Source organism: Aegilops tauschii, chromosome 7, assembly GCF_002575655.3.
Source record: "Aegilops tauschii subsp. strangulata cultivar AL8/78 chromosome 7, Aet v6.0, whole genome shotgun sequence".
In the NCBI taxonomy this organism is placed as follows: Eukaryota; Viridiplantae; Streptophyta; class Magnoliopsida; order Poales; family Poaceae; genus Aegilops; species Aegilops tauschii.
This window is the reverse complement of record NC_053041.3, coordinates 283,108,534-283,180,622: the sequence shown is the minus strand read 5'-3', so window position 1 is coordinate 283,180,622 and position 72,089 is coordinate 283,108,534. Positions and strand designations below refer to the sequence as shown.

The window sequence follows — 72,089 nt, the reverse complement described above, 5'->3', positions numbered from 1 at the left end:
ACTCTCCATAAGATCAATATGATCTTTTTATTTCTTTTTATTCTTTCTTTTATTCCCTCAAGATCATAGCAAGATAACCAAGCCCTCGACTCAAGACTAATCTTTATTATATATAGCTCACGGACTCGATTACATAGATAAGGATCAACACAAAAACTCAAAGCTAGATCATACTAAAACTTTATTCTACTAGATCAAGATATAACCAAAAGGATCGAACTAAGAAAAACGGTAAAGATAGAAGTGTGATGGTGATACGATACCGGGGCACCTCCCCCAAGCTTGGCAGTTGCCAAGGGGAGTGCCCATACCCATGTGATTATGTCTCTTTCTTCGGAGGTGGTGATGATGGAGTTGTTGATGATGTAGTGTCGCACATCGAGCGTAGGAGATCCTCCAATTTGTGGATAATGCCCTTGAGTGCGGTGATATGCTCCTTCAACAAAATATTTTCACGTGTGAGATACTTGTTTTGTATGCGAGCTAACTCAATCATCTTGAAAGCTTCAATCTCAGTTGGGGTGAGATGATTGTAGTGAGGTTGAGAGAAGCCTTCTTCTCTACTGTTGGTACTTGCTCCTTTGCGGCCTCCTTGATCTTGTCACCTTCCTTGATTTCCCCGATTTCTTCTCGCTTCGTCTCTATCTTCATTAGCCAAGCATCGTCGCCCACATCGTTGGAGGAGGGGGACGACATATTGCTCTAATCTGCGACAGAAACAACTCAAAACAAAAACAGAGGAATTTTTCATGGTACGGTGGTCAAAACCTTCAGGAGATTATATAATGATTTTTACCGACCAAAAGAAGTATCATGCAAGAAAATGGAGTCCGGAGGGCACACGAGGTGCCCACGAGGCAGGGGGCGCGCCCTCCACCCTCGTGGATGCCTCGTGTCCTTCCCGGACTACTTCTTATTTTCCTATTTTCTTAAATAATCCAAAACGGAGAAAAATTGCTATTAGAACTGTTTCGGAGTCGGTTTACTTACCGTACCACATACCTATTCCTTTCCGCAGTCTAAAACGTTCTGGAAAGTGTCCCTTATGTACTCCTCCGGGGTTACGGTTTCAATAACATTAGTTTCAACATTTATGGGATTACCTGAGATATAATGTTTGATTCTTTGACCGTTCACCACCTTCGGATTTGTGCCTTCGAAGTTATTGATTTTTATGGCACCGGAACGATAGACCTCCTCGATAACGTAAGGACCTTCCCATTTAGAGAGAAGTTTTCCTGCAAAAAATCTTAAACGAGAGTTGTATAACAAAACATAATCACCTACATTGAACTCACGCTTTTGTATCCTTTTGTCATGCCATCTTTTAACTATTTCTTTAAACAGTTTGGCGTTCTCATAGGCCTGGGTTCTCCACTCATCAAGTGAGCTAATGTCAAATAGTCTCTTCTCACCGGCAAGTTTGAAATCAGAATTGAGCTCTTTAATGGCCCAATATGCCTTATGTTCTAGTTCGAGAGGTAAGTGACATGCTTTTCCATAAACCATTTTATACGGAGACATACCCATAGGTTTTTTATATGCAGTTCTATAGGCCCATAATGCGTCATCAAGTTTCTTGGACCAATTCTTTCTAGATCTATTAACAGTCTTTTGCAAAATTAATTTAATCTCTCTATTACTCAATTCTACTTGACCACTAGACTGTGGGTGGTAAGGAGATGCAATTCTATGATTAACATCATACTTAGCAAGCATTTTACGAAAAGCACCATGAATAAAATGTGAACCACCATCAGTCATTAAGTATCTAGGGACTCTAAACCTCGGAAAAATAACTTCTTTAAGCATCTTAATAGAGGTGTTATGATCAGCACTACTAGTTGGAATAGCTTCTACCCACTTAGTAACGTAATCAACAGCAACTAAAATATGTGTATACCCATTAGAGGAAGGAAAAGCTCCCATGTAATCAAAGCCCCAAACATCAAATGGTTCAATAACAAGTGAATAGTTCATAGGCATTTCTTGACATCTACTAATATTACCAATTCTTTGACATTCATCACAAGACAAGACAAACTTACGGGCATCTTTGAAGAGAGTAGGCCAATAAAAACCGGATTGCAATACCTTATGTGCAGTTCTATCTCCAGCGTGGTGTCCTCCATAAGCCTCAGAGTGACACTTGCGTAGGATCTGTTCCTGTTCATGCTCAGGTACACAATGTCTAATAACACCATCTACTCCTTCTTTATAAAGGTGTGGGTCATCCCAGAAGTAATGTCTTAAATCATAGAAAAACTTCTTCTTTTGCTGGTATGTGAAACTAGGTGGTATAAATTTAGCAACAATGTAATTAGCATAATGAGCATACCATGGACCAGTACGAGAAGCATTTATGACAGCCAATTGTTCATCAGGAAAGCTATCATCAATAGGTAGTGGGTCATCAAGAACATTCTCTAACCTAGATAAGTTGTCTGCAACAGGGTTCTCAGCTCCCTTTCTATCAATAATATGCAAATAAAATTCTTGTAGCAGGAGAACCCATCTAATAAGTCTAGGTTTAGCATCTTTCTTTTCCATAAGATATTTAATAGCAGCATGATCAGTGTGAACAGTTACTTTGGAATCAACAATATAAGGTCTGAACTTATCACAAGAAAATACAACTGCTAAAAATTCTTTTTCAGTAGTAGCATAATTTCTCTGGGCACTGTCTAGAGTTTTACTAGCATATTGGATAACATTTAATTTCTTATCAACTCTTTGTCCTATAACATAATTGCAAAGGGTAAATTCCAATAAGGTGGCTGAACTATAGGTGCAGAAATCAAGGCTTTCTTAAGTATTTCAAATGCTTCTACACAATCATCATCAAAGACAAAAGGAACATCTTTTTTGTAAGAGATTAGTCAGAGGCCTAGAAATTTTAGAGAAGTCTTTAATGAACCTCCTATAAAAACCGGCATGACCAAGGAAACTTCTTATACCTTTGATGTCCTTAGGACACGACATCTTTTCAATAGCATCAACTTTAGCTTTATCAACTTCAATACCTCTTTCAGAAATTTTATGCCCCAAGACAATACCTTCATTAACCATCAAGTGGCACTTCTCCCAATTCAAGACAAGATTAGTTTCTTCACATCTCTGCAAGACTCGATCAAGGTTGCTTAAGCAATCATCAAAAGAAGTTCCATACACGGAGAAATCATCCATGAAAACCTCAACAATCTTTTCACAAAAGTCAGAGAATATAGCAGTCATACATCTTTGAAAGGTAGCAGGTGCATTACATAAACCAAAAGGCATACGTCTATAAGCAAAGGTACCGAAAGGGCAGGTAAAAGTGGTTTTATCCTGATCCTCTTTAGACACAAGTATTTGAGAGAAACCAGAATAACCATTTAGAAAACAAAAATGTGTATGTTTGGATAATCTTTCTAGCATTTGATCAATAAAAGGTAAATGGTAATGATCTTTTCTATTAGCTTTATTTAATTTGCAGAAATCAATTACCATTCTATAATCTATAACAATTCTTTGTGGGATCAATTTCATCTTTATCATTAGGAACAACAGTAATACCTCCCTTCTTAGGGACACTATGGACATGACTTACCCACTGACTATCAGCAACAGGATAAATTATACCTGCCTCCAAAAGCTTTAGTATTTCATTTCTTACCACTTCCTTCATCTTAGGATTTAACCGTCGTTGGTGATCAACAACCGATTTAGCGTCTTTCTCCTATTTTATTTTGTGCTGGCATAGAGTGGGACTAATGCCCTTAAGATCATCGAGAGTATATCCAATAGCAGCACGATGCTTCCTCGGAGTTTTCAATAATTTCTCTTCTTCCTGCTCTGAAAGGTTAGCACTAATAATAACAGGATATATCTTCTTCTCATCAAGATAAGCATATTTAAGAGTATTAGGTAATGGTTTAAGCTCAAACACGGGATCACCCTTAGGTGGAGGAGGATCCCCTAGAATTTCAACAGGCAAGTTGTGTTTCAAAATAGGTCCCTGTTTAAAGAATACTTCATATATTTCCCTTCTTTCATTCATAAACATATCATTTTCATGGTCTAGCAAATATTGTTCTAAAGGATCATTAGGAGGCACGTCAATAGAAGCAAGACCAATAATTTCATCTTTACTAGGCAATTCTTTATCATGGGGTTGTCAATGAAATTTAGCAAAATTAAATCATGAGACATATCCCCCAAACCAACAGTAACAATATCATTTTCGCAATCTATCCTAGCATTAACAGTATTCAAGAAGGGTCTACCAAATATAATGGGACAAAAGTCATCTTGTGGGGAACCAAGAACAAGAAAATCAGTAGGATATTTAACTTTCCCACACAAGACATCAACATCTCTAACAATCCCAATTGGTGAAATAGTATCTCTATTGACAAGCTTAATTGTAACATCAATATCTTCTATCTCAGCAGGTGCAATATCATGCATAATTTCTTTGTATAAGGAATGAGGTATTGCACTTGCACTAGCACCCATATCACATAAGCCATGATAACAATGATCTCCTATTTTAACAAAAACAACAGACATGCCAACAACAGGTTTATGTTTACCCTTAGTATCGGGTCTAGCAATTCTAGCAGCTTCATTACAGAAATAAATAACATGCCCATCAATATTATCAACCAAGAGATCCTTAACCATAGCAATACTAGGTTCAACTTTAATTTGCTCAGAGGGTGTAGATATTCTAGCATTACTCTTACGAACCATAGTTGAAGCCTTAGCATGATCCTTTATTCTAACAGGGAAAGGTGGTTTCTCAATATAAGCGGTAGGAACAATAGGATCAACATTATAAGTGATAGTCTTTTCTTCAACCTTAATAGGTTCAAATACTTTTACTCCAATGGGAGGATGATATTTAAACCACTTCTCCTTAGGGAGATCGACATGAGTAGCAAATGATTCACAGAAAGAAGCTACTATCTCATAGTCAAGTCCATATTTAGTGCTAACTTCACGAAAAACATCGGTATCCATAAAAGATTTAACACAATCAAACTTAGGTGTTATACCTGACTCCTTACCTTCGTCGAGTTCCCAATATTCAGAGTTGCGTTTAATTCTTTCCAATAAATCCCATTTGAATTCAATAGTCTTCATCATAAAAGAGCCAGTACAAGAAGTATCGAGCATGGAGCGATTGTTGAGACAAAGCCGAGCATAAATTTTTTGAATAATAATTTCTCTTGAGAGCTCATGATTGGGGCATGAATATAACATTGACTTAAGCCTCCCCCAAGCTTGAGCGATACTTTCTCCTTCGCGAGGCCAAAAACTATATATATAATTACGATAACGATGTACCAGATGCATAGGATAAAACTTCTGATGAAATTCCAATTTCAATCGGTTGTAGTTCCATGATCCAATATCATCACATAGCCTAAACCATGTCAATGTCTTTCCCTTCAAAGATAAAGGTAAGACCTTCTTCTTGATAACATCCTCGGGCATACCTGCAAGCTTAAATAATCCACAAACTTCATCCACATGGATTAGGTGCATATCGGGATGTAATGTTCCATCTCCTGTAAAAGGATTAGCTAGCAGTTTCTCTATCATACCCGAAGGAATTTCAAAGTAAACATTTTCAGTAGGTTCTGTAGGTTGAGGAGCAACTCTTTTCTCTACTGGTCGGGGTGAAGATACCCCGAACAAGCCCCTCAAAGGATTATTTTCCATAGTAACAAGTGATAGTAAATTTCAGCATACTATATAAATTTTCCTTACCAAATTCCACCTACCAAAGGCGCTTCACTCCCTGGCAACGGCGCCAGAAAAGAGACTTGATGACCCACAAGTATAGGGGCTCTATCGTAGTCCTTCCGATAAGTAAGAGTGTCGAACCCAACGAGGAGCAGAAGGAAATGACAAGCGGTTTTCAGTAAGGTATTCTCTGCAAGCACTGAAATTATTGGTAACAAATAGTTTTATGATAAGGTAATTCGTAACGGGTAACAAGTAATAAAAGTAAACAAGGTGCAGCAAGGTGGCCCAATCCTTTTTGTAGCAAAGGACAAGCCTGGACAAACTCTTATATAAAGGAAAACGCTCCTGAGGACACATGGGAATTATTGTCAAGCTAGTTTTCATCATGCTCATATGATTCGCGTTCGTTACTTTGATAATTTGATATGTGGGTGGACCGGTGCTTGGGTACTGCCCTTCCTTGGACAAGTATCCCACTTATGATTAACCTCCCTCACAAGCATCCGCAACTACGAAAGAATAATTAAGGTAAACCTAACCATAGCATGAAACATATGGATCCAAATCAGCCCCTTACGAAGCAACGCATAAACTAGGGTTTAAGATTCTGTCACTCTAGCAACCCATCATCTACTTATTACTTCCCAATGACTTCCCCTAGGCCCAAATAATGGTGAAGTGTCATGTAGTCGACGTTCACATAACACCACTAGAGGAAAGACAACATACATCTCATCAAAATATCGAACGAATACCAAATTCACATGACTACTTATAACAAGACTTCTCCCATGTCCCCAGGAACAAACGTAACTACTCACAAATCATATTCATGTTCATAATCAGAGGGGTATTAATTTGCATAAAGGATCTGAACATATGATCTTCCACCAAATAAACCAACTAGCATCAACTACAAGGAGTAATCAACACTACTAGCAACCCACGGGTACCAATCTGAGGTTTTGAGACAAAGATCGGATACAAGAGATGAACTAGGGTTTGAGAGGAGATGGTGCTGGTGAAGATGTTGATGGAGATTGACCCCTTCCCGATGAGAGGATCGATGGTGATGACGATGGTGACGATTTCCCCCTCCCGGAGGGATGTTTCCCTGGCAGAACAGCTCCGCCGGAGCCCTAGATTGGTTCTGCCGAGGTTCCGCCTCGAGACGGCGGCGCTTCATCCCGAAAGCTTCCTTCTGATTTTTTCCCGTGCAAAATACACCTTATACCAGAAGATGGGCATCGGGGAGCTTCCAGGTGGCCCACGAGGCAGGGGGCGCGCCCTCCACCCTCGTGGACGGTGGGTGGCCCCCCTCTGGTGCTTTCTTCGCCCAATATTTTTAATATATTCCAAAACTGACTTTCATGGAGTTTCAGGACTTTTGGAGTTGTGCAGAATAGGTCTCTAATATTTGCTCCTTTTCCAGCCCATAATTCCCGCTGTCGGCATTCTCCCTCTTCATGTAAACCTTGTAAAATAAGAGAGAAAATGCATAAGTATTAAGACATAATGTGTAATAACAGCCCATAATGCAATAAATATCGATATAAAAGCATGATGCAAAATGGAAGTATCAGTGCCACAAGCAAGGGCTTGTTGGACTTCTTGTCTCTGTGCTTCACAGCTGGTGGTGCAGTAAAAGTCATTTGCATTTCAGGTAGGTCACTTGGAGCTTCAAACAACAGACGCCGAGCCACACGACACGCTAGAGAAATAGCTGAAGTTGGCATTGGAGAAGAGGGTCCAGTGAAAACCTTATATAGAAGTGTGGACACAAAAGCTTGTGCCCGGTTTCTCTTCAGTGGTGTGGGCTGATAAAAAAAACTTCAAAGGCCTTGGTACTTCAGCAGTCAGGGAAGAAGCCATGAGGGATTGAAAATCCCTGCTCCATATCATATCAGGGGGAAAAACAAGGTCCATGTAGATTCTCACCAACCCAATCTTAATGGGCTGCTAGGGTGCAGCAATTGGGTTATAGGGCACAATGGCTAGCTCATTATCCTGCTCGATTTTAGCAACCTCCTGTTGCTGGGCTGGCTCTGGCTGCATCGCTTCCACCTGGGGCTATTAGATTTGAGCATCAACCATGATATGAGGGCCATCAACTACTTGCAGGTTAACTGAAACATTAGAACCCAAAGAGGGGTTCTGAACCATTGCTACTTCTTCAGCTTGCATTGGTTTTTTCCCTTGAAGAGGAAAGGGTGATGCAGCAAAATAGAGATAAGTATTTCCCTCAGTTAAGAACCAAGGTATCAGTCCAGTAGGAGAAGAACGCGCAAATCACCAATACCTGCACAAACACTCAAACACTTGCACCCAACGCGATAAAGGGGTTGGCAATCCCTTCACCGTCACTTGCAAAGGTGAGATCTGATAGAGATAGATAAGTAAAACTAAACAAAAGATAAAATATTTTTGGGTTTTTTTTTGTTTATATATCTGGAAATAAAAGATTGCAAAATAGTAGATCGAAAACTAATATGATGGAAAATAGACCCGGTGGCCATAGGTTTCACTAGAGGCTTCTCTCATGAAGGCAAATAATACGGTGGGTGAACAAATTACTGTCGAGCAATTGATAGAAAAGCGCAAAGTTATGACGATATCCAAGGCAATGATTATGAAATATAGGCATCACGTCCGTGTCAAGTAGACCGACTCCTACCTGCATCTACTACTATTACTCCACACATCGACCGCTATCCAGCATGCATCTAGAGTATTAAGTTCATAAAGAACGGAGTAACGCCTTAAGTAAGATGACATGATGTAGAGGAATAAACTCATGCAATATGGTGTAAACCCCATCTTTTTATCCTCGATGGCAACAATTCAATACGTGTCTCGCCACCCCTACTTTGTCACTGGGTGAAATCACGCAAGATTGAACCCAAAGCTAAGCACCTCTCCCATTGCAAGAAGAACCAATCTAGTTGGCCAAACCAAACCGATAGTTCGAAGAGATACAAAGATACCAAATGATGCATCTAAGAATTCAGAGAAGATTCAAATAATATTCATAGATAAGCTGATCATAAATCCAGAATTCATCGGATCTCGACAAACACACCACAAAAGAAGATTACATCGGATAGATCTCCAAGAACATCGAGGAGAACATGGTATTGAGAATCAAAGAGAGAGAAGAAGCCATCTAGCTACTAGCTATGGACCCGTAGGTTTGTGGTAAACTACTCACGCTTCATCGGAAGGGCAATAGAGTTGATGTAGATGCCCTCCGTAATCGAATCCCCCTTCGGCAGGATGCTGGAAAAGGCCCCAAGATGGGATCTCACGGGAACAGAAGGTTGCGGCGGTGGAGAAGTGTTTTCGTGGATGCTTCTGGTGCTTTGGGAATATATGTGAATATATAGGAAGCAAAACTAGGTCAGGGGGGTCACGAGGGGCCCACAAGGCAGGGGCGCGCCCTCCCCCTTGTCGCCGCCTCGTGGCTCTTCTGACTTGAACTCCAAGTCTCCTGGGTGTCTTCTGGTCCAAGAAAAATCATCGCCAAAGTTTTATTCCGTTTGGACTCCGTTTGGTACTCCTTTTCTGCGAAGCTCAAAAACAAGGAAAAATAGAAACTGACACTGGGCTATAGGTTAATAAGTTAGTCCAAAAAATAATATAAAATAGCATATTAATGCATATAAAACATCCAAAACAGATAATATAATAGCATGGAACAATCAAAAATTATAGATACGTTGGAGACATATCAACCATCGAATTAGCCTCTTGCACTAAATGTTGTTGATCTTCAGGCTGGTCATGCTAGGCCTCCCATTGTTGTCCCCAACCATCTTGAGCATCTGTTTGCTGCTGCTACGGCTCATCTTGAGCGTCTGGTTGAGGAACATCATTACAGCCCAGAGCTGGGTATGGAGGAACTGCCAAAAATGCTCAGGCGGCTCCAACTGCCCTAGCATTGGGTGTGGGTTTCCATCCAGTGGCATAACATCCTCATCAAGTGGCAACTGATCAGCAAATGCAGCCGTGAGGATGTAACATGCAGCAGTCCAAGACACAACAACACCCCCAACATTTGCAAACTGACAAAAAACAACATCACGTGGAACTAGTTGATTATCTGGGAAAGAAGCATAGACGAGAGATCTGACAAGCCTATCATCTTCAGAGTTCCAATACTAAAACTGGCCAAAAGTACCCGCTACTTCTGCTAGATTAACTTCATTGCGACAATCAAGTGGAACACCAATAAACATGAGTCAACCTGATCGATGCCCTTGAAGTGCACGGAACCCCCCCCCCCCCCATCATCATGATTGATGAATCTGACGAAAAGCTCATTGCCATGCTGATCTAGACCCAGAGGCCATGGAGGGTGATTGACTAAAGCGTTGTGAATGCCTGGGTCTTGCATCTCATATATCCCAACTCCTTGAAACCAGGTTTGAGCAGGGTGTACCGGGAGTTCTAGCTCATATGTGATGAAGGACAACACCTGTTGTCTTCGGGTGGCAACATCTTCAACTGGTGGCGCCTGTTCGACAATGTCGATCATGAAAGACTCATGGTGGTTGGGTGGAGCTTGCGCTGGAGTGTAGAAAGTCCCGGGACCCGCAGCGGCCCGCCATCAACGATGTCGTGGCCTGCCAGGAGGAAGCGCCGTGGATCAAGCTCAAAATTTTCCATAGGGTCCGGCGATGCTTTGGGTGGCGGCGACGGGCTGGTTGTCGGCGATTGATCCGACGACGATGGAGGAGGGTTTTGTTGTGGAGCAGAGGAGCAAGAAACGTCGTGGCTATCTAGCCAGGGATCAGGGGGAAACGCAGAGTCCGGGCTAAGTTGTTGGTGGGCGCAAGACTTGATGTTTTTGGGAACCCAGAGTTTAATGGAAGGAGATGACCTGTTGTAGCCTTTTTTAACGTGACCGAGTCTGAAACATTTACGACAGTGAACCTTATTAGTGCCATTTTCCAAAATATGCCCCATGCCAAGGCACGTCTGACAGTCCCAAAACCATGCGGCAATATCTTCAACAACCTCATCTAATCCTTCTAGGTCATGTATAATATCTTGTGGTGATTTAGCCGAAGATATCGGAGATGCATCTTGAGATACCAAAATAATCGACGAGCTGCGTTTTGGAGATCGTGGGCCCAAAGGGTCACCGCCTTCATGGGTTGGCCCATCGGAGTCGTCGTCAGATATTACAACTGGATCTTGGGCCGAGCCAGGAAAAGCACAAGGCCCAACATGAAGATTTGGCGAGAAAATTATGCTCGAATTCCCTCCAACTTCCAAAACCCTTGGAGATCGTCATGCTGGTGAAACACACCCAACTGAATTGTCGGGGAAGCTGGAATAGCCACCGGCAGTGAGCTTGCCAATGGCGGTGAGGCTGTAACCATCTCTTGAAGGTCAAGCACACGACCTGCATCACTAGAGACAGTCAAAATTTCCTGAGAGGATGCACGATAACGATACCCTTTGCAAGCATCATAGTTAAGAGAAGTGGCAAAGCGCAGCTTCTTAACTTGTTGGGTAGGATAGGATGAACGCATAGAGGATTTAACCGGAGGAACTTTCATTGCTTCCATCCCTAAACGTGCTCTACACTTAGAAGGACTAACTAAGGTCCATTCTTCTTGACATTCAGACTGCCAAGAATTAAACTCCCGCAACCAATTGGACCCCCATGTCCCCATAGATGATAGAAACACTTGAATTGAGAACAAACAAAATTCCTCTGGTGCAAGACGAAAAACCTAACTTCTTTGCCAGACACATGAAAAGAGAAGACACGGTCATTGAGGCACGATACCTTGAGATCAGAACAATTCCAATTGCGGATTCCAAAGCCAATGAAACATTATCCTTAGTGAGACGAAACGAGTGCCGCGCAAAAGAGACAACCATGATGAAATGCACAACTGATGGGTGCACCGTGCGGCGAATAGATCGCCAAACCTCCTGTGCAAACCCCATCCCTGGAGAAAATCCATCCAGAGGGAGGTGGATGCATGAACCGCCATTGAGATGACAACCAGTTGGGCCGGGGAGGATGGGTGGGTTAGATGGCAAAACCCACGGTGGTATGTGGAGATCACCGGGGTGCTAGGTGGCTAGGGTTTCGGTGGGGGTGGGAGGTGGGAGTCACCATACTTCCATTTACTTGCACCTATAAATGAAGATCTTGTGACAGTGCCTAAGCTGAAACCATGAAAAAAAACTGCCTTCTAATGACCTCTCTTGATTTTGAGCTCCAATTTTTTCTAAGGATGGCGGTAAAGAAATGTATACAAGCATTGTTTCCCAAGCTCCCAAGGTTGCATTTCACTGGTGTGATGACATATAATGGTGTTATTCACAACATGAAAGCATGCGGTCATTGGTGATTTACCAACATGGTGAATTTTGCTTTCACAATACTTGATCTTCTTCCTGGGTAAAGGAAAGTGCTTTTGTATGCATATATTATTTTATTTATATGAATCATTGATTAGTTTGGATATATAATCCATTTACAGTGTAAATATTTATGTATAAATTTCATCGAAGTGTGCTAATCCTTTCATCCAGATGTGCGGTTTCAGTACTATTAGGTGCAAGGGGGAGGAGTTTAGCCTTGATGGGCAGGTGGTGCCTCAGAAGGACACCTTTCGATATTTGGGGTCAATGCTGCAGGAGGATGGGGGTATTGATGAAGATGTGAACCATCGAATCAAAGCCGGATGGATGAAGTGGCACCAAGCTTCTAGCATTCTCTCTGACAAAAGAGTGCCACAAAAGCTAAAAGGCAAGTTCTACAGGACGACAGTTCGACCCGCAATGTTGTATGTCAATGAGTGTTGGCCGACTAAAAGGCGACATAGGTTGAGATGGATGTGTGGCCGCACGAGGAAGGATCGAGTCCGGAATGATGATATACGAGATAGAGTTAGGGTAGCACCAATTGAAGAGGCTTGTCCAACATCATCCAGATGGTTTGGGCATATTCAGCGTAGGCCTCTAAAAGCTCCAATGCATAGCGGACGGCTAAAGCGTGCAGAGAATGTCAAGAGAGGTCGGGGCAAAATTTGACATGGAAGGAATCCGTTAAGAGAGATCTGAAGAACTAGAGTATCACTAAAAAACTAGCTATATATGAATAGGGATGCGTGGAAGCTTGCTACCCATGTACCAACCAGAGCCCTAAGTTGGTCGCGAGCCCTAAGTTTGAACTCGGCATTAGAGACTAAAATTCTGAAGAAAAAAAATTGGTTAGGGCTTTTCAAACATTGGTGTTCTCTATTTTGTCCCGCAGAAGATATTTTGTTGTGATCTTTTATCCTTTACTTCGGAGGGGAAGTGATCAGTAGAAATTCATGATTTATACTCGCACGAATTCCACGTGCATCGGTTGTGACGTGTGTTGGACGTGCAAGTTTTTACTGATAATTTGTGCGGGAATCTAGGTTTCTTATGGAAACACTTCATTTTTTCCGTCGATGGAAGTATCTTTCCATTGGGGGCGACTTAATTGCAAGCTGATGCCTGACGCACCGCACGCTCAGTGCATTGTGCACATGAACGAAATATAGAGTCGAATCTCAGGAATGCCCACACAGACCGATCTTATCCATGTTGCCCAGCAGTCTCACAATTAAATAAGAAAGTCAGCCGGCGGGAGGGGTTGCTTCGGGTGAAAACCTGGCTGGTGCTCGCCGGCCGGCGGTGACGGCACCCACGGGCGTCGCTAACCTTCTTGGAAGCGTCGTCAAAAATCTACACATCCCATACTCCCGGATCAAGATCTTCGGGTGAAAGCCAAGATCCTGCTGTAGGGTCGGACGGTGGCGTCGTCTTCACCGTCGTTTATCCTTCTTTAGGGCGCAGTCTTGAAGATCTCGATCCCCATTGGTGCTTCCTTCGGGCTGGACGTGCATGGTGACTTCTGTGGCAACGATGACGAGAGGAGCGATGTCAGAGACTTGGCATTGGTCGAGGTAGTCGGCTCTTCTCCGGCGTGTCCGTGGAATTGCCTGGCTGTTTTGTTGTTGTGAAGTCAAAGCTGCGGTGGTTGAGCCCCTGTGGCATACGATGACACGCGACGGGTGGTCCGTTCGGTGATCTTCTGCGACGCCAACTTTGCCCGGTTCTCTGTAGCTAACCGTCGGAGTCGGAGCTGCGTTGTCGTAGTTGGTGATCCGCCCTGTGAGTGTACTGTGGTTCTGTCGCCAAGAGGGCTGTTTTTTTTTCTTCTTTGATCTTTGGATCTTCACCATGTTGTTTTTCCGCTGCTTTCTGCTAAATCAATATTAAGCCAGCAATTTGCTGGATCTTTCAAAAAAAATTAAATAAGAAAGACACAAAGTAACAAAACATGTATAACTACATATGTTTAAAAAAACTTTATCAAGTAAAATGTCTGGGGTACAAAAATTGAAATGGATTTAGATGACTGCTTTCTGAAATAACATTTGCAAGGACAGGATGGAAAATGCATAGCACTTTGCATGTTACAACTTACAACTGACAGAGGCCACAAAGGCACACTAGCAAGCGCTAGCAGGAAAGACAGTATAATGGAACATAATTTAGCCCGATCTCATCTCATAATTCAAAGATACAGGTGAGGGTGAAACTATGGTGAACCAACTACAATGTACATCAAACATTACCGTCTAAATTTGTTGCTCTTATTACAGAATGACGCTAATCAATGGTACATAAGGCAAAGAGATGGATGGAAACACACAAAGACACTTAAAACTACTCCGTATATGTTAAGAGGCAGAGAATATCACAACCATAGTCATCTAAATGACAGAAAAAGGCGAAAGAATAGTTCGCTTTGTGCTAAAAGATAAAAGAAACCGTTTCGAAAAAGAAAAAAATGACAGAAAAATACTGACAATGGAGGTATCATATCGAATACAGATATCACACCATCTATGTGACCTTCTTCAAGAATTGTACCTTCTCAAACTCTGGGGTGGCATAACTCTTGTCCACCTCCCATGCATGATGAGCCATCATGTTGAATGACGATTTCACCGCCTTCTGGTCAGAGACCTGCCTTGAGAAAGGTATCCGAACAGCGAAGATGCCTTCCTCAGAATGAACGTGCAAGTCAAAACCAAGTCTGTCTACCCAAATCATCTTCACATCCAATGCCTATTACCACACATGGGACACAGTTAATTCTACTGTAGCAAAACAGTTCAAAAGCTTCCAGTAGTTGCATATGGTATCTTATAGGAAAATAAATGAGGTCTTCTAAAAAAATGAAATCAGAAATTTTCTACACGGCTAAATTTCTGTTTCTTCTAAAAAAGAACAAAAAAGATGCTCAATTTATATCCATCTTCAATTTCTTAACTCATATGTCTGATGCACAAGTTAGTTGTGCCTTTTTGCTTTGAAGTGCAAGAAGCTGAATATAAATAACTCTACAGCTCTATGTTAACTTTCCAAGGAAACAAAATATGTGTTTCCATTAGGTTTTCTTTTTCCCAAGAATTGAGAAACAAACCAAGGATTAACAGAATAAGTTGAATACTACCTGAAAATCTGATTCGGCATAAATATTGTATATCCTATGAACATCTTCAGAATGTTCACTGTTCATTTCCTCAACAAAGCTTTCAGCAAAGTTTCGAAGCGGATCTGGTTCTGCATCACTGTATTCTGACGGGACTACCCACACACGGCCCTGGATAGAAAAAGTATGCAACATCACCATCTTGATCATTAGCAAATTCCTAGTGCCAAATTGCACTGGCAAAATCCAAGTACAGAAAAATTTCAGAGCATTAATCATTGATGCAAAATGAAAACTACAATGTTCTAAGGTATTGTAGACTCTTCAACATGTATCTATGAGCAGAAAAAAAAATGAATTGAAACACAAATCAGTAAATTCATAACATGCTAAAGATGGATCTTAAATATATGATACTAAAGGCAATTAGCAAAATAGAAGGCAGTTGAGAAACCATTTTTGGTAACCATATAATATTCAGTTAGCATCATTGTTATGTGCGGAACCATATGGTCGGTGGGCCCCAGCCCTGGCCGCACCACCCCCTGGTCCAGCCGAAAGTGGCTAGGATTCTTGTACTGCTACAAGTTATTACGATCAGATTTGTATTAGGTGTAGAGTCCAGATTAGTTATTAGGTTCAGATTCGTATTATGTACAGAGTCCAGATTAGAACCTGTTTCAGAGACCAGATTGTATTTCCTTCGAGTCAGCTTGTCAGCCAAGCTATTCCTCCTATATGTTGGTGCTTCTCCCGAGATTAATAAATCATGAGAATTCAGACTATTACTATCTATTAGGCCGAGTAATTAGAGTTTGTTCCATCTGGTATCAGAGTCATCTACGACGGCGGACGATGACAAAGTCGAAGGTGGCAACACCAACCTCATGCTCAAGGAGCTAACGACCCAGATGAAGGAGGTGGTGGCGCAACGGACCACTGATCAGGCCTTCATGGAGGGCCTCGTCCAGCACCTTGACGCCCTGGAGCAACGACCAGCACTCCACCACCTTCTGCCCTGGTCGACCCTCGAGCATTGGCGCTCAGCTTCACTGACCCACACGCGGTGTTTCACCTGGCAGCTAGCGACTCCTCCGCCTCCTCCACTCTGGCCCATGCCACCACCACCACCCTCGTGAAAACAGGATCTAATCCACGCCTTCCCCCACCATCGTCACTACCACGCTTTCCAGCCTCCCAGTTCTTTCCACAGCAAACTGGCCCTCCGCCAGCCCATCACCAACCCCTTGTTTACCCTCCGTTCAACCCAGCTTTCCACCACGCATCTCTGCCACCGCTGCCCTACCAACAGCCACCCACCAATCCTAATCACCCACTTCCTCAACCACTACATACCCAGCCCACAAATGCAATCTCAAAATACCTCACGCCAATTGCCCCCCTCCCATACCAGCACCTTGGTGCTGGCTCCGGCTCGTTGTCCCAAGCTTCCACAAGCTCGACTTTCCAACTTTACCATGGTTCCGTCGATCCACTCGGCTGGCTTCATAGGTGTGAGCAATTCTTCCGGGGTCAGCGCACGGAGGAGGCTGACAAGGTATTCTTCCGGGGTCAGCGCACAGAGGAGGCTGACAAGGTGTGGACAGCTGCATACCACCTTGTCGACAATGCTCAGTCCTGGTACCTCCAGTTTGAGCGTGATCACGGAATTCCCTCCTGGCAGCACTTCAAAGAGGCGTGGCACCTTCAGTTTGGGCAGTCTGTACACGCCAACCCCTGGGCGAGTTGGCTCGGCTTCCACACCTCCACCATTGCCGAATACGCCAGCAGATTTATAGCGCTGCTGCGCAGGACCAGCTAGCCCTTAAGCTCAGTGCAGCAACGTTTCTTGTACACACCCGGGCTCCCCGAGGGCCTCAAAGTCAATGTCGAGCTTCAGCAGCCGATGGACCTCCACACAGCAGTCTCCCTCTCTAAAGCATATGAACAATGCCATCCGTTCCCAGCACCAATGCCGCGTGGAGGCCGACCCCGCTGCCTGCTGCTCTTCCCGCACCACAGGCCGTTCCTGCTGCAGCTGCTGCCCCTACACCAGCTCCTTGCGCTACACGTTGCCTCACACCCACCTAGATGGCAGAACGACGCCGCCAAGGCCTCTGCTACAACTGCGACGAGCAGTATGTCCTGGGTCACCGGTGTGCACACTTGTTCCTCATCAAGCTCGACGACTTTGCGCCTGGGGATGCACCTCTGGAGGATGAACCAAAGACACAAACTTCATTTGTGGTAGAAAGTGAAGATGTTATATGTCACTGAAATGACGCTGATACATAAGCATTAGGTCTTTGTGGTTGTTTGACACATTTTTCACTCCTGTAAAAACTATACCAATTCTAGAGAAGTGGTCGACCACACACTCTCCACCCTCATTCGAGTGCTCATCAAAAGGAATATTAGAGAGTGAGAAGATTGCCTGCCCATCGCCGAGTTTGCCTACAACCTGCAAGACACTCAACAACATTCCAGTCTCCGTTCGAGGTTGTCTATGGGTTCAACCCACTTTCACCCTTGGACATCTTATCGGTACCTCGCCAAGAGCTCACAAATATGAATACAAGTGCCCGCGCCGAGTTCATGAAGATAATGCACAATGACACAAGACTCACCATTGGGCAAAAAGTTCAACACCACGCCAACAAGATCAACTTCACCAAGAAGCCTACAGTGTTCATTACCGTGACCTCGTGTGGGTGAACCTTCGCAAAGATCACTTCTCGAAAGAGTGCAAGTTCAAGTTACTTCCATGAGCCGACGGTAGCGACAACGCATACAAGATTTACATCCCGTTGGATAAGTACTCGGTGAGCGACACCTTCAACTTCAACGACCTTGCGCCTTTTCATGGTGATTAGGATCTTGATACGAGGACGGATCTTCCCCAAGGGGGAGATGATGTTGAGCATCCCATGGACATCACCATGGACCCATCATCAACCCCACAAATTCCAAGTGGACCGATGACATGAGCTCGCGCATGAGCCATTGAAACCAAGGTGAATTCATTACTCTCTGAGCTCCCCATGCATTATCTGAGACATTGCTACTACCTCAATCCGAGATCTGGTGCATGCTCTGATACCAAGGAACCACCCATGAAGAAGCAAGGGAAGAAGTCTGAGCCATGTAGAAGGGAGAAGAAGGGGAGGAAGAGTCACCACAAACAGGCAATCGAACAGTCGGGAAGAATCATCCTGGAAAGTCCAGTCACAGTCAGAGAATCGCAAGAGAGACCGGCCAACTGTCAAGCTCTCACGCCCTGGATATCCGAGAGCAAAAACTCAAAGCCTGACAAAGGCCGAACTGTCAGGGCTTGACGTCGGACTGTCTGACCACTTCAGTCCCGGACTGTTCGGCCACCGAGTTTGCCAGTCCGTTGACGCCCGCGCCATCTAGGAGAAAGGCACGCATTAAGGCCCGGACTGTCCGGGCTAATTTCAATTGGACTGTCCGGCCAGCTGCCTACAAGCAGGAATCTGGCTGAATGACAATGTATCTCTCCTCCCCACCTACCCCTGCGTCTGTAGACTAAATAAACCGTACCTTAGGCCAGATCTAGGGTTAGCAAAGTATAAACTAAGAACTTGAGAGAGCTTAGTTATTCCAAAAAAAACTTGAGAGCTTTGGTCGATCTATCTCCTCTAGTAGGTGTCGTGGATGTAAGTCAGATGCCCTACATCTGAGCCCAGCTACGACGCAGTTGTTACACACAGATTTACGAGTTCAAGTCCCTCATGGTGGAGGTAATAGCCCTACGCCTCGGTGCTCAGGAGCTGATTGATTAGAGTGTATAGATTAGAAAGATTGTGAACTCTCGCTATGGAGCTGGGGGGAGGCTTATATAGAGTGCGCCTTCGCCCCATGAATGCTGCCATTACCAAGGGTTTATGGGGGGAGTTTAAGGACGGCCGTCACTGGTAACAGGTGCATTAACTACACTTGATGAGGGTGAACACACGTCCTGACCGTTGTAATTCCGAGGAGTCTCCTGGTCTTCTTTGTCCGAGTGCCGACGGGTTCGGTCGAGTGGAATGCTTCCGTCCAAGTGAACGTTCTGACTGACGTGCATCTGAATGCTATCCTGGCCCTGGGGCCCAGTATAAGGTGTATGGTGTCCTAGGGTAGGGTCTGTAGGTCAGGACCGTTACCCTACCCTTAGTACATTACCCCATCATTAGCCCCCGAATCAGTCGGGGTTAGGAGGGTCAAGTCGGAATGAATTCCCAGGTGAGCCGAGTGCTATGTAACCGCTCGAGGGCTCTTGCTCGTCATTCGACGGTCTCGACCTTGCACGACGCCTCGACGGATTCGGGATCATGTGGCGTCCGAGTGAGGGCTCTGCTCTAAGGAGCCGATTGAGGGGTATCACCGTCCGAGTGAAATGAGCCTTCGTGCGTCGAGCGGCTGGCCAGGCCCGAGCATTTTTGGAAGGGCTTTAAATGACGAGCAATTGGATTGTCGGATCCCGGATTTCACGGGATTCGAAATTGGGAATGTGCACGCGCACGAACGGTTGCGACGCGGTGAGTGGGGGAAGTGGGGCGTGATGCCTCGATTTTCGCCACGTATCGCAGGATCTCCGCCAGCGAGATTCGAGGAGATCCGCGGGCCCGAAAGCCAACGGTGAGGATCAGCGGGCGGAGGGACCAGTGCTATAAGAGGGGCCCCGCGTCAGGGGGGAGGGCACCAGATCACCTTTCTCCTCTTGCCCCAGTCCTCTGTCTCCTCTTCTCCACTCTGCGTGAGCCCGCTCGGCACCGGAGTGCTACGCGGCGATGGCGAAGGACAAGACGGCGAAACTGGAGAAGGCGAAGAAGGGGAAGAAGATGTCGAGCTCCAAGGTCGCGCCTCCGACGGGCTGGGGTCTAGGGTGATTGGCTCCCGCCGACCACCACGGCAAAAGATCTCAGCGGACTCGTCATCAACGGATTGCTGCCGGAGGGGAGTTGGAGGCTGCCGGAGGAGGGAGAGGTCAAGCTTGCGTCGCGGCCAGGGGAGCGCGTGCTCCTCGTCACCCACGTGGAGCCAGGTTTCTCTATGCCACCCCACCCTTTCTTCCTTCGTTTCTTGAATTACTTCCGTGCTCAACTCCACCACCTTCCTCGAACACCATAGCGTACCTTGCCGCATTCGTTTCCATGTGTGAGAACTTCCTGGGTTGTCAGCCGCATTGGGGGTTGTTTAAGCACATCTTCACATGTCGCTCTCAGTCGGTGAAAAAGGCTTCTCCTGATGGAGAGAGAACCCACGTGACCCAACTGTGTGGTGGATTAGGGATCCAGATGAGGGGTAGGAACGCTTTCCCGACGATGACCTTTCCTGATTCGGTCAGAGGTTGGCAGTCGACGTGGTTCTACTGCAATGATATCCCTTGCACCGGCTTGTCGACTGGTCTTCCCCCTTATACGACCGAGAGGGTCAATCTTCCTTCGTCACTGACGATGGACAAGGAAGTAAAGACGAATGTGGGGATCCTGGTGACCGCTGTAGTCGGGCTGATTCAGGGCGGAGTGACGGGCCTGGATCTGCTGGAGGTTTTCCTCTGACGACGGATTCAGCCTTAGCAGGAACGGCCTCACCCCATGTGGTTCTATAAGGGTCCCAACAATCCGACTCGAGTAGACTCCGAACACGTGGACGAGAAGGTCATGGAAGGGTGGCTCATGAGCATCACCGGCACTCGCGACAACCCTCGGTGGTCGAGGCGGATCCCACTGTACGACAACGAGCACCGGCCAATGGAGGTAAGCTTGTATTTCCGACTGAATCATTTCTGCATAAGATATCCGAGTGACTTCGACTGATCTGACTGTTTGCGTTTCTCGTGCCTCGCAGGAGTTCCAGCAAATGTTTTCGCCCGTGCCGAATGGAGACCACATTCTTGGGAATGTGGAGAGTGACCATGGCAATGTTGATAGTGAAGAGTACAACGAGGAGGAGGAGGATGACTCGGAAGAGGGGGCGAAGCCGAGTCTTCCCCATCTGCTGAGGAGCGCATAGAATGCCGCACCAAGAAGTCCCACGATCCGAGTGGGCGCCAGACCAGTGACGCGGCTCCGAGCACAAGGAATCCAAAGCGCACTCGGACGGCGACGCCGGAGCCAGCAGAGAAGACTGCCAAGCAGCCCAAGGTCGCAACCCCCAAACCTCGGAAGGCCGTGGCCCTGCCTAGAATCAAGGTGACTGTGCCCATCACGTCGGCGTAAGTATTGCACTTTCCTCTTTCGCTTCAGGGAACTCCATTGATTCTTCTTGACCGAGTGAATCTATGAACCAGAGCTGCAACTTCAACGACGTCGCTGATGCAAGTCGACGAGGAATGCGTCGAGGCTGAGTCCGGGGATGTGGCCACTTCCTAGAAAGGTTCAGGCTGTTTCCTTCTGTTTTGCCTTTCGATCCGGCTAAACTGTGAACTATGGCTGATGATGTCAAGTGAACGCAGCGCCCGCAGAGATCATCCTTGTTGGGGACGACGACAAAGAGCCGCCACAGAAGAGCGCCAAGAAAAGGGAGCAAGACGTCGACCGACTCGAGGACCGCTGCTCGGAAGACGCCACCGCGCCAAGTGCCTCAAGCTCTGCCCGAGTCCAGTGCGACCGCGCCACAGAGGCCGAGTGGCTCTTCCCATGCTGGTACTGATCCCATTGCGGCCGCACCAACTGCCCTAGCTCCGACGCCTGTCCCTGCCGTCAGCTTGTTCAGCTTGCATAGTGCCGGAGGACCAGACATGGGCCAGCAAGGAGGCAATGATCCAAGCGGAGCTGATGACCCAGCGCCTGAAGGAGGTGTATGATGCCAGCAAGGTAAGAGGGTACTTGAGGATCTGGTACTGGTCTAGCTTGTTCTTTCCGGGAGTGTTGATCTTCGAGCACTCGGAGTACCTTTTACCGTCGACTGACTCATTTTTTTGTACTCCAGAGAACTTGCGAGCTCGGAGCTCATTATGTGTCACTGGAGGAGGAGAGGTGGAGAAGGGGAACGCAGCCCGTCCGCACGCGGAGGTGCGGACCATGAGAGGTAAGTTTCAGCAGCCGAGTGTCTTATTTTCATTTTCTTCCTTTCTTTGAACCGAGTGATTTCACTCGAGCAGATGTGCATAGTGAAAACCATCGACTCCAAGTGCGACTCAGGAACTGCATTTCTTTAGAAACTATGAAGCAGGCCCTTGTCGACAAGGACAATGATCTGGTGGTAGCACAGAAGGTGACGAGAGAGAAAACCGAGGCTGTCGAAGAGAAGTTGGCCGTAGTCGAGAAGCTTGAGGAGGAGAACAAATCGTTGAAGACTGCTGCTGAGGAGGCGAAGGAGATCGCCGAGCTCAAAAGGCAACAAGCCAAGTGGGATGACAAGTTCAAGACCCAGGCGATTGCTTTCGAGCAGGAGAAGAAGACTTTAAGCGAGAAAATCGCCCAGCTTACCCAAAAAAGGGACTCTCTAGAGAAGTACATACAGGATTCTACCGGGAGATGCGCGCCAAGCTCGAAGGTATTTTATACCGGCCGGGTGAACTTTGTTTATTTCCGAGTGAACCTTGTTTGCACATGCTGACCTTTATCATATTTTTGTTTGGCAGAATACTGCCACGACCTCGAGTTGGAGACTGAGAGGATTGAGAGGGATCTGGATCCCACCAGGTCACTTGTCAGGGACAAGACAGCCCTGGGCATTCTTCGACTGGAAGCTCGTCTCGACGACGCCTTGGGGTACATCATTCGTCTGCGGGGCGCGATGGGAAGGATCGACAAGGAGTTGTGGCCAGAGGAGACACTCCATAGTGACTTGGAGGCGATGATGGCTCGCCTTAACGAGCCCCCCCCCCCCCCCCCCCCCGCCGAGTGCAAGCATGGAAGAGATCCGCCGCCCGCTGTGGAGCCGATGTGGCGATTTCCGTCGTCCGCATCCACTGCAAAGACATGAACGAAGAGAGGTTGAAGTCTCTCAAGGTCGCCAACACGAAGAAGCTCAAGTTCGAAGACTTCATTGAGACATTCATCAAGGCCGTCACTCGGATCGCTGATGGCATCGATCTGGACACCTTTGTTGAGCCTGCCAGTCCCTCAGACGCGTGAGAGAACTTTAAACTTCAACCATTTGCCTCGGTATGCCGAGTGAATTTGTATCCGCTTAAACTCTTTCGGGTCTTGAGGCCGGGCACTTGCATTTGCTTTTGAACTACTGGAGTTATTCGAATGCTTTCCCTTTAATGTCTTTGACTTAGGCGAAAGCTGGTTCACATCTAAGCCCTCGAGTGAGAGGGAAGCCTTCACTCAGAGTGTTTGTTTTAACTTAGGCGAAAGCTGGTTCGCAGCTAAGCCTCCGAGTGAGAGGGAAGTTCATCACTCGGAGTGGTTGTTTTAACTTAGGCGAAAGCTGGTTCCCAGCTAAGCTCCCGAGTAAGAGGGAAGTTCGTCACTCGGAGTGGTTTCTAACTTAGGTGAAAGCTGGTTCGCAGCTAAGCCTCTGAGTGAGAGGAAAGTCCGTCACTCAGAGTGGTTTCTAACTTAGGCGAAAGCTGGTTCGCAGCTAAACCTCCAAGTGAGAGGAAAGTTCGTCACTCGGCGTGTTTTTTAACTTAGGCGAAAGCTGGTTCGCAGCTAAGCCCCCGAGTGAGAGGGAAGTTCGTCACTCGGAGTGGTTTTTAACTTAGGCGAAAACTGGTTCGCAGCTAAGCCCCAGAGTGAGGAAAGTTTGCCACTCGGAGTAGTTTTTAAACTTGGGCGAAAGCTGGTTCTCGGCTAAAGCCCCCGACTAAGAGAGAAGTTCGTAACTCGGAGTAGTTTTTTAACTTAGGCGAAAGCTGGTTCGCGGCTAAGCCCTCGAGTGAGAGGGAAGTTCGTCACTCGGAGTAGTTTTTTAACTTAGGCGAAATCTGGTTCGCGGCTAAGCCCCCAAGTGAGAGGAAAGTTCGTCACTCGGAGTAGTTTTTAACTTAGGCGAAAGCTGGTTTGCAGCTAAGCCCCCGAGTGAGAGGGAAGTACGCCACTCGGAGTAGTTTTGTAAACTTAGGCGAAAGCTGGTTCGCGGCTAAGCCCCCGAGTGAGAGGGAAGTTCATCACTCGGAGTAGTTTTTTAACTTAGGCGAAACTGGTTCGCAACTAAGCTGACAAGGGTTCACCCACAGGGGGATTGGGCTCAAGTGTGTAAAGGTGAACTCAATGAAGTACTGGAAAAGACATGCTTTTATTTATCAAATATCACTCGAGTGCTTTTATTACATCTTAACATGTCGACGTCAAGTATAAAACCGCCAAAGCAGGTTGGCATTCCAAGCGCGGGGCTCATCTATACTCTTCAGCAGGTTGTAGAGCATGTACGCTCTGTTATGCAGAACCTTTGAAACAATAAAGGGGCCTTCCCACGTGGGAGCAAGTTTATGAGACCTCTGCTGATCCACTCGGAGCACAAGATCGCCTTCCTGAAAGGCCCGACCCCTGATGTGTCTGTCATGGAAGCGCCGCAGGTCCTGTTGATATGTGGCCGAGCGAATGAGGGCCATCTCTCTCTCCTCTTCCAGGAGGTCGACGCCGTCCTGGCGTGCCAGCTCCGACTCGGCCTCAAAGTACAATTCCACTCGGGGTGAATTGTGGAGCAGATCACTCGGCAGGACAGCTCTGCTCCATACACCATGAAAAAGGGAGTGTGATTGGTAGACCGATGGGGGTCGTCCTCGGCCCCCAAAGAACAGATGGCAATTCGGTGACCCAGGCTCCAGCAGCGTGCTCCAAATCGCGCATGAGGTGTGGTTTTAACCCTTGGAGGATCAAACCATTTGCTCTTTCGGCTTGTCCATTCGACTACGGGTGTGCCACAGAGGCGTAATCGACCCGAGTGCCTTGAGCGCTGCAGAATGTCCTGAACTCTTCTGAGTCAAAGTTTGAGCCATTATCGATGATGATGTTGTGGGGGACGCCATATCTGAAGACTAATTTTTCAAAAACTTGATCGTCGTCCGAGAGTCTAGCTTCTTGATGGGTTTCGCCTCAATCCACTTGATAAACATATCGACAACGACCAACAAGTAAGTGAATCCACTTGCCCCTGTCCTAAGAGGGCCGACCATGTCAAAGTCCCCAAACTGCAAATGGCCAGACGAGTGGAATGGTCTTCAATGCAGACGCAGGCTCATGTGATAAGTTTGCGTAGAACTGACAGCCGGTGCAGCACTGGACTATCTCTTGGGCAGCCTCGTTGGCACGTGGCCAGTAAAAACCCGCTCGGTAAACTTTAGCCACGATTGTCTGAGAGGACGCGTGGTGTCCGCAAGTTCCCGAGTGGATCTCCTCAGGGATCAATCGGCCTTCCTCTGGGGAGATGCAGCGCTGAGTCACGTCGGTGACGCTCTTTCTGAACAGCTGGTCGCCCATCCCAGTGAAGGCCTTGGATCTGCGAACAGTTTGACATGCTTTGACCTCGTCCTCTGGAAGCTCCTGCCTAAGCAGGTACGCAATATAAGGTACTGTCCAATCGGGTGTGATCGCCAGAATCTTCATGACCAAGTCTATAACTGCTGGGATCTCAACTTCAGTCGAATCGGAGGGTCTGGCTACTTGCGGGGGCTCTTCGGTGAGAGGATCTTCTTTCACCGTCAGGGAACGGAGGTGCTCAAGGAACACGTTGTTGGGTACTGGTTTCCGAGTGGAACCAATCTTTGCCAGGTCATTGGCTGCTTGGTTCTTAGCTTGAGGGATGTGGTGAAGCTCTAGAGCCTCGAATTTCTTCTCCAACTTTCTCACTGCGTTGCAATATCCCGTCATGGCAGGGCTTCTGATGTCCCATTCCTTGAACCGATCTTTGCCAGGTCATCAGCTGCTTGGTTCTTAGCTCGAGGGATGTGGTGAAGCTCTAGACCCTCAAATTTCTTCTCCAACTTTCTCACTGCGTTGCAATATCCCGTCATGGCAGGCCTTCTGATGTCCCATTCCTTCATCACTTGATTCACAACGAGATCCAAGTTACCGTAGACCATCAGGCGACGGATGCCGAGTGATATGGCCATACGTAATCCATAGAGGAGCACTTCGTACTCGGCCTCATTGTTGGAGGAATCAAAGTGGATCTGCAAAGCATAGCTGAGCCGATCGCCTTTTGGAGACACCAGGACTACCCCAGCGCCCGAACCATTCAACATCTTGGAGCCATCAAAAAACATGGTCCAATGTTCAGGATGACCTTGAGTCGGCTGTTGTTGCTCTGTCCATTCGGCCAGGAAATCTGCTAATGCTTGGGACTTGATCGCCTTTTTCGCTTCGAATTTGATGTCTAGGGGCAAGAGCTCAATAGCCCACTTCGCCACTCGACCAGTCGCATCCCGGTTGTTCATAATCTCAGACAACGGGGCATCGCTGACGACTGATACTGTGTGTTCTTGAAAGTAATGAGCTACCTTCTTCGCGGTCAGGTAAATACCATAGACGAGCTTCTGGTAATGAGGATATCTCTGCTTGGACGAAGCCACAACTTCAGAAATTTAGTAGACTGGACGCTGAACTTTGTAAGGCTTGCCCTCTTCCTCCCGTCCACGGTGAGGACGGTGCTAACAACTTGGCATGTGGCTGCAATGTACAAGAGCAATGGCTCTTGGCTGTTCGAAGCAGCAAGCACCGGCTGGGTGGAAAGCAGGGCTTTGAGTTCAACAAACGCTGCCTGGGCTTCAGGAGTCCACTCGAACGAATCGGGCTTCTTCATCAATCGGTACAGGGGCAATGCCTTCTCACCGAGGCGGGAGATGAATCGACTCAAGGCTGCAAGGCAACCTGTGAGCTTCTGCCCGTCATGAAGGCGTTCCAGACGCTTCATCTGAACTATCGCACTAATCTTTTCGGGGTTGCCATCTATCCCTCGTTCGGAAACGAGGAATCCGAGTAATTTACCCCCTGGCACCCTGAAAGTGCACTTCGCTGGATTCAGCTTGATGTCGTATCGTCGCAGGTTTATGAAAGTCTCAGCGAGGTCAGTCAGCAGGTCGGAACCTTTCTTGGACTTGACCACTATGTCATCCATATAAGCCTCAATATTTTGACTGAATTGCTTCTGTAAGTACTTCTAAACCATGCGCATGAAGGTAGCGTCGGCATTCTTGAGACCGAATGGCATGGTGATGTAACAGAAGCACCCGAAAGGGGTGATAAAGGTTGTTTTTATTTCATCTGGCCCATACTGTCGGATCTGGTGGTACCCGAAGTACGCATCCGGAAATGACAGTCCCTCACATCCCGCAGTGGAATCCACTATCTGGTCTATGCGGGGGAACGGGAAATGATCCTTGGGGCATACCTGATTAATGTGCTTGAAGTTGATGCACATTCGGAGAGACATGAATTCTTGGGAACCATGAGGACGTTGGCGAGCCACTCGGAGTGGTACATCTCACGGATAAACTCAGCCGCCAGAAGCCGAGCGATTTCCTCGCCAATCGCCTTCCTCTTTCCCGTGGCTAAGCGGCGGAGATGCTCCTTCAGGGGCTTGGCCTTCGGGTCGACTCGTAATCGGTGCTCAGCCAGTTCCTGGGTACACCCGGCATATCAGATGGCTTCCATGCGAAGATGTCCCAGTTCTCACGGAGGAACTGGATGAGCTCGGCTTCCTATTTGCTGTCAAGTGTCGTAGATATGTTGGTGGGCGCGACATTGGGGTCTTCCGGGTGAATATGTACTGGCTTCGTCTCGCCGGTCGACTGAAAAGCGGACTCCACAGTCGGTTTCTTGAAGCGCAGCAGATCACTCGGATCAGCGGTCTTCTTGTACTCTTCTAGCTCGACGACTGCCATCTGCTCATTCGCAATCCGAGATCCTTGCTGCAAACACTCTTCAGCACGCTGTCTACTGCCAGCGACAGTGATTACGCCTTTCGGGCCGGGCATCTTGAGCTTGAGATACACGTAGCATGGACGGGCCATGAAACGTGCATAAGCAGGCTGACCTAAAATGGCGTGATAGGCACTGTGGAAGTCAACTACCTCGAAGGTCAACTTTTCCTTCCGAAAATGCTTCTCGTCACCAAAGACCACATCTAGGGCGATCTGACCGAGTGACTTTGCTTTCTTTCCGAGAATTACCCCGTGGAACTACATGTTGCTCTCACTGAGGCGAGACATAGGGATGCCCATTCCCTTCATGGTCTCTTCGTAAAGTATGTTCAGTCCACTACCGCCGTCCATGAGGACCTTGTGCAACCGGGTGCCTCCTACTATAGGATCAACCACCAGCGCCTGCCGTCCGGGGGTCGCGTTGTAAGCGGGGTGATCCGACTGATCGAAGGTGATCGGCGTCTTTGACCAATTCAGGAACTTGGTTGTTGCTGGCATAGCCATGTTCACTTCCCGATTGATAACTTTCAGTCGACTCTTGCTCTCAACATCAGCAAAGATCATCAAAGTCGCATTGACGTTGGGGTAAGCTTCCGCCTTATCTCCATCGACGGTGTCGTCTGGACTCTTGTCGCCCGACTGACCCTCTCGAAATTGCTGCATGAGCAATCTGCACTGCCGAGTGGTATGTTTAGGCAATATCAGCTTGTCGTCTTCCGTCTTTTTTAGGATGAAACTGACACGGTTGACCGAGGATGTCATTGCCTGACTGATCTTTCTTCTTCGCGACCAACTTTTCCTTAGCTTTCCCCTTGTTCTTAGCTTGCCCGGCCAGAGCTACGGCCTCAGCTTGAGTCGAACCATCAGCCTTGCGCTTCTGTTTCTGATTGGAATTATTACCTCCAGGACTAGCTTCATTGATTTTTCCTTTGCCATTGCGCAGATGGTCTTCCTCTTCGCCATTTGCATACCGAGTGGCAATTTCCATCATTCGGCTCATAGACAAGGGCTCCGACCGACCGAATTTCAGGATGAGCTCCCGATATCTGACTCCCGCCTTGAAGGCGCAGACAACCTGATGCTCGGTGACGTTCTCCGCCACAAGATGTAGTGGACCAGCATTGAATGTACTCCCTCAAGGTTTCATTCGGTTTCTGAACACAATGTTGCAACTCAGTTAGTCTAGCGGGCCGCTTGCATGTCCCCTTGAATGTTTTGATGAACACTCGGGCCAAATCTTCCCAGCAATAGATGCTGGCCGGGGGGAGTTGGTTGAGGCAGGCCCGCGCCAAACCCTCTAACATCAACGGTAAATGGTTCATAGCGACATAGTCATTGCCGCCTCCAATCTGGACAGCCACCCGATAATCCTCGAGCCATGTCTCAGGCTTGGATTCACCAGTGAACTTGCTAATACCTGCAGCCAACCTGAAGTTTGGGGGAATCTCTGCGGCTCTGATAGCTCTGCTAAAAGACTCGGGACCTGAAACGAAGGCCCCGCTTCCACTCGAACGATCTCTGTCTAGGTTCTCTCTGTGGGCCCTACCCCTGTCCACCAGGTTCTGAACGAGAACAGTTCTCGCGTTGAACTGCGGGTCGTGGTGGTCGACTGGTTCTCTCTGGCGATAGTCGCGGGTCGACTGGTCATCGCCATATGGACGCCTGTCATCATACGGCCGGGACGCGTCGGCATGCGGCTGTAGTCGTCATGGCGCCGCGGGAGCGTGACTTGATCACGGCATCGCTCCAAGTACCGATCTCGTTGGCAGTCGCGGTCATCTCGCCGCGGAGGCGACTGCCTGCTTCTTCTCGAAGCAACGGGACTGTGAGCCGACTGGACGGTGCCAGCCCGGACAAATCTGCTGTGAATCCTGTTGCGCGAGTGGGACACGGCTGAATTCTGCTCTTCAGCTGCTTTGAGCAAAGCTCGAATCTGCCTGATGCCCTCTCCTGCCTCTGACCGTGACGGCTGGATGGAATCTACTATTAGAGTAGCTGCAGCCAAATTCTGAACAGGGGGCGAAATACCTGATAATTTCGTTGTTGATCGCTCAACAATTGCCGCTGCCGTCGACTGGTATTGGCTGTTGTTGCAAGCGCGCTTGATCCTCGAGTGACTTCTAGAGCTCCTCCAGACGAGTGCGCTCGGCCAAACTTGGCATGCGGCCTCCAAAGCCCGAGCCTCGGGAGTCGTCCCAACGATGCGTGTCTGGAGAGCCTACACGTTCCTGCGCTGCAACTCCTCCCTCCGCTGCTGAGTGAGAGGCTGGGCCCGTTCCTGCGCTGCAACTCCTCCCTCTGCTGCTGAGTGAGAGGCTGGGGGTGGTACTCGTCGGTGCGACAGTCCTTGACGTCGTCAACGTTGACCTGCTACGAACCATCAACTCCCACGCCGCCATGGGTATACCCAGGCGGACCGTGCCGGGAATCGGCCATCGGCACCTCTGCAACGGGGTCACTGCTCTCGCACTCGGATCCATCATCCGAGTTCCCATGCAGGGAGGCGAACAAGTCAAGGACGGGCTCGATCGCCGCGATTTGCGGGGCCGTGACCTGAAGGGCCACCGCGTGCCTGATCCACCGCTTGAGTCGCGAGCGCCCAGAACGCTTGCGGCGGCGACCCGCGGAGCGGAGAGGCGCCGACTGGTACGGGACCGACGGTTGTCGAAGGAGAACGCCGAAGGTACTCGCACGGAAGTGCGCTGCGCCGCGGACGGGCAGCGCCTCGACGTCCAGTGGGGCCTCCTGATGCCACGCCGAACCATCAGCGACGAAGCTGAGGGCACCGAAATGGATCTCGCCGCCGAGAATCAAACCGCCGCTGGAAACCATGGTGAAGGTGGAAAAAATGCAACTACGCCGGAAGTCGCTAGACGCCTGCCCCGCGGTGGGCACCAACAGTCGTGGATGTAAGTCTAACAGTAGTGTATGGGGGTACGAATTGGAGGGCAGAGCCCAGCTACGGCGCAGTTGTTACACTCAGATTTACGAGTTCAGGCCCCTGACGGTGGAGGTAATAGCCCTACGTCTTGGTGCTTAGGAGCTGATTGATTAGAGTGTATAGATTGCAAAAGATTGCGAACCCTTGCTATGGAGCTGGGGGGGCGCTTATATAGAGTGCGCCTCCGCCCCATGAATGCTGCCATTACCAAGGGTTTAAGGGCGGCCGTTAGTGGTAACGGGTGCATTAACTACACTTGATGAGGGTGAACGCACATCTTGGCCGTTGTAATTCTGAAGAGTCTCCTGGTCTTCTTTGTCCGAGTGCCGACGGGTTCGGTCGAGTGAAGAAGACCCGGTCGAGTGGAATGCTTCCGTCCGAGTGAACGTCCTGATTGACGTGCATCTGAATGCTATCCTGGCCCTGGGGCCCAGTATAAGGTGTATGGTGTCCTAGGGTAGGGTTTGTAGGTCAGGAACGTTACCCTACCCTTACTACATGACCCCGTCAGTAGGATCAAGGCCTCCTACTTTGGAGAAGAATCCCTACGGATTACCAGGACCTCCTCTCTACGGATTGGAAAGAACTATCTCTCAAGTCCTCCGTCTCTCCTAGAGATTTGGGGATGAACTACCTAGTTACTTGTGTCCTTTGTTGTTCTTGGATCTAGATGTACCTCTTCTATTGGCTTGCGATTTGGTTGAGTATTTGGTGGTGAGACTTGTCCCTTGTGTTTCCTCGTGTTTTCCCCCGATTAGCTCTCGTGTTCTTCCTCAAATCCACCTCCAATTCGTGAAGATCAGGTCACCCAGCAGTTTGCCTTGTATCAGTACATCTCCAAGAACGAGTGGGTTGGAGGAGAAAGCCTTGAGGACCGGTTGCTTAAACTTTCCAGGGAATGCAGTTTCTCGGATTTCAGTGGCGAGGGGATTACAAGACCTCATTTGCACTCCACGGCGGTGGCGACGACCTTTCATACGAGTCGGCACTTTTTTTGTCAGTGGAGATTTCCAGCAGGCGGCCCCGGGCCCTACTAGAGGGACGAGAGTGCTCTCACGATGACTTGCTCCCGCCGTTCTTATTTCTGAGCCGGCGTCGCCCTCCTTGGGGGCGGCAAACTCCCGATCATTATGTTCAGTGCAGGCTTGGCTACCTTGGGGCGAGTCCCTTGCGGACCCTACTTGGAGGATGATGGCTCTTTAGTGAGCATCTCCAGCATGAGGTCCTCCCATTGGAGCGGCGTAGGTTGGCGGCCCTGAGTATGGCGGGGGCACGGCCATGTGCGGGCCCAATAGGGCTAGAACCATGGGGATCCAGAGGGTACCAGAGCCATCTAAGGGACAAAGTTGGCTTGGAACGATGCTCCTCTAATCGGACCAGATTCCATTGGTGACACGGGGTTCGTCCTGCTATTGCGACGGTGTAGTCATGGTGGATGCTGCCCGAGGTTCATCGGAGAGAACTGTCCGGGATGCAGACCGATATTTGCCACGCCGGTTTGGAAGGGCTCGACCAAAGCTCGAATGGAGTCGACGTCGACATTCTCTACATTGACGAGTGCCCTCAACTTGGCAATGGAGCAAGGATAACACGTGGCGTTGCCAGCAGGTGGGGTCCTTCGACTTTGTCGTGGAGGCCTTTCCCTTGAGAGATACTTCAGCCTCGTTTGAGGCTCGTTTCATCGGGGCCGTCTAGCTTGGCTGGTTAGGGTAACTTCACACACGGTAAGGATTCCCACAGTCGGCGTTAACGTTGTTGTTCAAGAAACAACTTTCGAGAGGGGGTATCCTTAGTACCGTGGTTAGTGATGAGTAGGCAGGGGTGTGTACGGACCATAATTAAAAAAACGGACCGATGATCGAACCGTTAAGGCCTTCGATTCAGGTTTTTGCTGGTCAGACCGCCGGTTCACCGATTCGTTTGCTAGTTTTCTACAATCAAATACTATATTTAGAGTAATAATATATGCTATATAGAATTTAAATAGGGTCAAATGGCAATGGTTTCCTTTGTTATACAACAAAGAAGCGCAACTAAGGTGGTTATCAGATCAAGGATAGGCCACAGCCAACAACCTTGGATTGAATCCCACTACTCCCAACAATAATTTTCCGATTTTCTCTCTACACCGGTTCGACTGCCCGATTTATTAGCCAGTTTCACACAAAAAACGCATGGGTTTCTCATACTAAAGCTCCAAAAAGAATATTAGCCTAGAAATTTCTGGCTAGGCAGTTTTAACTGTTAGTGAGCAAAGGAGCAAAAAAAGTGCCAAAAAAGAGAGCAAAAAAAGTGCGACAAAGAATAAAGATTCAGAATGAGCCAACACAAAATGGGATGGAATAGACAATACAATGACCATGGTACATGGATATATGTTTGTTTCATGCTGTAGTGATCTAAACGCTCTTATATTTCTTTACAGAGTACTTAGCAACAAAAGGCATGTTAGTATAATCATCTACATCTTACTACTGAACTGGTTTACCAAAATGTGCTTCATATACATGATAAACCTCCTATCTCTTTGTTTGTTCTCCCTTGATTACGTGTCGCATCTGATTTTCTTAGTGTTCTAGGCTCGCATCTCTAGTACGGTCTAGCCTAGGACCAGCACAATAACCTTTTTGCTACCATACTTAAGTCTTCCAAGCACATACATCTACTTCGTGCATTTGACAGCACCTGACAATCACTCTACTCAAGCTTTGAGAGTTTTGACTACAGCGGTTGCTGATCATCACCTGCTACCTGGTAAGAACTGGTAAGAATTTATGGTTAGCTTGACGGATTTGTGACTTTCCACAACGCCACATCCTATTAGTAGTCAGTAAGACCATATTCTTGTGTGTTTCTGTTACTACTAACAATGCCAAGATCACAAGTCGATGAGCTGGACTGGGAGAACACGACGGGCAAGGAGCTACACGATAAATTTGCACAAATGATGACTGCACAGGTACAAGACATTCAGTCCAGATTTGGAGAGGCCATGGACAAGTCCAACGAAGTGCTCGCGCGTCTACCACCACCACCTGTTGCACCTCAACAACCACCACCACCTCTTCCTGCACGTCACCTCCCAAATCAACTTGGATGTGCAAAGCGTGTCATCATTGAGCAGGGACAAGGTTCTACTGCTGCTGCTACTACTGACGAGCAGTATGAGGCCTACGAGGGTGAGGACAAGTTTGAGGCTGAGATTGCACAAGAGCAGAACTACGGACAACCACCTGGTTGTCCACACGCCTGCAATCGAAAAGGTAGACAACCACCACCCCCTCAGGTATGAGATGGTGAACATGTGGCCAAACTGAAATTAAATGTTCCGCCATTTAAGGGTAGATATATTCTTGATGTGTATCTTACTTGAGAGTTAGAAACTGGACAACGTTATACATGCTTACAATATCCTGAGGATAGACGGGTTACAGTTGTTTGTGAATTCACTGGATTCGCATCTATTTGGTGGTCCACACATTGTCGATTGCATCCTACTAATATTTTAACTACTTGGATTACTTTTAAAAGATGTTATGCGTACTCGTTGGGTTCCTCCATACTATCAACGTGAATTGCTTCAAAAATTGCAGCCTTTAAGATAGGGAAAAAATATGTAGAGGAATATTATCGGGAATTGCAAACTCAGTTGCTTAGATGTGGTATTGAAGAAAATAATAAAGCTATGCTTGCACGTTTATTGGGTGGGCTAAACAGAGAAATTCAAACCATCTTAGAGTATAAGGAGTATAACATCGCTCGCTTATTCGATCTTGCTCGCAAAGCTTCAAGTGTAAGATCAACAGACCACGGCACGGACTAACTTTTCTGCAGCACGACCTTCATCATGGACGTTGTGTGCGTCTTCTACTTCCACACGTCCTACTGCACCACCTTCTGACGCCAACTTCAAGTCTTCAACAAAGACAACAAAACAGACACCACCACCATCAGCCAAGAGCACACCTGATGGTGTCGCGCAGAGTTCCTCGTCATCCATGGCATCCACAGGTCAAACACGTAATCGTGATATTAAATGTGCTTGTTGTACTGGTGCGGGTCATTATGCGAGCCAATGCCCATCCAAGCATGTGATGATCGTTATTGAAGATGGTGGTATGAGTCCGCTAGTGACTACAGTGAGGATATGCTGACTCTTATTACACGTGAAGAACAGGGTGGCGATGAATTTGATCAAGATATGAAATATATGGCTACTGACGACACCGACAGGTATGCTAGTTTGGTTGCTCAGATGGTTTTGAGTGTGCAGATGACCCAAGCTGAGCAAAATCAAAGACACAATTTGTTCCATACAAAGGGAGTTGTGAAGGAACGTTCAGTTCACATCATCATTGATAGGGGGAGTTGCAACAACTTGGCTAGCATGAAGATGGTGGAGAAGTTGTCCCTCACCACGAGACCTCATCCTCCTTATTATATCGAGTTGTTCAACAACAACAACAAGGTTACGGTAACACGTATTGTTCGTGTACATTTTAGTATTGTTGCATGTGCTGATTTTGTTGATTGTGATGTGGCACCCATGCAAGCATGCTCCCTTTTACTTGGTAGACCATGATAATTTGATATAAAAGTTTGTACACCATGCTAGGACAAATCAGTATACTCTTGTTCATACGGATAAAAATATTGCTTTACTTCCGATGTCTCCTGAACAAATATTGAAAGATGATCTTACTAGAGATAGTAAAGCAAAATAGGAGCAAAACAAGAGTGAAAATCAAATTGTGGTAAAAGAATTTGAGCAACATAGGACTAATAACAGACCATCATCCTCTGTTGCGAATGAGATAAAATTGAAAAGTCCATTTTTACTTGTTAATCTCGATGTTAGCAAGCATGCTTGCTATGCTTTTGTGTGTAAAGACGCATTATTTTCATTTGAGGACTCTTTGTCTCCTGTTGTCGCTAACATTTTGCAGGAGTTCGTTGATGTCTATCCACAAGAAGTGCCATCGGGATTACCACCTATTTGAGGGATTGAGCATAAGATTAACTTAATTCCCGATGCCTTACTGCCCAACTGTGCGCCTGCTGCCATACCATACCAATCCAAAGGAGACGAAGGAGATTCATCATCAAGTACAGGAGTTACTCGACAAAGGTTATATACACGAATCCCTTAGTCCTTGTGTTGTTCCTGTTATAGTATGTGTTGATTGTAGAGCCATTAATAATATTGTTATTCGATATCGTCATCCTAATTCTAGACTAGATGATATGCTTGATGAATTAAGTGGCTCTACCATGTTCTCTAAAATTGATTTGCGTAGTGGATACCATCAAATTCGCATGAAACTGAGAGATGAATGAAAAACAACATTTAAAACTAAGTTCGGCTTATATAAGTGGATAGTCATGCCTTTTGAGTTGACTAATGCACCTAGCACTTCCATGAGATCAATGAACGAAGTTTTACGTGCTTTCATTGGACGATTTGATGTAGTCTATTTTGAAGATATACTGATTTATAACAAATCTTCGGAGGAACACTTGGATCGTTTACGTTCTATTTTTATTGTTCTACGAGATGCACGTTTGTTGGTAACTTTGGGAGGTGCACCTTTCGCACCGACCAAGTATCGTTTCTTGGCTATGTTATTACTATACATGGAATTGAAGTTGCTAGAGCCAAAATTGAAGCGATTGGGAGTTGGCCACAACCCAAAACGATCACAGAAATGGGGAGTTTTCTTGGACTTGTTGGTTTCCATAGACGGTATGTGAGAGATTCCAGCACCAGTGTTGCACCTCTTAGTGAGCTTACAAAAAAGATGTACCTTTTGCTTGGGCTACCGCACAAGAAAAAGCCTTCACGGTATAAAAAGAGAAGTTAGCACATGCTCCTTTGCTCCAACTTCCTGATTTTAATAACACAAGATGGTAAAGTCATTGCATACTTCTTTGAAAAATTGAGTTGAGTGGCCCTAGTTTGAACTATTCTACTTATGCTCTGACTTTAGAAACTTGGCAGCATTATTATGGCCCAAAGAATTTGTTATACATTCTGATCATGAATCTGAAACATATTATAAGTCAAGCAAAACTGAACCGTAAACATGCTAGACTTTTCCTTATGTCCTTAAACACAATAAGGGTAAAGAAAATATTATTGATGATACATGGTCTCATCACTATACTATGCTTTCATAACTTGCCTTTAAAATGTTTAGTTTGGAGCCCATCAGAGATCAATATGTGCATGATGCTGAATTTGAAGATGTAATGCAAAATTGTAAAGAAGAAAAAAGATGGAACAAGTTCATGATGGATTTGTGTTCCGTGCTAACAAACTATGCATTCCAACTAGCTCCGTTCGTCTTTTGTTTTTGCAGGAGACACATGGAGGATTAATGGGACACTTTGGCATGAAGAAGACAAAGGACGCACTTGCTACACATTTCTTTTGACCAAAGATGAGATGAGATGTTAAGCGTTTTGTTGCTCGCTGCACTACATGTCAAAAAGCTAAGTCACGACTCAATCCTCATGGTTTATATATGCCTTTGACTGTACCTAATGTTTGATGGGAGGACATATCCATGGATTTTGTTTTAGGTTTACCTCAAACAAAGAAGGGGAGGGCTACATATTTGTTGTCGTGAGCAAATTTTCAAAAAGACACAATGCTAATGTTGCCGATTTGTTCTTTCGTGAAATTGTCCACTTGCATGGTGTATCAAATACTACTTTTTTTAGATCATGATACTAATTTCTTGGCCACTTTTGGAGGTATTTATGGGCTAAATTGGGAACTAAAATCACTAAACTGTTTTTTAGTACTACCTGTGACGCCCAAACTGATGGACAAACTGAAATAGTCAATAGAACTTTGTCTACTATGCTTAGGACTGTTTTAAAGAATAGCTTAAAAATATAGAAAGAATGTTTGCCTCATATTGAATTCGCTTATAATCCTTCAATGCATTCTACCACTAACCCTCGTACACTCATTGATTTGTTGCCTCTTTCATCTTCAGAGAAGGGTTAATTTTGATGCAAAACAACGGGTTGAATTTATCTTAAAAATACACGAGCTAACTAAGGAAAACATTGAGCGTATGAATGCTAAATACAAACTTGCTAAAGATAAAGGTAGAAAACATGTTGTCTTTGCACCTGAAGATCTTGTTTGGTTACATCGACGCAAAGATAGATTTCCTAATTGTGCAAGTCTAAGCTAATGGCACATGTTGATGGTCTGCAGATTTTACGGTTAGTTCCACATATAACATTGCAGATTTGAAGCCTTATTTGGAAGAGGAAGATGAGCTTCCATCAAGGACAACTTCAATTTAAGAAGGGGAGGATGATAAGGACATCCCTAACACTCTTACACCCATATCCCCTACTACTACACATAATGGATCAATTACTAGAGCTCACACACACTAATTAAATTATCAGGTACTTTCGTTTCTTTGTAATGTTTCCAATGTTCATGAGAACATGACGCTGCCTAAATTGGATACTTTTGTGTTGCTTAGGAATGAAGGGCCTAGCATGGACAAGCGGGATGAACATTGGAGCATGATCAAGCATGGAGATGAAGACGCACGCACAAGGAACAAGAGTGGAGCTTCAAATGGGGATGACATGATTTTGAAGCTGCGATAATGACGTATGAAGACTTGGACACAATATACAAGATGTCACTTCATGATTTTCTTGCGCCACCTTATTTTTGGGCTAGTCCCATGTAATTTCGAAATACCATATCATAGGTTGTTTTCGAGTCTATATTGGTAGGGAAAACGACTTAGAAAGGATTTTAGTCTCACCTTGTCAAGGGTGGATGAAATTCTTAATTGTCTCACTATAAATACAGCCCTTAGGGTATCGTTTAGACTTGGGTTTTGTTTAGTTAAAAGTTAGCCATGGCAACTTTGTGTACTTTGTTTGTGTCAAACGACCATGCCAAGACCATACAGAACCCCAACTTTCATCAATAATCATTATCTTTTATTTACAAAATTCAGATTGCAAATCTTAGTTCTTGCTTGTTCTTCGATTGCTTGCAGGGAATAGAGCTTCGTGGTCAAGTTGATCGGGCTCCGACATGGTCAATAACCTCTCGGAGTTGGTTTAGCGATTGCTAAGGCGCAACGTCATCGCATGTTTGTAGTCGAATCGTCAAAGTCGACTCCACGGGAATCAATAGTTACTATCTCATTGAAACATTAGGACAACTTTGCGCTATTGGCTCCAAAAGGCAAAATGACAACCTCCAAGGGAAAGTGAGGAAGGTTTGCCGAGTACAGAAGGAGCAACAAGGAGGAGGAAAAGAAGACGTCATCCGTTGTTCAAAAGTGAGCAAAAGCTCTCCGCACGGGGTCCTGCACCCCCATGCCCACAGGGTCAAGCCATAAGCTCTTTGGACACCCCATGCCAATGGAGCCCGTGCGCAACCCCCCACCCCCTTCTTGCCCACAAGTCTGCCTACGAGTAATTATGGGAATGTCCTTTGTACCCCTGACTTATGCCTCGTTCCCTAGGACCTATATAATTCGTACCTCCTTCATTTTCTAGAATTTAGCAAAGCATAAACTAGATCTTAAGAGCGCTTTGCTCATCTTAGAAGTTGGAGAAGAACTATCTCTCAAGACATCTATATCTCCTAGGGATTAGGGAAGAACCACCCTTGTTACCCTTTATTTCCTTAGTTGTTCTTGGATCTAAGATGCATCTCTCGTATTGACTTCAGATTTGTAGATCTTGTCCTATGTGAGTGTTTTCCTCTTGTTTCCCCTTTGCTTACCCTTGTTCTTGTGTTGCTTCCTCAAATCCACCTCCAAATCGTGAAGATCGGGCCACCTATGCGGTTTATATCATCAAGGTTTAGTCCAGGATTTGGTCCACGTGTGGCCACAGGCCCACAATATGTGTGCAGTTTTAGGGATTAGTCCACCTTTCTTAGGGAGAAAAGTCATACTCAAACATATAAGCTCGGCCATCCAATGGTAGTAACTCTCGACCAATTGTTCTACGTGAAGCCGGACTAAAACGCAACCCAGTTGCTACCCATATGGGGTTAGGTCGAAGTAGGGAGATCTAAGCAAGTTTAGAACTGGGACTGTTACAACAAACATGCTAGTAGTACTAGACTAGGACCCTCCCTTTACTAACATCAGAATATGCGAAAACCCAAGTACTAGAAGAAATAAATGTGATCTACCTCGTTGAAGTCTTCCATGTGCAAGATCCGCTCTACAGATATTAGATACAAACGATCTTCATCTATCTCCTCCCCAAATTTGGTTTCCCACCTAGTAGACAGCTTCTGCGTAATTCAGTTCAGCACATTACAAACCATTAGTCCAACTACACAAGAACTGAACAATCTGCCATTCATAATGCATTAAGTTTTGAGAGACTAGAACTAACAGAAACATTCCAAATAAACTAAATGCTAGCTTTTTCAGGAAGAGTCCAGAATCACGGCCAAGCAGATCGATTTGCTCATTCAAATACGCCATAACATTATCATTATTTTCGAGAAAACGCAAGGCTTGCGGCTCAATAGAATAGAGTAACAAATTACAAGCCTAACACTAGGCCGAAACAACCGACCACTCAAGACAAGAACACAATCGATTGTCGCAAAACATGCGTTACAACTGGATGTCATCCACACAAGCACACAGAACAGAGACCCCCAACCCGAGAAGAGAGCATCTGACTGCGAAGAAGGGCAGAATTAGGTCGCTCTTGCATTCGAGGCAACATAGTTGATGACGTCGCAGACCACTGGCCACACACCGCCACGGGTGTCGAGGCCACGGTAACACCATACACCACTTGCGTTATGAACGCCACACCACCACACATCTGCCAGCAACCGTCAGTCAAGATCCATCGAGTGCCCCTATGTGACCAAGATGCCATGACATGGGATTCTCTGCAATCTGCGAGCCATGCCATCCATGGTATTCGTGCGGGTGTGATGCAGACAGACCCACGAGCAGGTTCGTCAACCAAGGGTCAGACAACCAAAAACAACGCCTCAAGGGAGGGAGCGACATCGTCGATGCTGTCGGCATCCAATCCGACAAACCATATCTAGGTTTTCACCCAGGATTAGACCACAAGGGACGGAGGTGGACTTGGGCTACTCGACGACTACGCCAAGGAGGAAACGACGCCCAAAGGCGTCGACATTGGCACAGATAAAGGTCATGCATGGCTTTTCTCGGATCATCATGACCACAACTCATGCATCAACAACAACCCTGCCAAGTCACAACAGCAAGATCCAAGCTCTACCTACAATCACGCTCGCTATATAACATGTATGGCCGCCACCCCGCCAATAGAGGCCAACACACGCCACGCATCAAAGATGAGCACGGACCAGCCACGGCGCCATCCCTAGGAGCCAACCTGTGGCTAGAGGGCCCTTGCACTAGCCATCCCAGATCCACGACAAGGATGCCCAGATATGTGGTATGATGCTTGCACACACAGCAACACCCACGGCCGTGCCAAGTAAAAATCAACAAAGACTACAAGGGAAGAGGACTAGCTGCATGAATACGGGCGCAACGGGCAAGGTAATAAGGCACGCATCGCCGAACACTCGCGAAACGCTGCCAATCACCATGTTAGAGCACCAACGAAGCCCGCCTCCAGTCGAGCACCGAGACGACGTAGCTACCTAAGGTAGTTACCATGCCAGGAGCATCTCCAACATCGCCTACCCACACCGATCTCTCGCCGGTTGTGGAGCAAACCACTGTTCTTCTTGTCCTGACAGCCGTAAGAAACCTCCTCAAACCAACTAAGCTAAATATTGGCTGACTACTCACCGTCGTCGATTTCCGCTCAGTCGGCAAGGGGCCTTTGCAGCCATGCTCCCCTGGATCTGCCGACCAGTACTAGCCAACCATGAAAAGGGTTGCTCCTTTGCAGCCATCATGCTTCCCAAGGCGAGGAGGGACATGAGAGAGGGGGGAAGGAAGGAGGCAGCGGGGGCCCCGAGACTCGTTGCGGTTAGCCGGTCGACCTGATGTTGCCATCGATGGACACGAACGCCAAAGCAAGGCCCGCCGCTCACCCTAGCCACCACAAGTGACGCTGCACGGCAAGCCACACGGCTGCCCCCGGCGACTGAGTCCATGCCTCCCGCCCTATCTGGGGTGGAGAGAGGCGGAGGCAGCGGCGTGGTGATTTTGGGGTTACATCCGAGGCGGGGAGAGGTGAACTAGCAGCCACAACAAACAACATTCACCGACGCAGGAAGTCCATCGGCAACCGCAACGAGCTAAGAAACGCCCCGCGGCCGCCGTCATCAGTGCGGGCTTTGCCCGGCGGCCTCCTCCAGCAACGAGGGGGAAAGAGGGGCGGGGGATGCCGGCGGCGGGTAGGGTTTGGGGCGTCGCACGTGTCACCCAAAGGAAGACGAAGAGGAGGCCCGAGATGCAACCACGCCATAACATTATTGTGCCCTCGGCGGCAATTCCTTATGTAATCAACTGATAGTTCACAAGTGCAATGCGAAAATCTCCTTGACAAGATGCAATATCATAATTTTCTTACCTTCAGCTCATATTTATCACTAGGTTTAGTCAAGGCACCAAGAAAAGTACATTGTGGTGTCCTGGCTCCACTTTGCCGAAACTGCAGCACCAAAAGTAGAACAAAAAACGGTGAGTATAATATGAAGATGATACATACCATAGATGTCAAAGTTAGACTATGGGCCCGATATGATTTCGTAATAAAAGTAATAGTTTTGGCACATCAATTTGATGGTGAAGCTAATCACCCTTACAACTAACACTGGTTTCCCATCAAACTCTAAAGACTAAAACCAAATCAAAGGGTGAAATCGAATCAACAAACTTACGAACCACAATGAAGCAAAACAAAAAAGTGCTTATCGTGAAATGCAGCAATAAAATCGAAAGCAGTAAAGTAGTTGGGAATTCGGCCATTGGTTCAACAACAATACATAAATCAAGAGATCACTTCACATTCCGAAAGAATGAGATCTGAGGAACAAATTCACCACAGCTACACGGTTACCAATAGCAGACCAAAAGTGATAAGTAGAATGAATCAAATATCACTGGACACCCTACAATGTGGGAACATTCTCAAAATGACAACAATCTAACACATCAAAGTCCAAACTGACACGGGAAATTCATAGGGTCAAAGTTTCAACTGCAAAACATCTCTTAGTTATATCCAACACGAGATGACAGAACAAATATACTTCAAGATAAGGGACGGAAAAAAAACATCAAGACAAACCTCTGGAAGGATCATAATTCTTGTTTTTCAGTCACAGTGCAATTAACAGCGACAAAAATCAATTCTATTCATCAGAGAAATTCTACAACAACAACAACAAAACATATAATCTTCGATCAAGGGTTGTCTTTCCAAAAGAGAAATAGTTCTGTAGTTCTGATTAAGGGCACACAACTGCGTCTCCGAACTCTAGCTCGATATTCATCGCAAAATGAGCACCAAGGACACTAGGAGCCTCCGAAAACGACATGACTTCGGTGTACTACTAGTGGGGAAATTAGATCTTAACCCACATTTTATTCCCACGGGCCTTTGGTGGTCTTAAACTCTTAATTGGCGCATAGCACGGTGGCGTCTTCGACTATGATGAAGTCGAACTGCCGCATTCCCTCACCTCAACGTGAAAACTTGCCCGCGCATCAGGCACGGTCACTCCCGCTGTGGCTAGGCAGAGCGCGGGCGCGCCAGCGGCGTCGGCGACAAAACGAGCGCCGACACCGAGCGGCCAACCGTCGGCGCCCACGACGGACAGCGTCCCGGAAGGCGCGAGCTCAACCACCGTCCGCGCCACCTCGGCTGCCGACGGCTGGGTCCGCTGTGCCGACACCGACGATGCGGGGGACGATACCGCCGCGGCCTCTGCGACCACCCGGACTCCACGCTTCGCCGTTGAGACTGCGAGCGACGAAGCAGACGGCTTCTTGAAGACGAGGGCGCCGCGGGAGGGGAGCGGGGAAGAGAGGAGGGAAGGAGATGCCAACGACATGGCGGAATTGGAGAACGTTTGGGTAGAGATTTCGTGGGGATATTGTAGGGGTGAGATGGTAGAATAGGTCTCCAAAATTTTTTCCCAGCGAAATTGGGAGCTTTTTTTATTACTCCCTCTATATAAACGCTCTTATATTTATTTATAGAGGAAGTATTAATTAACGAATGAGGTAAATACACCAGGAGTCTTAGGGGGTGTTTGGTTCAAAAGTCCTAGGACTTTTTCTAGTCCTAGGGACTAATAAAAAGACTTTCTAGTAGGGTCTTTTTCTAGTCCCTGTAGAAAAAGTCCCTCTCGTTTGGTTCCTAGAAACTTTTTAGGGACTTTTTCTAGTCTCAGGGACTAAAAAGTTCCTGAACCAAACACCCCCTTATGGGATCGTCAGTTTGATGCATATTGTAAAATACTACGTGTTTTTTTTCATTAAACATGCGTGAACGTATACGTATATGGATGTAATCGCTACCTACGTGGCATGCCAATGTGGCCAAGGCCCGGTAGCGGCCGAAGCGCAGTGCACGTCATGTTATGTTTCTTGGTATTTAATTTGGACTACTAATGTATATATCCTTTAGGATAAAAATACACATTTTCTAAAAAGTTAAAAGTACACATTCTGGACCATATTTTCTTTTATTCTGATTTTCAAATTTAAAATTGTTTGAACTCAATCAAATTTTCACTGATTTGTCTGAAAGAACTTTATGTACATTCATTCTGCACTATATTTTCTTTTATCAAGATGTTATATTTTCAAATTATTTGAATTCAAAAAAATTAGTTGATTTGTCCCAAAAAAATATGTGCACGCGTCCTGACCAATATTTTCTTTTACAGAGATTCAAAAATTTAAAGTTATTCAAATTCAAACATAATTTCCGTTGATTTGTCCAAAAATTTACGTACATTCATTTTGACCTATATTTTATTTTATCTAGTTTTTTTAAATTTAAAAATAATTGAATTCAAATAAAAAATTTGTTGATTTTTCCAAAAGAATATATTCATTCTGCACTTTTTTTAATATAAAATTATTTGAATTCAAACAAAAGTTACTTTTTCCTAGATTTTTTAATTCATTTTGCACTAAATATATATATATCCTTTAGGATAAAAATATACAGTTTGAACTATATTTTCTTTTATCTAGGTTTTAAAATTTAAATTACTCAAACAAAAACAAAATTCCCGCTGATGTGTCCAAAAATTTACCTACATTCATTCTTCAATACCTTTTATCGAGATTTATAAATTTAAAATTATTCGAATTCAAAAAGAAATTTAGTTGTTTGGCCAAAAAGTTTATCTACAATATAATTTGTCTTCTTACATAGAAAAAAGAATGTAAATGCAAAAGATAAATTGTGTTCATCCCGTGAGGTATCATTGTGGCCGGGTGGTTGGCGCTCGTACATGCAACGACCTTATGAGAGCAACTCTAGCAGACCCCGCATCCTCCCGACCCACAAAACGTTTTTGCAGTTCGCGAAAAAACGCCTTTGCGGGCTGGCGCGGACGGCCGCAGTTGTAGACCCCGCATAATGGACCCGTAAAAAAGGATATTCCCAGAATATGTTTTCTTACGGGTTGGGATTGCGGCGTCTGATCTGGCACAGCTCCTCCCGGACCGCAAAACTTAAATTTGCAACTTAATTTGATCTAGCATATTGCATCGCTTTGCTTTATTAACATTGGATACAAAAGGCATCACCAAATCTTTGCTAGAATAGCAAGACCAAAGAAAACAAGAACTACAAGTATGCATTTTAGAAGATTTTCAACTTCTATAACTGCTCCCACTAGTTGGACTAATATCTTCTCCATGCATTCGTTGTTGATATGTGGATTCTTGATTTTGCATTCTTCTTTCTTCATCTTTGGTTCAGAAGAAGTAGATGTTGCTTCCCCTCTAGTTGCACATGCAGCCGCATCATTGCCTTCGATTGTACTAAGGAGTGCACTAACATCTATTAAATTTCTTTCTATCAACAAATCAATGTATTGCCCTACCCCAAACCAAAATGAGCATCCTTCGTCCTACACAAAAGAATGAGCAAGCTCGAAGTGAGCCACCGCAATTTAGCTAAAGAATGAACTATGAGACGAGCTACCGCAAGTGCACGTACCCCGTCGTTTTCGCATTTGAAGAACACCCATCTGGGGTGCTTTGGCGTGCTCGAAGTGAGCCGCAACACTTTCCGCGTGCAGTCGTCGCACTCTATGAGTGGCATCGGCAAGCCACAAAGTCGATGCGCGAGCGCCGAGCCCGGTGGACGGCCGGACGAGTCCATGCCCGCAAACCTTCGGCGACGGCGGGCGGACGAACTCGTACCTGCATGCGGCGATGCGCCCTTGCCTGGGCTGCGGGAGAGGCTCCCCGACCACTCCATCGCTTGGGGCAGCAACCGGCGGTCGGAAAAAGCCAAATCCGGCGGCCCGCGGTGAAGTGCCGCAAATCTGCAAATCCGGCGGCCCGCCGACACAGGGGGGAGGTGGGGAGGCCTCGTGCGAGTGGCGGCCTTCCGGCGTGCTCCTGCCGGCTGCGGTCGCCGGAATCTTGGGCGGCGGCCGGCGGCGGCGCGAGGGGGGAGAGGAGAGGTGGTTGGTGGGAGAAAGCGCGGGATGAAATGTCCCCCCACCAACTGCTTCCGCTTATATGCAGGGCCCGCAGCCGCGAGGGGAAACCCGCGTTTTCCCGGGTTGGGCTCGGGATTTTGCCGCGCCCCCTAAAATTTTTTCCGGGGCGGGATGGGGTCTGATCGGACTGGTTTTTCTGCGCCGACCCGCATTTTGGCGGTTATTTTACAGATCAGGGCAGAATGCGGGGTCTGCTAGAGTTGCTCTGAGGAGGTCACTCGTTCGAACCAGGGTTCTCCTTTCTTGCACACCCTTTTTTTGATTGGATTTCTATTTTAATTCATAATGTCTGTGTTATATATAAAGTTAATTGTGCTATTTAAATGTCAAAGATGATCCAGTGGAGTGGCTACCTATTTGATTCGTATCGCAGCAGGCCGTGCGTTCGAATGTCACCCCCGTGATAGCATTTTTTATTTTATTTGACGATTTGATGCGTAAATAAATAAAATGCAAGGGTGCTTTCTGAAGAAAACAAATAGTGCATGTGGATTACCCGCGCCACGTGTGCGCAGGATACGGCCGGATAAAGAGAGGACAAGTTAAATGACCAGAAATATATATTTTGCAAATTTATGCATCAAACTAACCATCGCGTGCAAGTTCTACGACTCCGGGTATATTTACCGGTGTATTTACCTCTTAACGAATCATCGTATGGCTACAATCCATCCCTTGACAAGGAATAAGGAACTCAGGGCTTACATCAAGCCAGCTCTCGGTTCCATGAAGTGAACAAACAAAGCTAGCTTCGATCTCCTCTAATTCCTTCAAGATAGCATCGCTACCAACATGAGTAACCAAAAGAGCTCTGTTCTCTTCTAATTCCTTCAAGATAGGCGTCGCAATTGAACATGAGTTGATGCGCGATTTTCATAGATTGACTAGCTCCAAACAGTCAATCTGGTCACATTTGAGAAGCCACAAAGTTGAGTAAAGATCATCCCTTTCCGAAGAGCCAGAAGTACAGCAGTGAAAGGACCAGTCATAGCGTGTAAGAGCAATTCCAACGCAGTGAGCCAAACGGCCCAAATTTTATCTGTTTTTATCCGTTTGGTCACCTGTCCGCTTAGCGAACATGCAGCAGACACGCGCGGACGATGGATGCACCCAATGCGCAACTCAAGAGCGAACAAGCGCACAACAACGACACCAGGCGAGCACGAACAACCAAATTGAAATGGCCACGACCTCTGCAGTCGCCCCGCCTCTGTGGCGCGGTGCTGCGACGTTCCCCTCTGCTCCCCCTCGCGGCACCAGGCCCCGACGCGGCGCTTGGCAGCGTCGCGCGAGGACGACTCGTCACCGGCGCCCTTCGAGATGACCGTTGAGGGCGCTCTCAAGTTGCTCGGCGTCGACGATGCATCCCTATCGCCATCCCAAGGCCCGACACGTCCGTGGGGGATGGGTCGTAGTCGCCAGAATAGGCCTCTGGGTCGAACTGCTCCAGCGACATGTAGGCGGTTGTGCGGACGTATGATGCACAGGGGCCGAGTCGCCGCCGCAGGACCTTGTCGTCACCGAAATTTGTGTTCTTGACCTTGTCGGTCGGGCCGACGAGCAAGTTCGTTGCCTTGAGGTCGCGGTGCATGATGTGGAGCGCGTGTAGGGCCTCAAGCCCCAGAAGCGCTTGCTGATAACCCACAAGTATAGAGGATCGCAACAGTTTTCGAGGTTAGAGTATTCAACCCAAATTTATTGATTTGACATAAGGGGAGCCAAAGAATATTTGCAAGTATCAGCAGTTGAGTTATCAATTCAACCACACCTGGAGACTAAAAATCTGCAGCAAAGTGATCAGTAGCGCAGTAGTATGATAGTTTGATAGCGATGGCAATAGTAGTAGCAGCAATAGTAACAGTAACAACAATAGCAATAATTCTATAATGGTAGTAACTTAGCAAGAACAATATATGAAAATCTCGTAGGCATTGGATCGGTGATTTCGTTGGATGATATTCATCATATAATAGTCATAACCTAGGGCGACACAGAACTAGCTCCAGTTCGTCAATATAATGTAGACATGTATTCCGTAAATAGTCATACGTGCTTATGGAAAAGAATTTGCATGACATCTTTTGTCCTACCCTCGCGTGGCAGCGGGGTCCATAAGGAAACTAAGGGATATTAAGGCCTCATTTTAATAGAGAACCAGAACAAAGCATTAACACATAGTGAATACATGAACTCCTCAAACTACAGTCATCACCGGAAAGTATCCCAATTATTATCACCTTGGGGTTTACGGATCATAACACATAATAGGTGCATATAACTTGCAAGATTGGATCAAGAACATAGATATAATGGTGAAAACATAAACCGTTCAGATCTAAAATCATGGCACTCGGGCCCTGGTGACAAGCATTAAGCATAGCAACGTCATAGCAACATGAATCTCAAAACATAGTGGATACTAGGGATCAAGCCCTAACAAAACTAACTTGATTACATGATGAATCCCTCCTCACCGACCAGCGAGCCTACGAAGGAATTACCCACTCCCGGCGGTAAGCATCATGGAATTGGTGATGAGGATGGTTGATGATGACGAAGACAGAAGACCCCCCCCCCTCTCCGGAGCCCCGAACATACTCCAAATGTGGCCTCCCGATGAAGAACAGGAGGTGGCGGTGGCTCCGTATCGTAAAACGCAATGAAACTTCCTCTCCTTTTTTCCTCCAAAAATAGGAATTTATAGAGTTGGAATTAGGGTGAGCGGAGCCTCGTGGGCCCCACTACCCACCAGGGCACGCTAGAGGGGGGTGGCGTGCTTTGGTGCCTAGTGGGCAGCTGGCCCCCCCTCAAGTGGGTCTTGGTTACGGTATTTTTTATTTATTCCAAAATAATTCTCCAAAAAGTTTCGTCCAATTCCGAGAATTTTTTTTTCTGCACAAAAACAACACCATGGTAGTTCTACTGAAAACAATGTCAGTCCGGGTTAGTTTCATTCAAATCATGCAGATTAGAGTCTGAAACAAAAGCAAAAGCGTTAGGAAAAGTAGATACGATGGAGACGTGTAACACCCTGGATTTTGGCTTTTTCTTTTTGCTTTGTTTTTCCTTGGATTATTGCTTTGCTTTGTTTTTCCGTGCCTCTGTGATCCCAAAACTTGGGAAGATTTTGCCTTCCTAGGTTTCATAGTGGCTTGTCATCCTCAAAACCATCTCAAGACCTTGTCATTTTCATTTTAGCCCAATCCCAATTTTCTTTTTATTGGAAATATTCCTTTTTCTATTAAAGGAATAATCCTTTTTGCCCTAGGTTGTGAAACAACCTATATTTATGTCACTCCCAAAATTCCCAAACAATTCTCATAAATTGTTCGGGTCATATCTTCCACAGATATGTCAAAACCCTTCCTTGGCATCATCAAAGATAATTCACAAATATTCATTTTCTCATTCTGCCCTAAGTGGCTTTTTGAGAAGGAAGTGTCATTTATATTTGCTTGATTGACCCCAAACTTTTTGGACACTTTTTTCTGTCTATATCATTACCTCATGCCAAAATTCAACTCAATTTGTCTAGTAAATATTCCTGAACAATTTTTCAAAGTTCCTGTCTGAGGGAAGCCATTGTGAAGGAAGTACTCCCTCCGTCCGGAAATACTTGTCCTAGAAATGGATAAAACGGATGTATCTATAACTAAAATAAGTCTAGATACAACCATTTCGATGACAAGTATTTCCAGACGGAGGGAGTACTAGCTAGGGTAATCCAAATGAGTTGAAATTTGCAAGATCCTTCATATCATCAAATCATAGCTCTCCTCAAGAGTTGAGCTCATGTCATCACTCTATGTGAGCTCAGCATCAAATCTTGGTTTCTGGTCAGATTTTCAGGTGGTGAAGCAACTATATTTTATATTGCTTCAATTAAGCTGAAAATTTACCAGGAAATTATCCTATCTATATCAACTCTGTCTACAAATTTTTGGCTCATTTTTTCTAGCCAATTTTACTCAGCTATTTTTCTTAAATTCTGTCCAGAGAGCTGCATTGTGAAGCAAGTACCATTTTGGTATTTCCAAATGGCATAAAACTTTTACAGAAGCTTCATATCATCAAATAACTCATCTCCTCTAAAATTCAGCTCAATCCAACTTGATATGTGAGTGCTACTTCAAAATATCCAAATCTGACCATTGGGCCACTCTCTACAGCAAGTGCACACTAGAGAGCTCCATTTTGTCTGATATGTGGCCACCACGGTTACCTTAGCTTGTGATCAAGCTAGGCCAAAGCCCAGAGTCATTGCACTGTTCTAGCTCTCACAATTCGCATCAAACAGGTTGCTGCTGAAATGTTTTGGAGTCTCCCGCCAATCTCTTCTTTGCCCCTGGACCAAATTCTTTCTTCATTTGGACTAAGGGCAATATGGACTATCTACTAGACATGGTCGGTCTGGCCAAAACGCGCCGCTTGCACCAGTGCACACGGTGATCACGCTTGCGCCATGCAAATAGCGAGCTCTGGCTCGTTCCGGCCACTGTTCTTGTCCGCTCCCTCCGCGTCTCGACGTCCCTCCATGTCTAGTAGCTCCCCCGTGAGCCTCTGCATCGACCCATGCCTCTGCCTCGTCCTGGTTTGCCATGAATGCTTCGCCGTTGAGCTACCTGTGACGCTAACCTCCCCTGTCCTCCATTAGAGCCACGCTCAAGCTCGCCCGTGAGCTCTAGAGCCCTCCCCCGCGGCTATTTAAGCACCCCCGAGCCCCTCCGCACTTACCCACCTCCTCCCTTGCCTTTTTTGCCCACCGAAGTGCCCCATCTTCGCCGTTTCTTCTTCGGCCGCTGCGGCCATCACCGGAGATCCCCTCCATCCAGCCGCCTCGAGCCTCCTCTCCCTTCCCTGACACCTCCACTACCTCCCCCTCCTCCCAGAGAGCCGCCCCACCCCTTGCCCCCTCGCCGGAGCGCCTGCATCGCCGGAGAACCTCGCTGCCCGTCCGCCGTGGTCCTCCTCTGTTCTCCTCCCCGTCGTCGCTCCTCCACTCCTCCCCGGCACCTCCTTCGCCCCTGAACGGACGCGGCAGGCCTCTGCGGTCCTGCCGGCGCCCTCGCCGTGGCCGAAGACCGCCAGAGCCGGCCGGCCCCTCGCCGCGCCCCTCCCCTGCCTCTGCTCTGTTCCACGCGAGGAACAGAGGCGCAGGAGGAAGGCGACAACGCCAGCGGCCCCTCCCCCTGCCCGTGGGACCCACGTGTAAGTCACTCACCGTTGACCCAGCCCGGGCCCGCGTGTTTTTAAGTGGAAGCGTATTTCCTCAAATAGGCTTCCGCCTCTGGTAAACGCCTTCCTCTTCTACTTCGGCTAAAAATACGCTTTCCACTTCAGAAAGCGTATTTCTCTAAAAAGCGCTTTCTGTTTTTCCTCCCAGGGACTTGGTTGCAGAAAACTTTTTGCAGATAGGTCCCTGAGCTTCTACACCTTGTATCTCTTCAACCGTAACTCCGATTGAGGTGAATCCAACGCCTACTTCTTCGTCTCACCGAGCTCTATGTTTTGGTATCATTTTCACTAGGTGGTCCCACTGTGAAAATGACCTTTATACCCTTGCCCTTATCCTCCTTCGAGAGAGAATCGTTCCGCGACTTCACCGCACTTCTTCCCGGAGTATTCTTCATCCCCAGGCAAGCCACGACAACCACTTGCATGATGGATTTGCAGTAGCCATGGTTTTCACTTGAATATTTAATAAATGACTGCTCGTTTAATACTGCTAGTACTGTTTCCGTTAAGCTTATGGATACATGCTTATCGTCATGCTATGTTCTTATGCACCTTGTTAGTATGTGCTACTTGCTAGTATTATTTCCATATGTCATGCTTGGTAGTAGTATACTGGCGATAGTGATGTTCTTCGATGCATTATTATCGTCTGTTATGAAAGTACTTGTGTTATATATGATCATCATGCCATCTGCACCTAGTGGACTGGTGCTTTATTATTGTTGCTGCTATTGATTCATATGGTTATGTTGCTCATCCATGTTTATGTTAATATCATGCTCACGTGCATTATTATTGCATCATATTATGACTCAACATCTCTTGTATTCAAGTTTAACCGGACAATAATTAAACTTGAACACCTGTTGGCTGAGTCATAGTGCCATCGAAATCGAACTGACCAGTGCAGCCACATTTGCCTTTATGGGAAGGCCCTAATGTGTTCTATCGTCGTGCCTCTCGCCAGTGCCTCCAACTAGGGAATGTTATGGGCGCGCGCTACCCTAATCAGGTAGGCGGACATAAGCCTTGTGTGCCCATGTTGGTTTGACCGCTCTTGTCCCTGTTTGGGACTGTTTGTTTTGCCATGACAGTGGCCGTTGGATGTCCGGAGTGGCATCGGGGCCACCCATGACTTAGCCCAAAGGGGAGTTGGTCGGAGTGGCCGGGAGAGTGTCATGGCAATAGATCAGGTTTGTCGGAACGCCGTTGGTCCACCCGAATGGGAGTCCGAGGCCATGGGTTCCGTGGTGTGGGTACAGTGTGCTAACCTCTGCAGAGTGTGTTTAATCTATTGATAGTCGTGCCTGCGGATAAGGGCCCAGTTTGTACTAGGTCATACTATGGGTCAACAGTAATAATAACCTGTTTAATAACAACCCCGGTTCGATGATGAAAGAAGTGGTTGATCCTTTTGTGATCGCGAGAGGATCACAGTGGTATCGAGGATACCAAAGATGGTTGAGGTTTATGGTGTTATGCGAGAATCAAGGGTAAAGATCAAGCTCCTTGTGGTCATGTAATGACTACTACGGTATTGTTAATACCAAGCTTGATTTGATCCCGAGGTGATCATGTGATGACCATGATGGTAAGTGATTCATTTGGTGGTTATGAGGTAACCCCGAATAGAGTAAGTTGGTGCATGATAGTATTAACATGTTGCATGCTAGTATCATCATATGTTCATGCCATGCTCATCTGGTATTGTTCTAGTGCTATTTTGTTCACCATGTTCATGTCCTGCTCATATTGTTCTAGCTGGATCATGTTCATATTGTGCATGCCATGTGTTCTGCTAGTATCATGTTCATCTTTGTTAAGTAACCTGTAAATGCCATGGTGTTGTTTGTCTTGATTGCTTTGGTTGCTGTGAGCTTGCAAATACATTCCATGTACTGACCTGGCGTGTCATGCCAGTTTGCAGGTCATGCTTGTCTGCTTGCTTGTTTGCCGAGGATCTTATGTTTGTGAGCTAGGATAAACGTTCCAGCCAGCGCCCCTGCGGAGTGGAGTCCATCGTCGTCGTCGTTGTTCCGTTGCTAGAATCTATTCTGCTGCTATGTGTTGTTCTGCTGCTTGCATAGAGCAACCTTGGTAGGCATAGTGTCACCGTGCCGATGTAATCCCCTTGTATCCATATCGATTGGAATAAAGAGCTGATTTGTTCTATGCCAAGCAGTGTCGTATTCCAAAGACTTGCCTCGATCTCTGGGCTTGAATACGAGGCATTCCGGTCTTTCTGAGCCGGGGTGCCACAAGACGTATCAAGTCCCCCAAGCTTAACCCATTTCTTGTCCTCAAGTAATTCAGCTGACAAACTGAAAGTGATAAAGAAAATTTTTTACGAACTCTTTTGTTCTTGTGTTCATATATATGCTTAAATAGCACCCAAGTTTCCAGCAAAGATCATGACTAACCATGCAAAGAATAACTCTTCGAAATTATATTCACTCATATCAATGGCATAATCAACTAGCGAGCAATAATAAAATATCTCAAATGCCAACACTTTGTCAAAACAATCATTGTATAATATGATAATAATGTGTGATGAACCAGAGAGAGAGGGGATGAGTTTAGTAGGTGGGGGAGAGGGAGCAGGTGAGATGAGAGAGACGAAGGGGGTGAGGATTGGATCGATCAACTTTCTAACCAAGTCATGCCCCTCTCACGGTGGCTACAGGAGTTTAAGTACCCACAGTACACGCCCGAGTGGGCCTGATGATTACAAGGCCGATGGCCCAATTCAGCCCCAACACTTGGCCCAGCACTCCTGTGCATCTCTGTCACCCTGTATCCCTTTCAGAGGACTGAACAGGAGGATCAGGTGTGACATTCGCCCCCTCTTGAGCGGCGTCGGCGTCCCAGATAGTGGCGTCAGGGAAACGGCGGCGCAGAACGTCTTGATCTTCCCAGGTGGTGGCGTCGGCGGGTAGAGTGGACCACTGGACTCGGAGCTGCACCATGGAAGTCGCCCCTTTCTTCACCTCCCGGCGCTCCAGGATGCCAATGGGACTGAGCGGCAGAACAGTGAGGTCTGGAATCTTAGGCAGCTCGGCGAAGACCAGCGAGTGTTGGGGTGAACGGCTTCAGTTGCGACACGTGGAAGACCGGATGGATGCGGCTATCCGGTGGTAGCTCCAGGCGGTAGGCGAGGACGCCGATGCGCTCGAGGACGGTGAAGGGGCCAAAGTACTTGTATGCTAGCTTGCGGCAGGGGTGGCTGGCGACGGAGACTTGAACGTACGGCTGGAGCTTGAGGAGTACTTGGTCGCCGATGGCGAAAGCGCGCTTCGAGCGGTGCTTGTCCTTGCCTCTTGAAGCGGTCTTGAGCTCCGGCGAGCCGGGCGCGAAGCAGCTCAGTGTGAGTGACCCAGTCGAGGTCGCCCGTGTTGGTGTCAGGCGAGAGTTTGTCGGATAAGGTGGGAAGCTCTCCCAGATTGGCTTCTCTGCCGTAGAGAGCCTTGAAGGGTGAACAATTTAACGACAAGTGGTGGGACGAATTGTACTAGAACTCCGCGGCGGCGAGCCACTTGCGCCATTGCTTGGGCTGGTCGTGGATGGCGCACCTGAGGTACATCTCGAGACACTAATTGACCCGCTCGCTCTGTCCGTCGGTTTGGGGGTGGTATGCCGTAGTGTAGAGGAGCTTGGTGCCGGCGGCGGCGAGAAGTTCCCGCCACATGGCGCTGGTAAAAATCTTGTCGCGATCCGAGACGATGGAGTGCGGGACGCCGTGGAGCTTGATGATGGACTCCCAGAATGCCCGGGCAACCTTTGCAGCAGTGAACGGGTGGCGCAGAGGCACAAAATGAGAAAATTTTGTCAGGCGATCGACGACCACCATGATCGTGTCATACCCCTCTGATTTGGGGAGTCCTTCCACGAAGTCCATGGTTAGATCGTGCCATGGTTCAGTAGGAATGGGTAGCGGCTGTAGTTTGCCCGCAGGGTGCCGGTGTTCATGCTTGGATTGCTGGCACATCAGGCACTGATGAACAAAATCTTCAACGCCCTTCTTGAGGCCTGCCCACGCGAACAGCTTCCGCACCCGCTGATAAGTGGCCGTGACACCGGAATGACCCCCCACTGCACTGTCGTGCAAAGCAGAGATGATCTTGGTCTGTAATGCGGTGTTTGCTCCGATCCAGAGGCGTTCCCCTTGATGAATGACGCCCTGACGCAGCATGCGACCTTGATCGTCAGGGCTCCTGATCGCGAGCTGCGCCAGCAGGTCCTGGGCTATTGCGTCTGTTTCATACGAATTTGCCACTTCCTGTAGCCACTGCGGTTGGCAAATTGAGAGTGCGTCGAGTACCAGTCGGTGGCCAACTCGTGAGAGCGCGTCCGCCGCGCTGTTGCATGTGCCTCGTTTGTATCTGAGAGTGAACTACAGACCGACCAATTTTGCCATTGCCTTGCGTTGAAGTTCTGTTTCCAGCTGCTGCTCGCCCAACGAACACAGACTCTTATGGTCCGTGAGGATTTCGAAAGGGCCACGCTGTAGATACTGACGCCACTTGTCAATGGCCATCATGACCGCCAAAAACTCCTTCTCATAAGTCGACAGTTTTTGGTTCTTGATGCCCAACGCTTTGCTCATGTATGCGACGGGGTGGCCGTTCTGAACCAAGACTGCCCCGACGCCCGTGTCACAGGCGTCTGTTTCAATAGCGAATGGGAGGTTGAAATCCAGCAGCGCGAGCACTGGTGTCTGGGTCATGGCGAGCTTGAGCTTGTCAAACGCCTCTTGCGTGCTGTCAGTCCAGTGAAATCCCTTCTTGGTGAGTAACTGGGTGAGTGGTTTGCTGAGGATTCCATAGTTGCTGCCGAACTTCCTGCAGTATCCTGTGAGCCCCAAGAATCCACGAAGCTCGGTGGTTGTTGTAGGAACTGGCCATGCCAGCATTGCACTTGTTTTGCTAGCATCTGTGGCAACCCCATCGCGTGAAATCACGTGCCCCAGATAATCAATGCTGGGTTGAGCAAATGAGCACTTGGAAGCTTTGGCGTATAGTTGATGCCCACGCAGCGTAGCAAGAACCAGACGAAGGTGTTCTTCGTGCTCCTCCAAATCCATACTAAACACCAGTATGTCGTCAAAAAGATGATGACGAACTTGCGAGTATACTTGCCGAAGATGGCATTCATGAGGCACTGGAAGGTGGATGGGGCATTGCAGAGTCCAAACGGCATGACTCGGAAGTGGAAATGGACATTGTGGGTCTTGAAAGCTGTTTTTTCTTCATCTTCCTCCCGCATCCGTATTTGGTGATAGCCCGCGCGAAGGTCAATCTAGGAGAAGTAGGTGGCCCCGGCCAGTTCGTCCAACAGTTCATCAACCACAGGCAGGGGGAATTTGTTCTTCACTGTTATCTTGTTGAGGCGGCGAAAATCGATGCAGAAACACCAGCTCCCATCCTTCTTCTTGACAAGCAGCACTGGGGCTGCGTAGGGGCTCATACTGCGCATGATCACACCGGATTACAGCATGTCTTGGACCTATTTCTCAATTTCGTCCTTCTGGGCGGGAGAGTACTGGTACGGTCTGGTGTTGATAGGAGTAGCGCCAGGCTCCAGGTGAATGCCGTGATCATATTGATGACGCGGTGGTAGGGCAGTGGGTTCAGCAAAGATGTCGTCGAACTCCTTCAGTACTTTCTGAATTCTGGGTGGCACTGCGGTGTTGGGCTGCTTATCCACTCGCTCGACAGTGACTAAGGCAGCAATCCAGATATCATTGGCAACCTCCATACGGTGCAGTTCATAAGCGTCCAGTTCCGAGATTGGGTGCAATTCGCTTGCTCGAACTCCTTGCAGGTGCACTGTTTTCCCTTCAGTTTGAAATGAGATAGTTTTCAGTTGCCAATGGCAGTTCATAGGGCTGTGTTGAGACAGCCAGTCCATCCCCAAGACCCCATCGTACGCGCTGAGCTGTAGTACGCGCAAATCTGTGTGAAATGTGTGTCCAGGTACTTGCCAGGGCAGTGACCGGACAATCTTGTCGCAGTGAAGGCGCTGTCCATTTGCTACACGCACTGAAACTGCTGGAAGAGCTTCAGGTTGAACTGACACGTGAGCAACGAAAGCTTCACTGATAAAGCTGTGGGTGCTGCCCGAATCCACCAATAGCAGCATCACCTGATCTCCCACTTGAGCCCTCAAACGGATGGTTGATGGCGCTTCGTGCCCGGAGACCGCGTGTTGAGACAGGGAGCAGCATTCAGGTTCCTGAGCCGCTGGGGTGTCAAGCAGCTGCAGAGCGTGAACCGTATCATCCGATAAGATCTCTCCATAGTCACCTACTTTAATCATCAGAATTTGCCCTGTTCTTTTGCATTGATGTTCCCTCGAATATTTGTCACCGCAACAAAAACAGAGACTGTTGGCTCGCCGAAAATCGCGAAGCTGCCGCTCACAAGCATACTCATCTGCGCCCGCACACAGGGGAGCAGCTGCGCGGGCTGGTGCCGGTGCGGCCGCTGTCGTTGGTGGTGGCCGTCCCACTGGTGTGATCCGGGCGCGCGGCGCGCGTTGTTTCTCGAGCTCCTCCTCCTGGATGAGAGCGAACGCTGTTGCACGCGTGATGCTTGTTGGTGCCTGAAGGCGAACACCTAACCGCAGCTCATCCTTGAGGCCCAACAGAAACTGAGAGATGAAAAATTTCGGGCTCAATGTGGGATCCAATGAGAGCAAATGGTACATTGCAGTTTCGAATTCCTGACGGTACTCCTGCACTGTTCCTGTCTGCCGTAACTGAACCAGATTGTGCATATGAACTTCAAATTCTTCAGGCCCAAATTCCTCTTCCATGGCTGCTCTGAATGTTGCCCACGAACGCCCGGATGCTTCTGCCTGTACGCTTGCAGCCACATCGCGGCCAATCCTTCCATGTATAGCGCGGCGGTGGTCACCCAACTGTGGAGTGGTACGCGGTAGAGCTCGAAGTAGGACATACAGCGCTCGAGCCAGATGCGCGGTGTGGTTCCATCGAACCGAGGGAAATCATGCTTGGGTGGCTTCGTGTAGTGGTCGTTAGCGCGCTCTGTTGGTGACGGGGCCCCGGCGAGCAAGAGCGGGGGGCCGTGATTGACCAGTCGTGTGAACGGCAGCTGCGCTGCGCCATCTGTGTATAGGGGCGGTGGCGTGGAGCGGTTCGGCGGTGGCGGCGGCGGTGCCCGTGTAGAGGAGTCCGCGGCCAACGAGGGAGACATGGCGCCCGTGCTTCCGGACGCGATTGGATCAGGCGTAGGTGTGGACTTGCGGGCTTCGTCCACATCCGCCTGGGTGAGATCTATCTGCTTGGATAGCAGCTTAATTTCCTCCGAGACCTGGCTGTTGTAGGAGAGCTGCGCCTGGTGGTGCTCGTCGGCCGTCTTCTGGTTCGCGTCGAGCCGGCGGATGACCGACTCGAGCAAACTCTGCAGTTTATCTGTGGTCTCCGACATGGCGTCGAGCACACGGCGGGTCTGGGCTGAGGGTTTGGACGGGGGCGCCGTGGTCTCGCTCCAAATCGAATCGAACCTCGAGCAGGATTTCGGGCGAGCTCACCGGAGTGGCTCGCACCTGACCCGGTGGAATTTTACCGATCGATCGGGAGGGTGTGAGATCAACAGCGGCGGCGATTTGTGGAGAATTTTTTTTGTTGGCTCTGAATACCAGATTGTGATGAACCAGAGAGAGAGGGGATGAGTTTGGTAGGTGGGGGAGAGGGAGCAGGTGAGATGAGAGAGACGAAGGGGGTGAGGATTGGATCGATCAACTTTCTGATCAAGTCATGCCCCTCTCACGGTGGCTACAAGAGTTTAAGTACCCACAGTACACGCCCGAGTGGGCGTGATGATTACAAGGCCGGTGGCCCAATTCAGCCCCAACACTTGGTCCAGCACTCCTGTGCATCTCTGTCACCCTGTATCCGTTTTAGAGGACTGAACAGGAGGATCAGGTGTGACATAATGGTATCTCGCTAGCCCTTTTTGAGACCGCAAAACATAAATGCAAAGCACCTCCAAAGTATAAGCAACGACTAAACATTGTAATTCTCCAGTCATGATGCATTCAACATTAACTATACACAATGCATGAGGATGGTAATAGTGCTCTCAGGACTGGTGCTTGTTTGAGAAGGTGATGACTCAACATAAAAGTAAAATAACATAAAAGTAAATAGATAGGCCCTTCGCAGAGGGAAGCAGAGATTTGCAGATGTGGCAGAGCTCGAAGCTTAATCAGAGATAAATATATTTTTGGGAGGTATACCCTTCCTGTCAACGTTACGACCAAGAGTTTTAAATATCTTCCATGCTAAACAAATTAGCGGCGGTTCCCAAGCGATAAAAGTAAAGTTTACTCCCCCTCCACGAACAAAACAAGCAATGGCTAGCCAAATCCTCGGGTGCCCTCCATACCAGTGATACGTCTCCAACGTATCTATAATTTATGAAGTATTCATGCTATTATATTATCATTCTTGGATGTTTTAGAATCATTTTATAGCAACTTTATATCATTTTTAGGACTAACCTGTTGACCCAGTGCCCAGTGTCAGCTGTTGTTTTTTGCTTGTTTTTTACATCGCAGGAAATAAATATCAAACGGAGTCCAAACACCGCGAAACTTTTTGTGGATTTTTTATGGACCAGAAGACATCCAGTGGGCCAGAGAAGCACCTTGGGGGTGCCCCGAGGGGGGCACAACCCACCAGGGCGCGCTTGGGGGAGCAGTCGCGCCCAGGTGGGTTGTGCCCGCCTCGGTGGCCTCCCGCACCCCCTCTTCGCCATATAAATTCCCAAATATTCCAAAAACCCTTGGGAGAACCCTAGATGAGAAGTTTCACCGCCGCAAGCCTTTGTAGCCACGAGAAACCAATCTAGACCTTGTTCCGGCACTTCGCCGGAGGGGGAACCATCACCGGTGGCCATCTTCATCATCCCGTCGGCCACCACGATGAGGAGGGAGTAGTCCACTCTCGGGGCTGAGGGTTTGTACCAGTAGCTATGTGTTTAATCTCTCTCTCTCTCTCTCTCTCTCTCTCTCTCTCTCTCGTGTTCTTGAGATGTCACGATCTTGATGTATCGCGGGCTTTGTTAATATAGTTGGATCATATGGTGTTTTCCCCTCTCCATCTTGTTGTGATAAATTGAGTTTTCCCTTTGAGATTTCGTTTTATCGGATTGAATACTTCTATGGATCTGAGAACACTTTGTGTATGTTTTGCTATGAATACTCATGGTGACAATGGGGTATCGTATTGATTCACTTGATATTTGTTTTGGCACTCAACTGGCGGATTCTGAGGTGACATTGGGGTAATCTATGCATAGGGGTTGATGCACGTTCTTGTCTTTGTTTCTCCGGTAGAAATCTTGGGGCACTGTTTGAGGTTCTTTGTGTTGGATTGAGTATTATGAATCTGAAATTATTTGGTGTTATTTTAGTACGAACTCTTGGATAGATCAACCGGAAAGAATAGCTTCAAGGTGGTTTCGTACCCTACAAACGATTTCTTCTTATGTTCTCTCGTAGACAGGAACTTTGGAGTGATTCTTCCTCGCACTTTGAGGGATGGTTATATGATCTAATTATATTAGCATTGTAGAGAGATTGCACTAGCGAAAGTACGGACCCTAGGCCTCATTTTCAAGCATTGCAATACCGTTTGTGCTCACTTTTGTTACTTGCTACCTTGCTGTTTTTTATTGTTCCTATCACAAAAATCAATATCTACTATCATTACTACACTTGTATCACCATTTCTTCGCCGAACTAGTGCACCTATACAAATTACCATTGTTTTTGGTGTGTTGGGGACACAAGAGACTTTTTATTATTTGGTTGCAGGGTTGTTCGAGAGAGACCATCTTCATCCTACGCCTCCCACGGATTGATAAACCTTAGGTCATCCACTTGAGGGAAAGTTGCCACTGTTCTACAAAACTCTGCGCTTGGAGGTCCAACACGTGTCTACAAGAATAAAGTTGCGTAGTAGACATCAAGCTCTTTTCTGGCGCCGTTGCGGGGGAGGTGAGTGCATGAAGGTATATCTTTAGATCTTGCAATCGAATCTTTTAGTTTCTTGTTTTATCACTAGTTTGGATTATAAAAAGAAAACAAAAAAATGGAATTGAGGTTGCATCATATTATTGATCATCTTTATAATGTCTTTCTTGAAAATGATGGATCGGAAATGGTGCTCAATTGTTAGAAGAAGAAGTCAATAAAATGTTTGGCACAAAATATTTGAATGATGAGCATGATTGCAATGTTGTTAGTATGAATTCTTTGAATATCCAAAATGCTAATGATTATTGCACTAGTCATGAGAAAAATGTTTCTTATAAACATGTCAATTTTTGTGGAGTGGAAAGACTTTGTGAAGACGTGCCTTATAGGGAAGATAGATTTTGTAAGAAGCATAAGCATGATATAACCAATTTTTTTGCTCAAAGTGATAGATGAATTTGCTACAAAATTATGCTCTCTTTGTCCTATTACTTGTGAACTTTGCAATAAAGTTGGTCACCTTAATTTCCAATGCATGCTTTTTCATGATTGAATCGTGTCCAAATATTGCAATAACTTGATCACCCTTGAACTTTATAATGAGCTTTGTCTATTTTTGGGGAGTGAAGAATTGACACATAAAAATAGTTGGTTTGAAGTATTCATTCTCTTGGACGACATTGAAACTAATGTAAACAATATCTATATGTTTTGCATGGTAAATTGCAATGAAAATGTTTATATTGCCAACTATAAAAGGAATACTAATGAAAGGGTAAAGATTTCCACTTTCCCTCCTGTTGTCTCTCATGATGAAATAGGTGACGAGGAGGAGCTCCCTATTCAAACAATCTCATCAATAAGAAGCTTGAAAAAATTAATTAAACCCACACATGATGTGGTAAAGAAGAAGAACAATAGAGGTAAAAAGGTATCTCTCCCAAATAATGTTGCTCCTATTATTGTTGTGCCTCATGAAAATGAATCAAAAATAATTGTGGAAGATGATGCACTTGATGATGATATTGCTTCTTTGTCTTATGGCACAATGTCTGAAAGAACTATTGATGGTGATTTTGTTATGCCTATTACTTGTTGTGATGACTATGATTGGGAAGATCTTATAATCTTGAAAATCTTTTTGACACCAACTTGGGAAATTATGATGATAGTGCTACCTCTTGAGCACTGCGTTGGTTTTCCCTTGAAGAGGAAAGGGTGATGCAGCAAAGTAGCGTAAGTATTTCCCTAAGTTTTTGAGAACCAAGGTATCAATCCAGTAGGAGGCTACGTGCGAGTCCCTCGCACCTACACAAAACAAATAAATCCTCGCAACCAACACGATAAGGGGTTGTCAATCCCTTCACGGTCACTTACGAGGGTGAGATCTGATAGATATGATAGGATAATATTTTTGGTATTTTTGTGATAAAGATGCAAAGTAAAATAAAAGCAAAGGAAATAACTAAGTGTTGGAAGATTAATATGATGAAGATAGACCCGGGGGCCATAGATTTCACTAGTGGCTTCTCTCAAGAGCATAAGTATTTTACGGTGGGTGAACGAATTACTGTTGAGCAATTGACAGAATTGAGCATAGTTATGAGAATATCTAGGTATGATCATGTATATAGGCATCACGTCCGAGACAAGTAGACCGACTCCTGCCTGCATCTACTACTATTACTCCACTCATCGACCGCTATCCAGCATGCATCTAGAGTATTAAGTTCATGGAAACAGAGTAACGCCTTAAGCAAGATGACATGATGTAGAGGGATAAATTCATGCAATATGATAAAAAAACCATCTTGTTATCCTCGATGGCAACAATACAATACGTGCCTTGCTGCCCCTACTGTCACTGGGAAAGGACACCACAAGATTGAACCCAAAGCTAAGCACTTCTCCCATTGCAAGAAAGATCAATCTAGTAGGCCAAACCAAACTGATAATTCGAAGAGACTTGCAAAGATAACCAATCATACATAAAAGAATTCAGAGAAGATTCAAATATTGTTCATAGATAAACTTGATCATAAACCCACAATTCATCGGTCTCAACAAACACACCGCAAAAAGAAGATTACATCGAATAGATCTCCACGAGAGAGGGGGAGAACATTGTATTGAGATCCAAAAAGAGAGAAGAAGCCATCTAGCTACTAACTATGGACCCGAAGGTCTGAGGTAAACTACTCACACTTCATCGAAGAGGCTATGGTGTTGATGTAGAAGCCCTCCGTGATGGATGCCCCCTCCGGCGGAGCTCCGGAACAGGCCCCAAGATGGGATCTCATGGGTACAGAAGGTTGTGGCGGTGGAATTAGGTTTTTGGCTCCGTATCTAATCGTTTGGGGGTACGTAGGTATATATAGGAGGAAGGAGTACGTCGGTGGAGCAACAGGGGCCCCGCGAGGGTGGAGGGCGCGCCCTGGGGGGGTAGGCGCGCCCCCTACCTCGTGGCCTCCTCTTTTGTTTCTTGACGTAGGGTCCAAGTCTCCTGGATCATATTCTTCCTAAAAATCACGTTCCCGAAGGTTTCATTCCGTTTGGACTCCGTTTGATATTCCTTTTCCGCGAAACTCTGAAATAGGCAAAAAATAGCAATTCTGGGCTGGGCCTCCAGTTAATAGGTTAGTCCCAAAAATAATATAAAAGTGAATAATAAAGCCCAATAATGTCCAAAACAGTAGATAATATAGCATGGAGCAATCAAAAATTATAGATACGTTGGAGACGTATCAGATAGCAATTGTTATACTGTTGGTGCTATTCATACTATTAATGATGAGAGTGATTATGCTTATGATATGCCAAGCCACAAGCTTGGGGATGCTATGTTTGATGAGAATGAAATGTTTGATAATTTATTTGCTGCAATTAAGGTTTGTCCCAAGCTTGGGGATGCTATGCTTAATGAAGATGATCTTTTTAGCCCCCCTACTTTGAATGACCAAATTTTCTATGATGATTGCATGCCTCCTATCTATGATGGGAACAAAGTTGCTACTTATGATGATTATTGTGATGATACTTATGTTATAAAAAGTAGTGATAATTATTGTCATAATTTTGAATATCCTTTTACTGAACATTACTCTTTTAATGGGGAGACAATTTTTAGTATTCAAGTTTCATATGGTACTCCCACTACTGTGAATGAGAATAAAATTGCTTATATGGAGAGTAATAAATTTTCTGTGCTTTTGGATCATGAAAGGAATGCTTTATGTGATGGTTATAGTGATGAATCTATTCATGATGCTACTGAAAATTATTATGAGAGAGGAACTTATGATTCATGATGCTCCCGTTATGTTTCAATTCTTATCTTTTATGCGAGCATCATTGAAACCATCATGCCTAGCTAAAAGACATTAAAGAAAAGCGCTTATTGGGAGACAACCCAACACTTTTACCTATTGTTTTTGTGTGTTCACATGATTAGGCTATTGTAGTAATCATGTTTTATAGCTTTTGTTTCAATAAAGTGCCAAGTAAAGCCTTTGGGATAGTGTGGATGATAGTTGACTTGAATCTGTGCAAAAATAGAAACTTTTGCTTCCAAAAACAGAATTGTTTAAATTTATTGGAATGTGATAAAATTCTGAAATTTTTACAGATGATTGGTATGAAAATTCTTTACGTTGTCCTAATTTTTCAGAATTTTTGGAGTAGCAGAAGTATGGTTATTCTACAGATCATTACAAACTGTTCTGTTTTTGACCGATTCTGTTTTCGATGCATAGTTTGCTTGTTTTCTAGTTTCTATGGCTTATATTGCTCAATATAAATTGTGGAAATGATATTCTACAGTAGACATTGTGTGGAAACAATTATGAATCTTGTCTTTGATAGTACCAAAATGAAATGGTTTTGCTCTTTATCGTACTAACCTATCTCACGAAGTTCCGTTAAGTTTTGTGTGATTGAAGTTTTCAAGTTTTGGGCGAGATGTTGATATGAGGAGAATAAGGAGTGACAAGACCCTAAGCTTGGGGATGCCCAAGGCACCCCAAGGTAATATTCAAGGAAGATCCAAGCAACTAAGCTTGGGGATGCCCCAGAAGGCATCCCCTCTTTCGTCTCCAACATTATCGGTAACCTCACTTGGAGCTACATTTTTATTCATCACATGATATGTGTTTTGCTTGGAGCGTCATTTTATTTTGTTAGGATTTGCTTAATGTTATTTAGAATAATGTTTTGCATCTTTCCTTTCAATAAAAATGTCAAGGATAGCCTTTACCATGCTTATTTTGCAAGCCTACATGTTGTTTCAAAACAGAAAGTTTATCGCTGTTGCAAAAATTCCCGAGAAAAGTCAGAATGTGATAAAACGTTGAAACTTTTTGCAAAATAAGCTCTGATAAATTATCTACAGTTTGGTAAATTTTTAGAATTTTTGGAGTTACAGAAGTATGATTGTTCTTGCATTCTTTACATACAATACTGTTTTGGCAGATTACTGTTATGGTTGCATTGTTTGCATATGTTTGCTTGTTTAATGATTCTATTTGCGGATAGGAGTATTAAATATACAGAGGAATTTAGTATGCAATGTTAAATAATAATTTTAGTGATTTGCTACAGTAGAGAATGATAAGGTTTTGCATTGATTTACACTAACGTATCTCATGAGTTCTTGTTAACTTTTGTGTGGATGAAGTTTTTAAGATTTAAGGAACCCGTGATATAAAAGGAATTAAGGAGACACAAAAGCTCAAGCTTGGGGATGCCCAAGGCATCCCAAGATAATATTTCAAGAAGAGTCAAGCATCTAAGCTTGGGGATGCCCCGGTAGGCATCCCACCTTTCTTCATCAACAATTATCGATTAGTATCAGTTGATCCTAAGTTTTTGCTTCTTCACATGAGTTGTGCTATCCTTGAAATATCATTTTATTTTAATTTTTCTTGCTGTTTTAATAAAATACTTAGATCTGAAAGTTTTAAATAAGAGAGGGTCCTCACATAGCTATCTATTTACTTAACTACTTGATTGATCTTCACTTATATCTTTTTGGAGTAGCTTGTCATTTACTCTTGTGCTTCACTTATATCCTATGAGTAAATTGTTGAATAAATTGAATGTAATGAAGTTGAAATCATATGTTCATATCATGCCTAGTGGTAGCTTCACATTTGGTTTAGGAAGTGAAATCTTTTGAGGCTTGACAATCACAATATTGGTCATACAAGCAATTCATGAATGATTAGTAGAAGGAAGAGAACTTTCACATGCAAAATACACTATCTTGGAATTTTTTTTGTGATTGTGAGCCCCCATCAAAATATTATATGCCAAAATTGTTGACGTTGGACAAGTAAGACAACGTAATGATTTATGTTTGTTCATATTCACATAGAAGTTATATTGTCATAGATCCCTCAACATGTGGTGCTTGCCCTCCATCTTTGCTAGCCAAAAATTCCGCACCCTTAAACCCAAATCTTATTTCCAAGAGTCCACCATAGCTACCTAAGGATTGAGTAAGATCCTTCAAGTAAGTTGTCATAGGTGCAATAAGGCAATACAAATTGCTTCTAAAAGTGTTAGATCATTTAGTGTAAGAGAAAATTGAACGTTGTACGAACTTGTGATGGCAAAGAATAAAAGCGACATACTGCATAATAAAGGTTGCTATCATAAGGGGCAATATAACATGACGTTCTCTTGCACTAAGGGGTTGAGCATACAAACAAAAAGCGCATGGCAACCTCCGCTTCCCTCTGCGTAGGGCCGACCTTTTACTTTTATGTATTTACTTTCATGCAAGAGTCAAAGTTTTTCTCTCTATTCCTTTTTTATTTTTCTCTTTTGGCAAGCATCATGTGGTGAGGAAAGATCTAGGCACATATATCCAGTTGGATATGGGTAGCATGATTTATTATTGTGGACATCACCCTTGAGGTGAATACATTGGGAGGCGAAATTATAAGCCCCCGTCTTTCTATGTGTCCGGTTGAAATATTTTGCTCATGTGTATGCGGTGAGTGTTAGCAATCATAGAAGACTATATGATGGTTGAGTATGTGGAGCTCTTACTTAGACTCTGTTGAATAAGTTGAATTGCAATTGTTTGGTGACTAAGAATATAGGTTGTTGAAGTTTCAAGAGAATTCGTTGTTTGAACCTTAACATGTGAATTGGTTGCTACTTTAACATGAGAGGTTTTATAAGAAAGAATTGCTGTTATGATGCTAGGAAAAGTGATTGAAATTGTCATTGATCAAACTTGTGCACTTTGCTAGCATACACACTTCATAAATTATTTCTTTTATCATTTACCTACTTGAGGACGAGTAGGAATTAAGCTTGGGGATGCTGATACGTCTCCAACGTATCTATAATTTAAAGTATTCATGTTGTTATATAATCATTCTTGCATGTTTTACAATCATTTTATAGCAACTTTATATCATTTTTGGGACTAACCTATTAACCCAGTGCCCAGTGCTAGTTGCTGTTTTTTGCTTGTTTTTTACATCGCAGGAAATCAATATCAAATGGAGTCCAAACACCGCAAACTTTTTGTGGATTTTTGATGGACCAGAAGACATCCAGTGGGCCAGAGAAGCACCTGGGGGGGGGGTGCCCCGAGGGGGGCACAACCCACCAGGGCGTGCCCGGGGGACCAGGCGCGCCCAGGTGGGTTGTGCCCACCTCGGTGGCCTCCCGCACCCCCTCTTCGCCCTATAAATTCCCAAATATTCCAAAACCCCTCGGGAGAACCCTAGATGAGAAGTTCCACCACCGCAAGCCTCTGTAACCATGAGAAACCAATCTAGACCCCATTCCGACACTCCGCCGGAGGGGGAAACCATCACCGGTGGCCATATTCATCATCCCGGCGACCACCACGATGAGGGGGGAGTAGTCCACCCTCGGAGCTGAGGGTTTGTACCAGTAGCTATGTGTTTAATCTTTCTCTCTCCCTCTCTCGTGTTATTGAGATGTCATGATCTTGATGTATCGCGGGCTTTATTAATATAGTTGGATCATATGTTGTTTTCGCCTCTCTATCTTGTTATGATGAATTGAGTTTTCCCTTTGAGATTTTGTTTTATCGGATTGAATACTTCTATGGATTTGAGAACACTTTGTGTATGTCTTGCTATGACTACCCGTGGTGACAATGGGGTATCGTATTGATTCACTTGATATATGTTTTGGCACTCAACTCGTAGATTCCCGAGGTGACATTGGGGTAATCTATGCATAGGGGTTGATGCACGTTCTTGTCTTTGTTTCTCCGGTAGAAATCTTGGGGCACTCTCTGATGTTCTTTATGTTGGATTGAGTATTATGAATCTGAAATTATTTGGTGTTATTTTAGTACGAACTCTTGGATAGATCGATCGGAAAGAATAGCTTCGAGGTGGTTTCGTACCCTACAAACGATTTCTTCTTGTGTTCTCCGCTAGATAGGAACTTTGGAGTGATTCTTCCTCGCACTTTGAAAGATGGTTATATGATCCAATTATATTAGCATTGTCGAGAGATTGCACTAGCGAAAGTATGGACCCTAGGCCTCATTTTCAAGCATTGCAATACCGTCTGTGCTCACTTTTGTTACTTGCTACCTTGCTCTCTTTTATTGTTCCTATCACAAAAATCAATATCTACTATCATTACTACGCTTGTATCACCTCTCTTCGCCGAACTAGTGCACCTATACAAATTACCATTGTATTTGGTGTGTTGGGGACACAAGAGACTTTTTATTATTTGGTTGCAGGGTTGTTCGAGAGAGACCATCTTCATCCTACGCCTCCCACGGATTGATAAACCTTATGTCATCCACTTGAGGGAAATTGCTACTGTCCTAAAAAACTTTGTGCTTGGAGGCCCAACACATGTCTACAAGAATAAAGTTGTGTAGTAGACATCAACCAACAAAAGTCCGGAGGAGTTTTGTTTAATTATTTGTAATTTTTTTTATTTCGGGACTGGGCATCCATATTACCAGCCCCTCTCATGCAAGGATGAGTGAATAAACACTCACCATGAGAATAACCCGCTTAGCATGGAAGATACTGACCACCCCATGTCGCTCCATGAGCCGTCCGAGCACACAAAAGAGACGTTCATTTGAGTTTTTAGAGGTGGCACATGCAAATTTACTTGGAATGGCAGGGTAATACCACATATAGGTAGATATAGTGGACTCATCTAGAATAACTTTGGTTTAAAGGTCTTGATGCACAAGCAGTATTCCCGCTCAATATAAGCGAAGGCTACAAGTTAGGTTGAGAAGCGACCAGCTAGAGAGCAAAAATGGCCATGATCATGCATTATGAACAATTAACATTGAATACTAGCATGAGTAGGATATAAACACCATGAACATAAATATCATGGAGGCTATGTTGGTTTTGATTCAACTACATGCATGAACATGTGCCAAGTCAAGCCACTTGAAACATTCAGAGGAGGATACCATATCATCATACTACATCACAACCACTTTAATGCATGTTGACATCTAAGATAAATCATTATCCACTCGTAGCTACTTAAGCATGGCATGAGCAACTATAACCTCTAATTGTCATAATAAACATGTTTAATCATAATGTGCTGAATCATGGATACTGAGTTAAACATATTTACAAAAAACAAAACAAGTTGAGTTCATACCCGCCTTTCCTTGCCTCAGTCACTTCATCATATATCGTCATTATTTCCTTTCACTTGCACAACCGAATGATATGGAAATAATAACAGTGCAAGAATGCCGTGGACTAAGCTGGAATCTGCAAACATTTTATTTAAAGGAGAAGACAAAATAATTTGGCCCTTTGTTAGATCAACAATAATGCATATGAGAGCCACTCAACATTTTCATCGTGGTCTTCTCCTTGGTACGACTCAACAAAACAAAAGAAAGGAATTTCAGAGAAACTCACTGAGACATTTTTGGAGTTTTTAGTTTTTCTTGAAAGAAGAAAATTGAAGAAAGAAAAACTAAAACGAGAAAAACTATTTACATGGGAAAGCTCCAAACAAGCAAAAGAAGGAATGATAAATCTTTTTTGGGGTTTTCTTTTTAATACTAAAACTAATTAAACTAGCAAGAAAAACCGAAAAGAAGCAAGAAATATTTTTGGGGTTTTCTCAAAGTTTTTCAAACACACAAGAAGAAAGCGAGAAAATAAAAACTAGCATGGATAATACAATGGAAAAGTATGAACACCGACAACTGGAATGAAGTGTGTGAACATGAATATAATGTCGGTGGAAATACGTACTACCCCAAGCTTAGGCTTTTAGGCCTAGCTTGGTAATCACCACCCACGACCTGGATAATAATCAGAGTGATAACTCATGGAGGCTCTTGGTGCGGCATCCTTAGCCCGACGGGCGGCCTCTACCGCTGCGTTGTACTCGCGCGCCTCTCTCTCATAGATGTACTATCTTCCTTTACTCTGATAATCAAAGAGAACATGTGCAAGCAAAATAACAGATAAAATGGGTTTTTTATCGAACATCAAGTTGTAATTGTAATTAGTAGCTCCAGCCTTAATGAACTTATGACACTGGATTGCCCCAAAGTCTAAGTACTGGGTTGGTAAGATAGGATCATTAGGCCAAGGTGACACACACAGCTTCCTAGCTATACGGGGGGCATAAATCCCACCATAAAAGTGACCACTATCAGCATTGCGTTGCAACCTCCGTGCAACAATTGCTCCAAGATTATAACATTTAATTCCTGTTAAAGCAGTGTGTATGAGGCTCAAGCCTGGGGCATAGAGGGTACTACAATCTTGTTTGCCCATGATGCATTTGCCATTAAAGAGTGCAAAGTAACGAATTGATGGAAATTGTATACTTTTTATTCTATCTTGTGTCACTCCTCTATCCACAACATAGACTAGTTAAAAACATCTCATACTTAGATTTTGGTGGTTTGTCCAGGGAACCCCAATATGGAATTTTGCATGCAACACAAAACTCTTCTAGAGGCATGGTGAAGGCATTATCATGAAGGCTAAATAAAACTCTAGAATCACGAGAATGATATATAAATTTCTTAGTGAATGTCTGTGTGAGGATGAAATGATGAATGCACTTATCTGCGATGAAGGGAGCGAGCTCGGTGTTGTGAACATACTGCTCAAATTCTTCCTTGATACTTGCACCTAACATGAACTCG

General features: G+C 45.9%; 2 protein-coding genes across 2 annotated transcripts; both read right to left on the bottom strand.

The window, feature by feature from the left end:
* Nucleotides 1-14,368: 14,368 nt before the first annotated feature.
* Nucleotides 14,369-44,076, bottom strand: LOC109763784 (glutamyl-tRNA reductase-binding protein, chloroplastic). Its single transcript, XM_020322645.4, has 5 exons — nt 43,673-44,076; nt 42,559-42,639; nt 40,199-40,303; nt 15,257-15,406; nt 14,369-14,868 (listed from the first exon to the last, which is right to left on the bottom strand). Exons 1-5 carry the CDS (start codon nt 44,042-44,044, stop codon nt 14,644-14,646), a joined length of 933 nt encoding a protein of 310 aa, XP_020178234.1. The 5' UTR covers nt 44,045-44,076; the 3' UTR covers nt 14,369-14,643.
* A 13,348-nt stretch (nt 44,077-57,424) lies between these two features.
* Nucleotides 57,425-58,237, bottom strand: LOC141027096 (uncharacterized). The gene has a single exon (XM_073504025.1). The coding sequence runs from the start codon at nt 58,235-58,237 to the stop codon at nt 57,425-57,427; it is 813 nt and encodes a 270-aa protein (XP_073360126.1).
* Nucleotides 58,238-72,089: the final 13,852 nt, after the last annotated feature.

What these genes read in the sequence shown, in the direction of transcription:
- LOC109763784 (XM_020322645.4), bottom strand. Translation starts at nt 44,044, where the DNA reads ATGTCGTTGGCATCTCCTTCCCTCCTCTCTTCCCCGCTCCCCTCCCGC. An exon ending in GGGCAAGTTTTCACGTTGAG is followed by an intron (nt 42,640 to 43,672) that starts GTGAGGGAATGC and finishes TTGGTGCTGCAG; the next exon opens with TTTCGGCAAAGTGGAGCCAG. An exon ending in ATGCCGAATCAGATTTTCAG is followed by an intron (nt 14,869 to 15,256) that starts GTAGTATTCAAC and finishes GTGTGGTAATAG; the next exon opens with GCATTGGATGTGAAGATGAT.
- LOC141027096 (XM_073504025.1), bottom strand. Translation starts at nt 58,237, where the DNA reads ATGATTAAAGTAGGTGACTATGGAGAGATCTTATCGGATGATACGGTT.